At 45.9% G+C, this 72,089-nt stretch overlaps 1 long non-coding RNA gene across 1 annotated transcript; it reads right to left on the reverse strand.

Moving 5' to 3' along the window:
- Nucleotides 1-36,766: 36,766 nt before the first annotated feature.
- On the reverse strand, nt 36,767-40,511 carry LOC138657770 (uncharacterized). The gene is made up of 3 exons (XR_011317179.1): nt 40,155-40,511; nt 37,803-37,827; nt 36,767-36,849 (listed from the first exon to the last, which is right to left on the reverse strand). It is a non-coding gene; the product is annotated as an uncharacterized lncRNA (long non-coding RNA).
- Nucleotides 40,512-72,089: the final 31,578 nt, after the last annotated feature.

Here is a 72,089-nt window from a genome sequence, read left to right on the forward strand (position 1 = left end):
TTCTGTCCTGGATTTAGAATGTGTTGTATGTAGGTGCGTTACCTGGTAAAGAGAATCCTCCTTGCCTCCAAGCATGATATCACCCTCCCCGAAAGGAAGGCAACATCACTGTAACTACTGGTTACCTGGGGTGTTACATGAGGTTCCGCCTGCTCCCTCTTTTACTCTGGTCTTGGCCTCTTCCACATGCTCACAATCAACAGGGCCACCTGCCTCCCCACAAAGAGAGCATGAGACAGCACTACAACCACCAGTGTCACCGAGCATCTCCACACACCTTCCCATGGAAGTGTTCAGCTCTCCATCCCTTAAATCTTCGAGCAAAAGATGAGATATCCCCTCTAGTCACCCACGAGCCATGGTCCTATATACCAGCATTTCAAAATTACTGGCCTTCGAAATGCTGCCATTTCAGCTGGTGGAGACAGACAGTCTCCAAAAACTGGGGCAGTGGCTGTTCTACATTAAGTAGTTCCCAGCCGCTACAACTTTTCCAGGCAGCCCATCCCTGCCGTGCACACATATGTGATGGAGAACATCAGGTGTGCATGCTGCAACACCTTCAGTGGCAAGGTTCAAATAACAACTGATACGGGGACCAATAAGCAAGGCCAGGGATGTAACATCTCCCTAACTGCCCACTGCGTGAATGTAGTGTTGGCTGGGCCAGAAGTGGAAACGTTGGACCACATGTCCTACTACCACAAAGGATTGCAGTTTGTTCCTCTCTCCATGTTGCCTCTTCCTCCTCTGCTTCTTCCACCACCTTATTACTTATTATCCACTCAGAGTAAGACCTGCATCACCAAGTTGAACACAGCCAGGGGGAAATGACAGTAGGCGGTTATGAAACTGATGTTTGGGGGACAGATGCCACACCGCACAGGAGCTGTGGACTGGCATCAGAGATCAGATAGATGAGTATTTGTTGCCGCTGAAGCCCGGCCTGGTAGTGTGCCATAACAGGTGAAATCAGCTAGCAGCTCTGTGCCTAGCCGAATTGACACACATACATTGCCTGGCACATGTGCTTAATTTGGTTATGCAGGCCTTCCTCATAAATTACCCAGATATATCTGATCTGCTGGTGAAAGTGCAGGCAGTGTCTGTGCACTTTCGGAGTCCTCACCCTGGTGCGTTTCGCCTGTCTGCATTGCAGCACCACATCTGTCTTCCTGCTCACATACTTTTATGTTATGTAAAAACAAGGTGAAACTACACCATGCATATGCTGGAGAGGCTGTGTGAGCAGCAGGCAATAGTTGAATTCTAGGTTCAGCACACATGGGTGAGTCGCTCAGCTGAACAACTCTACTCCACCACCAGTGAGTGTGGTTCCATGCGGGACGTGTGTGGCATTTTGTGGTGCTTTGAATATTGCAGCAACATGGCGAGCGCTGATGATACCATCATCAGCGCTACTATACCACTTGTATGCCTGATGGAAACAACACAGGCAATGATGTGGAGCGCCCCCAGACACAGGGCCACAAGTCACTCGGTACCGGTCCTTCTCCTTCTGTTCTGCGGTTGTCACGGTGGCTGGACCCGGTCGTGACCCTGCTAAGGGGCGTCCAATGAAAATGGTAGTACAGTCTGTCAGTAGTTCGTGATGCCACCTGTGGTGTTCGGTCAGGGTGACCGACGCTGCTGTGGGGTCCACTGGGGTGATGGAATAGCAGCCGGATGGTATACCTTCCCACAGGTGAAGTAAAATCCCCAGGGCTTCCCAGTAGTGTGGATGGAGATGGTGTGAGGTGCAGGCAATAACGAGGACACAGGGTTGCAGTCTCTTTACCTTTTACTGAAGGCTTCAGTACAATCAGTCCAGAGCACGTTCAACCGGGCTATCAGAGACCGGCCGGTCCGATGGGCACATCCAGAGTTTCCCTCGCAGATGGAAATCGTTGCCTACCAATAGCGCCTGTGTGTTGTAGTCCTACCCTGCTGAGCATTCGGAATAGTCCTCACAACTGCTGTTCTCTTTCGTTCGTTCTCTACAGCTCTCTCTCTCTCGTTCTTTGGTTCCAGATGTTGCTAGTTTCTAACGTCCCCCAGATAAAGTATGGCTAGGACGCAACCCATTTGACGGGAAGGCTTGGTCTTCCGGGACCCTAGAGACGCCCCTCTCCCAATGTTGCCCCCTATGTCTTCGTAGGTGTAAAAGGTAGACAGCCAACCTATAATCAACTGTCCAGCGGAATTTGAAGTAAGGCCTGAAGTCAGTTACTCCTACGGTGATCCGGCCACCGACTACGCGCCTCAGTAAGATGTTGCCTTCCTCTCTCGGCACGACTCTTACTGGCTCTCCTTTGTGCTGATCTCGTTTACACTGTTCCACAATATTCTTCCCCTCTTGTCTCTTAGGATACCGCCGCAAGGTGTGCAGGCGCGGTTCCGTAACGTTCTGTTCTGTCGCTAGGCACCTGCCAGGTTCCCACGCCTGACAGGGACCCCCCTGTGTCTTCTCCCCGCAACACCCCCTGCCACGGGATGTTGCCTGGTTCCAACCCAGTCAGCTTCTGACTAACTTCCTCACCAGCCCCTAGTTTTACCAGTGTGAGGAGTGGCCCAATAAATAAAGCCTTTTGCTCCCCCTAGTGGCCGGAGTGTGAAGTGTAATGTGTTCTGGTGATACCTGGTCAGGAGAACTCTTTAGTGCCATCGGACGTACCGCTACTCGCTTTGGGGCCATACTGCAACGACCAGGTCTCTGGGGCGCTGCACTCCCCCCCCCCGGTTAAATCCAGTACTCCTGGACTGGGAAGAAGAACAACAATATAATGCAGTGAAAAACATACAAAATTTTTGGATGCTAAGAACAAATAAATAGAAAAGGTGCTTCCCTTTAAGGGAGGTAAGGACACTTGAACGTTACAAACAAAAATAACAGTTAAATATTTTTAAATAACATTATGACTATAAATAACTCTCTGTACCCAGCCGGGTATTCTACTAAGTGCAAAATTTTCGAACATTAAACTAACTCTTCCTTTAAGGGCATATAAGCTGAACCCACTAAAGGCCTACTATCAAGTACTACAACAACTCAACTTTCTTTTCCGTTCTCACTTCACCAATGCAGGACCGCCTAGCTCCTTGGCTGGGCCTACTGCCATTGTGCCGACCATCTTTCTACGTTTCTCAGGAGGACTCTCTCTCTAACCCCTACGGGCTCACTTCAAACTTTCCTGTCCTCAATCTTTATTAACATTATTAAACTATCTAAATTCTTTAGCATTATTAACGTTTTAGTAAAACAATCATCAAACATTCCATTTAAGAGGGACCCAAGTCTCTGGTGCAGACTCTCTTTCAGCAAGTTCACAGCAATCAAGTCCTTCTGCAGCGAGTCTTCGCAAAGTCTTCGCAAAGTCTTCCTCGACTTATAAAACCAGTAGGGGGCACCTTTAAGAAGGTGCAACTATTTACAAAACCAGTTTGTAAATCATTCACCGTCCATGATTCGGCAGTCTTTAAAACAATGATGAACAGTAGAAAAAACAAACAATAGAAAACAATAGGGATCCCGGGTCAACAAAGGGATCCCTAGGAGTTAACCCTGGATGGGTTGGAAGTAGCAGCAGGTAACAGTTAACTATTTACATATGTTCAGGTCTTCGAGGTTTAGTGTTGTGGAGGTTGTGGCCTTACCTCACAGACCACACCTTTCCGTTGGGCACGGGTGGCATCCGCAGTTGTTCGCGGGACCGGGCTCACTTGGTGATCAGGCACAGGGGCTCCTTCCTCTGGAGCTGCAGCTTCTACCTGTAGTGCTGCGCACAACTGGACACCTCTGGCCACCCAGCCGGCTTCTCTCCGCCATCGGGTATACGTCACCGCATCGCCTGGCCTCAGTTCACGAGTCTCTTCCCTCGTCCCATAGCGGGGCTCCACTTCTCTCCGATCCACATGGACCTGCAGGGGTTCTCCGATCTCTTGGATCACCCCCATCTCCTCTCTGGGGTTGTAGAAGACCACCACTCCCCAGTGCAACGGCGGGACCTTCTCCTCTGCAGTGAGGTCTATCACCTCCACAGGCCGCGGCTGTTTCCTCCACGCAGCCACTAGGTGTCGCTGGTGCTCCATCATCGGCAGGATCCTTAAATCCCGCTCCTGCGGGACACAACTTCCTGGTCGGGTGTAAAGTTCCGACGCAGCCGGTGCGGGTAGAGGAGGAGACACAGGGGACAGACGGATCTCCGTCGGGTGGCCCAACCGGGAACTCACTTGGGCACGGGCCTCCAGATAGCGTGCCAGCCGCCGAGCCTCGGCGGCGGCCACCCAGCCGTCAGGCATCCGGCCTCCGGGCTTCCCTTTGGGCAGCTGCACGGCAGTGAGGTCCTGCAGCGGCGGCGACTCCGGGGCCGCTGCGGGCGATACAGGCCTGCGCCTGGCCGAGTCGTCTCCATGCGGTCGCCTGGGAGTCGTCATCTTTGTCCCTTCCTCTGTGTCTTCTTCTCGGCCTCTCTTGTGGGGGCGGCTCCGTCCCCACTGTCCTCACCCTCCGTAGAGGATCAGAAGGCGGACCACAGCAGCTGACGGGCCCGCCCTCAGGACACAACAATACTTAGACTGGGCGGCCATTATCGTTCGTGCTCTTCAGTTCTTTCACACCCACTTCCATGCCCTTCTTCTTCTCCTGCGCTCCTCGTGGCGCAGCAATGGCGGCTGTTTTGGCGGGAAGCTTGCGGCAGATAGCAATACACAGTCCTTGCAATATATCACAATCCAACACGTTTCAATCACAGTTCCAAGGCACACATGACCCAATTCTTCAGGCTTAAGTACGATCCTGTTCGTGACGCCAAGTTGGAGCGCCCCCAGACACAGGGCCACAAGTCACTCGGTACCGGTCCCTTCTCCTTCTGTTCTGCGGTTGTCACGGTGGCTGGACCCGGTCGTGACCCTGCTAAGGGGCGTCCAATGAAGATGGTAGTACAGTCTGTCAGTAGTTCGTGACGCCACCTGTGGTGTTCGGTCAGGGTGACCGACGCTGCTGTGGGGTCCACTGGGGTGATGGAATAGCAGCCGGATGGTATACCTTGCCACAGGTGAAGTAAATCCCCAGGGCTTCCCAGTAATGTGGATGGAGATGATGTGAGGTGCAGGCAATAACAAGGACACAGGGATGCAGTCTCTTTACCTTTTACTGAAGGCTTCAGTACACTCAATCCAGAGCACGTTCAACAGGGCTATCAGAGACCGGCCGGTCCGATGGGCACATCCAGAGTTTCCCTCGCAGATGGAAATCGTTGCCTACCAATAGCGCCTGTGTGTTGTAGTCCTACCCTGCTGAGCATTCGGAATAGTCCTCACAACTGCTGTTCTCTTTTATTTGTTCTCTACAGCTCTCTCTCTCTCGTTCTTTGGTTCCAGATGTTGCTAGTTTCTAACGTCCCCCAGATAAAGTATGGCTAGGACGCCACCCGTTTGACGGGAAGGCTTGGAGGTCTTCCGGGACCCTAGAGACGCCCCTCTCCCAATGTTGCCCCCTATGTCTTCGTAGGTGTAAAAGGTAGACAGCCAACCTATAATCAACTGTCCAGCGGAAATTGAAGTAAGGCCTGAAGTCAGTTACTCCTACGGTGATCCGGCCACCGACTACGCGCCTCAGTAAGATGTCGCCTTCCTCTCTCGGCACGACTCTTACTGGCTCTCCTTTGTGCTGATCTCGTTTACACTGTTCCACAATATTCTTCCCCTCTTGTCTCTTCCTTAGGACACCGCTGCAAGGTGTGCAGGCGCGGTTCCGTAACGTTCTGTTCTGTCGCTAGGCACCTGCCAGGTTCCCACGCTAGACAGGGACCCCCCTGTGTCTTCTCCCCGCAACACCCCCTGCCACGGGATGTTGCCTGGTTCCAACCCAGTCAGCTTCTGACTAACTTCCTCCCCAGCCCCTAGTTTTACTAGTGTGAGGAGTGGCCCAATAAATAAAGCCTTTTGCTCCCCCTAGTGGCCGGAGTGTGAAGTGTAATGTGTTCTGGTGATACCTGGTCAGGAGAACTCTTTAGTGCCATCGGACGTACCGCTACTCGCCTTGGGGCCATACTGCAACGACCAGGTCTCTGGGGCGCTGCAGATGCATGAGGTAGTGGCACAGGAGGCAGAGAAGCAGAAGGGAAAGGGATCATTTTCAACGTCCTAAAGCCAGTTGTCCACACATGACTCGGAGGGTGGGTTGTTGTACCAACAGGAGCCATGTACACAAGCATCCAGCAAGGGGACAGTTTTGGAGGATGAGGAGGAGGAACCACAGCTGTGTTTAAAACGGTGGTTCTCAGATCAACTCACGGGCATCACTGGAGCAGAGCTGAGGACCCAGACAATATACCTGCCACTGAAGACAGCTTATTGTTGCCTCTGAGCAGCCTGGCACACATGAGCCAATATATGCTGCAGTACCACTGCAACAACAGCCGAGTTACCCATATTGTCACCAGTGCAGATTACTGGGTGGCCACCCTGCTGGATCCCCACTACAAGGACAATGTTCCATCATTGATTCCATCACTAAAGCATGATTGAAAAATCTGTCGATACAAGAACACACTGGTAGACAAACTACTAATGGCTTTCCCACCTGACAGCAGCGACTCAGTGGAACAGCAAGGCAGAGGCAGAAGAGGAAGTCTCCAACACAGCTGTGGCACTGCCACCACTTTGAAAGGCAGGGTTAGCATGGCTGCAATTTGTCAGAACTTTATGAGCATGCCACAACATCTGGCACCACTCTGTGATACTACCCGTATCAGCAGGAGGCAGCATGGAAGAGTACGTGTCCACACATATCCACATACCAACTGATGGATCTGCCCCGTTTAACTATTGGGTGTCCAAATTGGACATGTGGCCAGAGCTTGCCCTGTATGCCTTGGAGGTGCTGGATGGCCTACAGAAAGTGTCATGTCAGAGCATGTATTTAGCAACGTAGGTGGTGTCATCACAAACAGGCATGTTTGTCTGTCCACAGACAATGTTGGGTACCTAACATTCATAAAAATGAATCAGGTGTGGATCACACAGGACCTCTCCATTCCTTTGAATGACTAGACAATTATATCAGCCACCCCCAACCATGGTTGCAATCTATTTTTTCATTTTCTCGCTTCCCCAAATTTAAGCATTTTTTTAAAAATAAAACAGTGTTGGCCCCCTTGCCCTATTACACTACCACCTCCACCCTCTCCTCCACTCGGTCCTCCATTTGGACTTCTGCCTCATTGTTCAATTTTTTTTGTCTCAGTTGTTAAGTAATTTCCTTAAAAAAATAAACAAAAGAAAAAAAGTGTTGCCCCCTCTCCCCTTTCCACATCCTGCTCCACCCCCTCCTCCAGGCCCTCCTCCACTTAGACCTCTCACTCACGGTTTAATTTATTTTTTTCTGTTATTATAAGTCATTTTCCTTAAAAAAGAAAAGAAAAAAAAGCTGTCATCTCTACTTGCTCTAGTTATCAAAAATAGATGGGACCGTACCCCATTTTTAAATTTTATTTATTTATTGCACAGGCATCGGCTGGTGAATACTCTCAACATCATACACCTGATCTTTCTGCTATCAGCGAGACCAGGCATATAATGATGAAAGTAGCAGTCTCATCAGCCGAGACCGGTGGTAACTGTTTTACCGCCGGTCAGAGCTGCTAAGTCACACGCTGCCATCTGTATCACACCGTGGGAACTGCAGCACTCTGACCGGTGGTAACAAACTTACTGCCGAACAGAGCCAGTGTTCCCCATGCTGTTACACAGATGATAGCATGGGAAATGCCGGATGTTCTGGCCCCCCAATCATTTGAAGGGGTTCAGGTTCAAGTTTGCATACTGTTAGGAGATGGGTGAACCCGAACATTAAAGTTTGGAGTCCGCACCGAACACCTACTGTTCAGGCATGGACACCAAAGATGGACTTCACCAGTCCGTGTTACTGTTTGGGTTTGGCCCGCGAATACCGGGTGTTTCTTGCAGTGTCATGTGCATGACAGCACGGCAAACTCTGCGTCTGATCGGCAGTAAATTCATTACCGCTGGTCAGAGAACCGCGGTTCCCACGCTGTCAAATGACAACGTGCGCTCGCAGCTGTGATTGGAGGTAAAAAGTTTACCTCCGGTCACTGGCGTAGCCTGATGGAACTACTGCTCCCAAGAGCCTATGCCTGCTGCCACTAATAACAGCAAGAGCAGGTGGCAGCTGATGGGAGTATTCATCAACCGAAGCCTGCACTGTAAATAAATTATTTTTTTTTTGAATCCCCAGAGTGGATTCCCCTGTATTTTGATAACCAGCCAGGCAAAACTGACAGCTGGGGGCTGTAACCCTCAGCCATCAGCATTAGCAAGGTTGGTTATCAAGAATAGAGGGGTACCAACGCTGTTTATTTTAAATGATTTCAATAAATAATTAAGAAAAACAAAGTTGGGTCACCCCACCCTCATTTTTGACAGCCAGCCTTGCTAAATCAAACAACAGGGGACGTCACCGCTGCTCACTGACTGGCACCGTCCAGGTTGGAACCTGTTTATCCCCAGGCATGGATTACAGCATGGGACAGAATGACGAAAAGGTGAGGGATATGGTTGTTTTTTATTTTTGTTTCATTACAGGAGGCGAGGGCTTCAATGGAATGTTGTATTGTAAAGTGCTGCGGAATATGTTGGTGCTATATAAATAAAGCTTATTAATATCATTATTAATGGGTGAGGATGTGAGTATGGTTTAATTTAGAATCATTAAAAGAGTCTGTGTCATTCTTTCAATTAAAGGACTTTATTCTGGCAGTGTGTTTATTTACAATACAACTATAGGATAAGTAATATATAGGATAGGTGTTTTATAGACGCCTCTTCATTACTAACCCGTGGGCTTGATGTCACCAGGCAATTCAAAGGTGACATGAACCCCACAAATATGAACCCCATTTGCCACCGCTACAGGGCAAGTGCGAAGAAGCAGGCAAGCGCCCGAATTGGCACATCTAACAGATGCGCCTTTTCTGGGCAGCTGGGGGCTGCTGTTTTTAGGCTGGGAAGGGTGCCAATAACAATGGCCCCTTACCAGCCTGAGAATACCAGCCCCTAGCTGTCTGATTTAGCAAGGCAGGTTGTCAAAAATGAGGGAGCCCCACGTTGTTTTTTAAAATTATTTATTTAAATAATTAAAAAATACGGCATGGGGACCCCTCTATTCTTGATAACTAACCTTGCTGAAGCTGGCACCTGAGGGTTGCAGCTACCAGCTCTCAGTTTTGCCTGGTTGGTTATCAAAAATACAGGGGAACCCACACCATTTAAAAAAAAAAAAAATTATTTAGAGAGCAGGTGTTGGCTGAGCCGCTACCTGCTCTCACTGTTATTCGCGGCAGCAGGCGTAGGCTGATGGGAGCAGTAGTCTCATCATCAGCTGACGGCAGTGACCGGAAGTAAACTTTTTTTACCTCTGATCACAGCTGCGGGCTTACACTGTCATTCATTTGACAGTGTGGGAACCGCAGCTGTTTGACCGACGTTAATGGTACTGTCGATCAGAAGCAGTGTTTGTCGCTATGGCAGCGGGGCAATCACTGGATGTTTGGGCCCCCCATTCAAGTGAATGGGGTGTGGGTCCGGGTACTGTTCTGGTACCTGAACCCAAACTTTTTTTAACTGTTCGGCAGAACCCAAACATCCAGGGGTCCGCCCATGTCTAGTACCATTCTGTTACCAGAACCAAACTTTTTTTTAATTGTGCGGCCGAACCCAACAAACCCCAACATCCGCCCATCACTATTTCTCATTCAAATCATAGTTAAGCATGCTATGTGAGTATTTTGGTCCAATGTCTGTTGTGAATTCTGTGGCCAAGCTCCCTCCTGTGGTCGAGAGTGGTACTTTGGCTGGTTCTGTCTATGAGCTTCCTTTGGTGGATGAGAGTGGTACTGCAGCTTCTGAGTTTCCTTCCTCAGGTGATGAGGTTAAGTCGTTAGGTGCTGCTCTATTTAACTCCACCTGGTGCTTTGATCCTGGCCTCCAGTCAATGTTCTAGTATTGGTCTTGCTTCCTCCTGGATCGTTCCTGTGGCCTGTCTATCCTGCATAAGCTAAGTTTTGCTTGTGTTATTTCTTGTTTGCTATTTTTTCTGTCCAGCTTGCTTTATTGGTTTTTCTTGCTTGCTGGAAGCTCTGAGACGCAGAGGGAGCACCTCCGTACCGTTAGTCGGTGCGGAGGGTCTTTTTGCCCCTCTGCGTGGTTGTTTGTAGGTTTTTGTGTTGACCGCAAAGCTATCTTTCCTATCCTCGGTCTATTCAGTAAGTCGGGCCTCACTTTGCTAAATCTATTTAATCTCTGTGTTTGTATTTCATCTTACTCACAGTCATTATATGTGGGGGGCTGCCTTTTCCTTTGGGGAATTTCTCTGAGGCAAGGTAGGCTTATTTTTCTATCTTCAGGGCTAGTTAGTTTCTCAGGCTGTGCCGAGTTGCATAGGGAGCGTTAGGCGCAATCCACGGCTACCTCTACTGTGGTGTGATAGGATTAGGGATTGCGGTCAGCAGAGTTTCCACGTCTCAGAGCTCGTCCTATGTTTTTGGTAAATGTCAGGTCACTTTGTGTGCTCTGAACTTCAATGTCCATTGTGGTTCTGAATTACCTGTTCATAACAAATGTCTTAACAACACGTGGATGACACATGATTAAATGAGCTATAAAGGTGTTACTTGCCTTTGATAAATCTTGACTCGCTGCCATAGCTGTAAATTTGGGATTAAGATGAAGCATAACATAGTATCTTACACAATGATTTTTGCATCTAGATACTGCTATCCTAGTATAAAAGAAAAGAAATACATTTTATAAAGATATTTTTAAAATGAATCTGTTTATTAACATTTTTATTGGATGTCACAACTAACAGAACCTGATTATAGCATCTATGAAAAGTAGAAAAAGACTTTAATTTAGAAGCTTTCTCCATAGGATGCCATGTTATTTCAGCTTTCCATGTCATACAAGGTAACTCTAGCTGTTATTTAGCTAAGTTGAGCAAAAATTGTTCGGAAAAAGGGACATAGCTGTTGGGGGTGCAAGGTAAACGTCACCCCCAGTCCATTGTCATAAATAACTCATGGTAGGTAGGAGTCCTATTACAGATTTTACACTGGGACCCAGAAGATTCACATGATACCTTGAGAGTTTGACATGTCCTGTTTAGTCAGCATTGATTGCAATGATAAAGAAATATTTGTTGACATGAATAATGGATTCTGGAAATACACTGAAGCCACCAGTTTGACTATGCAGTATAAAGTGATTGTGTTTTGATGTGTTCCTTTGGGCAGCAGCTGTGACTACACGTATAATTGGGGATCTTTCTGCGTTAAGTCTGTAAATAGCCTCACCCTAATAGAGTAAAGACCTACTTATAAGAGGATGTTGTGAACTCGTAAGGCTACGTTCACATTAGCGTTGCGCCGCCGTGCGTCGGCGACGCAACGCGCGACTCACGCTAAAACGCGCGCAAACGCGCGCAAAAACGCGCGCGTTTTGCGACGCGTGCGTCGTTTTCCGACGAAAATCGGACGCACAGAAAATGCTACATGTAGCGTTTTCTTGCGTCCGACGCTAGCGTCGGAAACGACGCACGTGGCGAAAAACGCCACCAAAACGACGCACGCGTCCCCTATGTTAAACATAGGGGCGCGTCGCCGCTGCGTCGCCGCTGCGTCGCCGGCGCAACAGCGACGCACATTGGCGGAACGCCAATGTGAACGTAGCCTAACTGGGCTCGTAACTCCTGGTTTTGGCTACAAATACTGATGAAAAATCCTGACCAAATCCTGATGCAATCCTGAACGTGGACACATACCCTTAGTGGTAACATTTCTTCGATATTACTTGCGATTATTTATGAAAAAAAAACAGAAATATGGCGAAAATTTTTAAAATTTTGCAATTTTCAAATTTTGTATTTTTATGCCCTTTAATCAGAGAGATATGTCACAAACATAGTTAATAAATAACATTTCCCACATGTCTACTTTACATCAGCACAATTTTGGAAATAATTTTTTTTTTGTTAGGGAGTTATAAGGGTTAAAAGTTGACCAGCAATTTCTCATTTTTACCACACCTTTTTTTTTAGGGACCACATCACATTTGAAGTCATTTTGAGGGGTCTATATGATAGAAAATAACGAAGTGTGACACCATTCTAAAAACTACACCCCTCAAGGTTCTCAAAACCACATTCAAGAAGTTTATTAACCCTTTACGTGCTTCACAGGAACTGAAACAATGTGGAAGGAAAATATGAACATTTAACTTTTTTTTGCAAACATTTTAATTCAGAACCATTTTTTTTATTTTCACAAGTGTAAAAACAGAAATGTAACCATAAATTGTGTTATGCAATTTCTCCTGAATACGCCAATACCCCATATGTGGGGGTAAACCACTGTTTGGGCGCACCGCAGAACTTGGAAGTGAAGGAGCGCCGTTTGACTTTTTCAATGCAGAATTGGCTGGAATTGAGATCGGACGCCATGTCACGCTTAGATAGCCCCTGATGTGCCTAAACAGTGGAAACCCCCCACAAGTGACACCATTTTGTAAACTAGACCCCTTAAGGAACTTATCTAGATGTGTGGTGAGCACTTTGAACCCCCAAGAGCTTCACAGAAGTGTATAACGTAGAGCCGTGAAAATAAAAAATCGCATTTGTTTACACAAAAATGATCTTTTCGCCCACAAATTCTTATTTTCACAAGGGTAACAGGAGTAATTAGACCACAAAAGTTGTTGTGCGATTTCTCCTGAATACGTCGATACCCCATATGTGAGGGTAAACCACTGTTTGGGCGCACCGCAGAGCTTGGAAGTGAAGGAGCGCCGTTTTACTTTTTCAATGTAGAATTGGCAGGAATTGAGATTGGACGCCATGTTGCGTTTGGAGAGCCCCTGATGTGCCTAAACAGTGGAAACCCCCCACAAGTGACCCCATTTTGGAAACTAGACCCCCCATGGAACTTATCTAGATGTGTGGTGAGAACTTTGAATGCCCAAGTGCTTCACAGAAGTTTAGAATGCAGAGTCGTGAAAATAAAAAATATTTTTTTTTCCACAAAAAAGATTTTTTAGCCCCCAAGTTTTTATTTTCACAAGGGTAACAAGAGAAATCGGACCCCAAGATTTGTTGTCCAATTTGTCCTGAGTATGCTGGTACCCCATATGTGGGGGTAAACCACTGTTTGGGCGCACGGCAGAGCTCGGAAGGAAGGAGCGCCGTTTTGGAATGCAGACTTTGATAGAATGGTCTGCGGGCGTTATGTTGCGTTTGCAGAGCCCCTGATGTACCTAAACAGTAGAAACCCTCCACAAGTGACCCCATTTTGGAAACTAGACCCCCCAAGGAACTTATCTAGATGTGTGGTGAGAACTTTGAATGCCCAAGTGCTTCACAGAAGTTTAGAATGCAGAGTCGTGAAAATAAAAAATATTTTTTTTTCCACAAAAAAGATATTGTAGCCCCCAAGTTTTTATTTTCACAAGGGTAACAGGAGAAATTGGACCGCAATAGTTGTTGTCCAATTTATCCCGAGTACACTGATGTGTCATATGTGGGGGTAAACCACTGTTTGGGTGCACGGCAGAGCTTGGAAGGGAAAGAGCGCTGTTTTGGAATGAAGACTTTGATAGAATGGTCTGTGGGCGTTATGTTGCGATTGCAGAGCCCCTGATGTACCTAAACAGTAGTAACCCCCCACAAGTGACCCCATTTTGGAAACTAGACCCCCCAAGGAACTTATCTAGATGTGTGGTGAGAACTTTGAATGCCCAAGTGCTTCACAGAAGTTTAGAATGCAGAGTCGTGAAAATAAAAAAATATATTTTTTTCCACAAAAAAGATTTTGTAGCCCCTAAGTTTTTATTTTCACAAGGGTAACAGGAGAAATTGGACCCCAAAAGTTGTTGTCCAATTTATCCAGAGTACGCTGATGCCCCATATGTGGGGGTAACCCACTGTTTGGGCGCACGGCAGAGCTCAGAAGGGAGGGAGCACCATTTGACTTTTTGAGCGCAAAATTGGCTGTCGTGTTTGGAGACCCCCTGATGTAACTAAACAGTGGAAACCCCCCAATTCTAGCTCCAACCCTAACCCCAACACACCCCTAACCTTAATCCCAACCCGATCCATAATCCTAATCACTAACCCTAACGATAATCACAACCCTTACCCCAAAACAACCCTAATGTCAACCCTAGCCATAACCCTAATCAAAACCCTAAATCCAACACACCCCTAATTCTAATTTCAACCCTAACCTCAAACCTAACCCTAATCCCAATACACCCCTAATCACAACCCTAACCTTAACCCTAATCCCAAACCTAACCCTAATCCCAAGCGTAACCCTAATGCCAACCCTAACCCTAATACCAACTCTAATCCAAACCCTAACCCCAAATCTAACCCTAACTTTAGCCCCAACCCTAGCCCTAACTTTAGCCCCAACCCTAACCCTAGCCCTAAGGCTACTTTCACACTTGCGTCGTTTGGCATCCGTCGCAATCCGTCGTTTTGGACAAAAAACAGATCCTCCAAATATGCCCGCAGGATGCGTTTTTTTGCCCATAGACTTGTATTGCCGACAGATCGTGACGGATGGCCACACGTCGCGTCCGTCGTCCACTGGATCAGTTGTGTTTTGGCGGACCATCGGCACAAAAAACGTTCAATGTAACGTTTTTTTGTACGTCGCATCCGCCATTTCTGACCGCGCATGCGTGGCCGTAACTCCGCCCCCTCCTCCCCAGGACATAGATTGGGCAGCGGATGCATTGAAAAACTACATCCGCTGCCCACGTTGTGCACAATTTTCACAACGTGCGTCGGTATGTCGGGCCGACGCATTGCGACGGCCCCGTACCAACGTAAGTGTGAAAGAACCCTAACCCTGAATTTAGCCCCAACCCTAACCCTAAATTTAGCCCCAACCCTAACCCTAGCCCTAACCCTAGCCCTAACCCTAGCCTAACCCTAACCCTAATTTTAGCCCCAACTGCTCTTCTCCTGCCGGCCGGCAGATGGCGACAGATGGCGGGCGCACTGCGCATGCGCCCGCCATTTTCTTTTGCCAAGAAGACCAGGAGGAGCAGCAGTAGGATCCAGGGACACCGGTAAGTATAATAGGGTCCCTGAATCCCCCTATTTCTCTGTCCTCTGATGTGCGATCACATCAGAGGACAGAGAATTACACTTTGATTTTTGATTTTTTTTTGCGGTCGCCGGTAAACAGTAGACCCCAACGATTCTCCCGGTGCCGGCCGGCGGGCGCACTGCGCATGCGCCCGCCATTTTGAAGATGGCGGCGCCCACCGGGAGCCACGAGGAGCACCGGGGGAGATAGGTGAGTATCGGGGGGCTATCTGGGACCCCTTTTCTCTGTCCTCTGATGTGCGATCACATCGGAGGACAGAGAAATTAAAAAGAAATCGCTTTTTTTTTTTTGCGATCGCCGGTAAACAGTTAATTACTGGCGATCGCAAATGCTGGGTCGGTAAAACCCCCCCGAATCATGTTCTCTGGGGTCTCGGCTACCCCCGGCAGCCGAGACCCCAGAGAAAATCCGACTCTGGGGGGCGCTATTTACTTTTTCCACAGCGCCGTTAATTAAGTACCCTAAGCGGCCGCCGTTAAAAGGCGTATCTGCAGTCGCTAAGGGGTTAATATTATTTCTTAGCAGCAATGGATCACTGTAAAATAAACAATATGCAGTCAATTTCCACTCCGTCCTATCCCAGTTTTGTGCCTTTGGTAATGCGGACTCTCTTATGCCTTATTTGTTGAAGCGTTATCCAAAACAGCAAGCTATCTCCTATCCATGGGGTTGTGGATAACTTACTGACCACTCTTGATCCAGTGATTCAGAGAATGGGGATCTGGTCTATTTTTGGCTTCAATAAATTGGAGGTGAACATATGCGACCTGCACTCCATTCATTCTCCATGTACTGGTTATGGCAGTGCTCTCGGTTATTTCCAGGAGTTCCATAGACAATAGATGATGGAAAGGGAATAGATTAGTATTTTCAAAATAACCCCTTGACTCAAATATCAGTGCGGGGGAATAGCTATTCTTAATGCCAGGATGTAAGTTATGAAAAATATTGCTGCTAATCTTGCTATAATAGTGACTCTAGTCCAGCTTGAGGAAGGTATGTTTGCCATGTTTTTTTGCTTATGTGCTCCACAATAAAGCAGTAATTGATTATGTTAACGATGCCATGGACTTTGGTTCTTTTGACACTACAGATATGGATCACTTCAAAGCTGCTCTGATTATTCTGTGACATATAAAGCTCAATATGGACTGGTGGAATTAGAAAGGTTTTTGGGCCTTTGGTCTTTTACAGTGCCAGACAGAGCTGTAAACTTGTAAGAGTAGCCTCTCCGATTTACATAGAGAACACAGCCTAACACATTATGAATCCTGGTGCTTCTTTAAATGTTGATGCTCTCTTCCTTAAAGGGAACCTGTCACCTGAATTTGGCGGGACTGGTTTTGGGTCATATGGGCGGAGTTTTCGGGTGTTTGATTCACCCTTTCCTTACCCGCTGGCTGCATGCTGGCTGCAATATTGGATTGAAGTTCATTCTCTGTCCTCCGTAGTACATGCCTGCACAGGGCAAGATTGCTTTGCGCAGGTGTGTACTACGGAGGACATAGAATGAACTTCAATCCAATATTGCAGCCAGCATGCAGCCAGCAGGTAAGGAAAGGGTGAATCAAACACCCGAAAACTCCGCCCATATGACCCAAAACCAGTCCCGCCAAATTCAGGTGACAGAGTCCCTTTAAGGATGACAGCAGTGAAATCTGAGCAGTGACACCCCTATGTTCAAAATGTTGGTGACCTGAATATTCCTTAAAGTCAACATTATAAGTCAGTGATATCCAGTCTGACTGAACAAAATGTGGAATGCACTTAATAAATTGCGGTCAAGCAAGAATGCTGACCCTACTTTTGCCTATGAACTTAGCGAACATTCTTCCAAATGTATTTATTGAGATTAAACCCTGTGTGCTCAGAAGCCCATGCAATAAATGTATACTATTATATAGTAAAACATAATTACAAATTAATAAGGTAATGAATTATATTTTCTGGAAAACATACAAATATTTAAAAATTGCAATTGTTATAAAATGTTATAAAATACTTCATTTGGAACCTGAAATATTATGAGTTTATCAGATTTTGACTACGCAATATGACCTGCCAGCAGAAGGTACAATGCATTAACAGATGGTTCTGGTAGAAGGTATCTTTATTGCCTTCCACAAGGCCTTAGGTGAGGATTTCAAGAGCTAAGCCAGGGGTGTGTTAGAGGTAAAAGACTTGACAGGGACTAAAAGCGGAATTTAGACCTTCAGTTAACCGGACAGGCCAGGAAACCATCTGCTGACTCCTCTCTCTTAACAAGTTGTAAAACAAATAAATAAAACATTTCTGGGATGTGCTCCTTGTGTGGGGTTACTTAAAAATCCATAAGCAGATGGTTGAGTGTCTGCTCGCACTTAACCTTTTCAGTCCATAGAGGCACTACTTTTAGGATTTAGAATCCTGTTTCTGTTGTGTCTATGAGATAGATTAAAGCTTTGACAATCAATTTTAACAATATACCTTTTGAGCAGAAGTGATATTTTTTTTCAAACTAATCATTCATTTGATGTAATTTATAATTAACAAAATAATAGAATAATAAATGTAATAATGACTATTTTACACGCCTTACTTTAATTTAGCATTCACATTCATTTAATTTAGCGTTCACATTGGATAGCTGTCATCTGGAACTTATATCAATCACCGACTATTTTCCTTGATTTACCTAAAAATATGCATACTTGAATCAACCGTGGACATGTGTTTATTTCATATTTACCAGATTTCAGAGAACTATTTTCAGGAGATGTAAAGAACAGCAACTAGAGGTGAGCAGATCAATCCGCTAGGGATCAAGTTTGAGATTAATTTCCAGAAACTCATGGTTCTACTCATATTCATTTCCCCATAATGCCCATGCCGCAGTCAGATAACATGGTCTACCTCAGCTAATGGGTGCCATCACAGTCAGTATAAACGATAGGGAATGGTGAAAGAACACAATTTTAAACTTTTACCTTATAGGGATAGAGCTCATAGCACTCATCATAGGGAAAGAAAAAGGCTTAATGTGATTGCAGTGAACTACAAGTGCTTCTTGCTAAATTGGAATATCAAAAAGTTAATTTATTTCAGTTCTTCAATACAAAAAGTGAAACTCATCTATTATATAGAGTCATTACAAACAGAGTGATCTATTTCAAGTGTTTATTTCTGTTAATGTTAATGATTATGGCTTTCAGCCAATGAAAACACAAAAGTCGTTATCTCAGTAAATTAGAATAATTAACAAAAACCTCCAAAGGCTTCCTAAACCTTTAAAAAGGTCCTTTAGCCTGTTTCAGTAGGCTCCACAATCATGGGGAAGACTGCTGACTTGACTGATAGCCAGATGGCAGTCATTGACACAATCCACAAGGAGGGTAAGCCACAAAAGGTCATTGCTAAAGAAACTGGCTGTTCACAGAGTGCTGTAGTGAAAAGAAAAAGTGTGGTAGAAAAAGTGCACAAGCAACTGGGATAACCGCAGCCTTGAAAGGATTGTTAAGAAAAGGCCATTAAAAAAGTTGGGGGAGATACACAAGTAGTGGACTACTGCAGGAATCATTGCTTCAACAGCCACCACACACAGACGTTTCCAGGACATGGGCAACAAGTGTCTCATTCCTTGTGTCAAGCCACTCATAACCAATAGAAAATGTAAGAAGCATCTTACCTGGACCAAGAAGAAAAAGAACTGGACTGTTGCTCAGTGGTCCATGGTGTTGTTTTCAGATGAAAGTAAATTTTACATTCCATTTGGAAATCAAGGTCCCAGAGTCTGGAGGAAGAGTGGAGAGGCCACAATCCAAGCTGCTTGAGGTCTAGTGTGAAGTTTCCACAATCAGTGCATGGGGAGCCATGTCATCTGCTGGTGGAGGTCCACTGTGTTTTATCAAGACCAAAGTCAGCACAACTGTCTACCAGGAAATTTTAGAGCACTGCATGATTCCCTCTGTGGATAAGCTTTTTGGAGATGGTACTTTAATTCTCCAGCAGGACTTGGCACCTGTCCACACTGCCAAAAGTATCAATACCTGGTTTAAAAACAACAGTATCACTGTGCTTGATTGGCCAGCAAACTCGCCTATCCTTGACCCCATAGATTATCTATGGGGTATTGTCAAGAGGAAGATGAGAGACACCAGACCCAATAATGCAGATGAGCTGAAGGCTGATATCAAAGCAACCTTGGCTTCCATAACACCTCAGCAGTGCCACAGGCTGATCGTCTCCATGCCACGCCGCATTGCTGCAGTAACTGATGCAAAAGGAGCCCCGACCAAGTATTGAGAGCATTTACTGAACATACATTTCAGTAGGCCAACATTTCGGATTTTAAAATCATTTTTCAAGCTGGTGTTATAAAAAATTCTAATTTACTGAGATAATTACTTTCGGGTTTTCATTGGCTGTAAGCCATAATCATCAACATTAAGAGAAATAAATACTTGAAATAGATCACTCTGTTTGTAATGACTCAAAATAATATATGACTCAAGCCTGGACAGTTTCAGTAAGTGTTGCTAGTATTAGCAGCTGTTAGCACACAAAAATTTGTCTTCCTTTTCCTTTTCCATTTATGACCAACAGGAGCATCCAACATTCATCTCCTATAATGTGAGTGCAGTGATTTCTTATTTTGCCTTATTGACTATTTGTACAGCAGGATTTGCACAGAGCCTGCATTTTTCACTTACAGCCTCCCTCCTTGGTTAGTTTAGGAGCGCCAGTGTGTTAAACCTCTGATAATATGAGTTTCACTTTTTGTATTGAAGAACTGAAATAAATTAACTTTTTGATGGTATTTTATTTTAGTGAGAAGCACTTGTACTTCAGTCCTAATGTACGAGATTGAAAATGGTAGTGGTAGTTTCAGTCTCTGAATACAGCTCCAAAGATTCATGTGATATATAAGAACCTGGCTGTAGCTGTAGAATCACTAAGTGAGATTGTGAATTGAATGATCTGCAGTAATAAGAGGGGAGGAAACGAAGGGCGTAATGCAGTGTATAGTATATCCCAATATCCATCTCAGTCACAGCAGGATGATGTACCTTCTGACAACAAGCCCATCAGCTGAAGTCAGTATTCTCCTCAGTCCACCATCATAACAATTTATGTTGTACGTAGATGAATTTCCAATCCGTCAATGACACTTGTTTCTGCTCTGTATTATAGTCTCCTAACGCACAGCACCATGGTGCCTAAGGAACATAATACACCAGAACAACTTCTTCCAATTGATTTTTATTGGAAGAGATGAATAGTCAGCTTTTGTTCTCGGAAAATATGGTGCCGGAGGAGATGAAGAACACAATTCTAAAGGCCCCTTCACATTAAGCAACGCTGCAGCGATACCGACAACGTCACCGCTCTGCTTTCCGGCTGACCGACGCTCACAGCCAGTACAGGAGGAGTGCAGAGCACAGCGCCGGGGACAGACAGCGGTAGGTAAGCATGTAGTGTTTGTTTTTTTTTACTTTTACGCTGGTAACCAGGGTAAACATCGGGTTACTAAGCGCGGCCCTGCGCTTAGTAACCCGATGTTTACCCTGGTTACCAGTGAAGACATCGCTGGATCCGTGTCACACACGCCGATCCAGTGACGAAATAAAGTTCTGGACTTTGTTCAGCGACCAACGATCTCCCAGCAGGGGCCTGATCGTTGGTTGCTGTCACACATAACGATTTCCTTAACGATATCGTTGCTACGTCACAAAAAGCAACGATATCGTTAACGATATCGTTATGTGTGACGGTACCTTTACTCCTAGCTGTGTTCCAAGTTCTACAGGCTTTGCTAGCAAGGAGGCTGTCGGGTAAAAGCACTCTGAGCCAGGGCAAATATTGGGAATCAGAATCAGATGGGAAAGGTGTGGGTGGGGTTATGGAGGACTGGTTATTTCACACATGGAGGCACCTATTAACCAAATCAAAAATGATGATGAAGAAGATGGTGATTCTGCTGTGAACAAAATCTGGGAACCAAATAGTGATGGTGAGGAGGTTAGGCCATCAAAGGGGGACTGTGTTGCTGCTACTGGGCTGCCATTGCTCACCCTAAACTGCCACACATCTCCTTGCCTACCACATCTTACCTCTCTACTGTGATGCTCCTGTCACAGCCACTGCACAACCATGCCAGCCACACATCTCCGGCTGCCTACTGTGTTCCATGCTGCTAGACAGTACTACTGATGCTGGGAAATGTACTTTCTTTAAACAACTCCAAAAATAGATAATTTTTATAAAGACTTGGTTAACACAAGCCATAGCCATGATCCAGGTCAGGGTTTGCTTCTTGTATCTCTTTCCCCGGCCTGGTCATGGCCATACACCTGTTTTTACTTCATAAAAATGGGTTCATTTTAGGACGACTTGAAAAAAAAACGTAATTGCATGATAATTTGGTGATTAGCAAACTAGTTGTGAACTGCAAAAAAAGGAATACTTTTTTACTCTTAGTTGAAAAACAATAACTTCTTCATGTATAAATAAGTTATCATGTTTGGTTTCCAGAAAGAAGGGGATCATTTTTGGACGGTTAGCAATTACAAAGGGGTTACCTTTGTAATTGCCTAAACATTTTGTGATTAGCAAATCAGTTGCAGACCCCAACAAAAGGATAATTCTTCACTCCTAGTTTAGAAGCAATAATTCTTCAAAATAGTACACCTGCTTTGTCTCTCCAATTAACCCCTTAACAACCAGAGGTATTTTTGTTTTTGCATTTTCGCTTTTTGCTCCCCTTCTTCCGAGAGCCATAACTTTTTTATTTTTTGTAATTTTAATGCAATGTTGCAACAACCCAAAAAATCTAATTCTGGCGTTTTGACTTTTTTTCTTGTTACGCCGTTTAACGATCAGATTAATTCTTTTTTATATTGATAGATCAGGTGATACCAATATGTGTGTATTTGATTTTCTATTATTTTATTTTAAATGGGGCAAAAGGGGGGTGATTTGAACTTTTATATTTGTTTTATTTTTTAATATATTTAAAACAATTTTTTTACTTTTGGCATGCTTCAATAGTCTCCATGGGAGACTAGAAGCTGCCATAATCTGATCGGCTCTGCTACATACAGGCGATGATCAGATTGCCTGTGTGTAGCAGAATTGCTCACTTGCTATGAACGCTGACCACCGGCCGGCGCTCATAGCAATCCGGCAATGACAACCGTAGAGGTCTGCTGGAGACCTCTGGTTGTCATTCCAACCCATCGGTGACCCGCGATCATGTGACGGTGTCACTGATGGGCAGGATTTCTGGCGAGCTTCCCGGAAGCGCATGTTAAATGCCGCTGTCAGAGATTGACAGCGGCATTTAACTAGTTAACAGCTGTTAGAGGCACATGTCAGCTATTCAAAACAGTTGTGGGCTCTGAGACAGAGTCCGCATCAAAGGAAGGGAGTCCGACATCGGCGTACTATAACACCCGGAGTTGGAAAGGGGTTAAAATAAAGACATTCGATACTCAACTCTTGCGCAGCACCATTCCAGCAATATCGGCACTGCTGTTCGCCAAGAATGATGTGACTTGTGCCCATCTGCAGCCAATAAACAGTCACTCTTTAGCTGCAGCTCATCAGTATTCCATCAGAGTGGACATCCACTCTGATGAAATAGTAAAGGCTGCAGCTGACGAGCGGCCACTCATTGGCTACAACCGGCATGTGACACAACAAGTAACGTCACTCTCTGGGAATAGCGGCACTGACATTGCTGAAGTGACACCGTTGCAGGAGGTGAAAATACACTTTTATTTTTATTGAGATCCAAACTGATTAAGCTGGGGTTGTCCAGTAATAGACAAATCGTTTAAATTATGGCTTTTGTAATTTGGCTTGAAGACAGAATCAAATAATGCTCTGTCTGAAAGACCCAAAGGAGCCATGTCCTAAAGATGTAAATCATAATTTCACATGGTACAATGCCTATTCATCTTAGTGTGGATTAGGGAGTACTTAAGTATTGTTTTCACTAAATGCCAGAGCAAGTCTCACCAAGATATTTCTTTGTTCTTTCTTGCTCTGACCTCTGTTTCCTTACCTGGTCTTTGATTAGGTCCATGCTCTGTAATTCATATTGTTCTACAACTATCCATTTGATCTTTCATGGCTGGACACAGGCTTTTCCAAATGATATTATATCTATGTTTTATCTTTTAATAAGTGTATCAGTCTGGCAACTATTTCAGGACTATATCATATGGTCCATAATAACTTTATTTACCAGGGAGTGTTTTACACCTGACTATATACATACGATAGCTGTCAAGTGAACACGTATTCACGTGATTGCTAATGTCACGTACGCTGCGCATACTTACCCGGCTTCTTCCATCCCTCGGCGCGCTCGCGATCCTGTCCCTCGCCACTCTGCGTCCTCCTTCGCCGGCTCTCGGCGTCCGGTCTCTCTGCGCATGCGCGGTCGCGTCTCCTCCGTCGCTGAGCCTTCTGGGAGGTCGCGACCCGATGGCTCCGCCCCAACATGGCGGCGCCCATCGGCTATTTCTTCTCGGCGTCTTTCCAGGCAAGACGCCTTTGCCTTGTAGGTGCACTGTCTGCTGTCAGTGTCCCTATGCCCTAGGCTCCCCTGTATCTTTTCCCAGCTTAGTTCTCGCTTTGTCTCAGTGTTAGTTCCGTGTTCCTGCTGTGTCCTGCCAAGTTCCGTGTTCCTGCTGTGTCCTGCCAAGTTCCGTGTTCCTGCTGTGTCCTGCCAAGTTCCGTGTTCCTGCTGGGTCCTGCCAAGTTCCGTGTTCCTGCTGTGTCCTGCCAAGTTCCGTGTTCCTGCTGTGTCCTGCCAAGTTCCGTGTTCCTGCTGTGTCCTGCCAAGTTCCGTGTTCCTGCCGTCTCCTGCCTAGTCCTGTGTTCATGCTGTTTCCTGCACCGTCTCGTGTTCCTGTCTTAATCAGTTAAGTCCTATTTTCCTATTATTTTCCCCGCCATTCCAATAGCTCTGTGGTCTCCTTCTTTATCTTGGGTCGTCCCTTTGGCTCTAGCTGTTGTGTCTCCATTCCCCCGAGGTCCTGCCCCTAACACTCCCTGTATAGGGGGTGATTCCATCTGGTCCGCTCAACCCCGGGGGCTCTAGAGTCATGACCCAGAGGGTCCACTCTCGGATTTTTGTCCGAACCCCTACAGCTAATGCCTTCACCTTTCCCATAAAGATGTGTGGCACCCCAGGAGTTCAAGTACCACAGTGATATTGCCTTCCTCTCTTGAGGGTGATGCCATGCCTGGAAGCGAGGAGAATCCCTTTTGGCAGGTAAGCTGTACATTCAACAAATTCTGACTCCCGGCCAGAAGGGGGAGCTCTGAACCCGGTTTCAGGGGAGCTTCCCCAGATATATACACATTCTGGTCTGGAGGAGGAGTTAGTTAGTCTGCAGCAGACAAAAGACAGTGAAGGAGCACAGGAGAGATCACAAGCTGGAGGAGAGATGAGTGGGCTCCCTCTAAGCTACAGCGCAGAAACCGGGCAGCGGTAGCCCGAGGTCATGTGGAACTACAAGTCCTACGGCAGAACCGGAGGGCAGGAAACTGCAAGTGACTTGCCCACATTACACCTGAGGTACAGCAACATCCAGAGCCCGGAGTCACCATGAATAGAGACCCCAAGGAATGGCTCAAGTTGCCTACCGTGCAGTCACTGTCCCAGGACAGGAAAGAAGGAGTGCCTTGTAAGGAAGCCACAGGCAGCAAGGGACTATCAGTCAGCGCATAGTGAAGGCTCCCAATCTGCCCTCATCAAGGAGAGTTGAATCCATTTCCAGGCTGCCTGGACTCCACCATCACCTGTTGCCAGTACTCTGGACTGAAACTGACTGCCAACAGTAAACCAGGTAAAGACATTGCAGCCTTTTGTCCTTCGTTTATTCTGGCACCACACCACTCTGGCCAAATACATTGGGAGCCCTGGGGACCCAGCTTCACCTGTGGGAAGCGTCACCATCTTTGCTGCAGTACCATCACCCCAGAGGACCTCTTTAAGCAGCATCGGTCACCACTGATCGAGTACCATAGGTGGCGTCACAAACTTTTACCACTTCACTAATACCCTTTAAAGACTATCCCTTTTACTTGGGCGCCCAGGGCCATGGACCGGGTCACAGCCACTGTGACCACCCCTTTAATAATGACCGGACCCGGTATCGAGTACCCCCTAGACCCTGGCGGGGCGACCCAGATGCACCCTTGGAAATGGCCTAGCATTAGAGCTGGTGCAAATTTATCTTCACATCCCATTCCATCAGTCATCACTGTGGTCTATGGCTGCTGGATGGAAGAGCTAATACCACCTCTAACCTCACAACATTCACGGCTCTACTTTTGATTAGTTAGCCTGGTGTGACATCCCATGTGCGTCTTTCAGCAATGATGATATTGCATCAGGTCAGCAGATAGGAGAGTCACAGATACCGGAAGGTAAGAAGTGGGACTCCCGCACCCAATTAGTGTCCACAGACCACTGTTGTGCCCAATGGAATGGGGTGTTTGAACTGAACCGCCCTAACTCCACTTTCATGCATATTCAATTCAATGGGGAGAGAGAGAGACAAGCTGCTGTCAGACACTTTTGACAGTAGCATGTAAGGGGGTCACACTCCACTGGAATATAAGGGGGTCACACTCCACTGGAATTTCGCAAACACTTTTAAGGAAATTACTTTATTTTTGTACTCATTGCAATAACCTGGCACACTCATACTTGGATTTCACATTTGAACAGTTAAAGAACTTCAATGTTACTTTAGTAATTTCTTAGCAGGGTCTTACATACCAGGGTCAGGTTGCGCTTAAGATGGCTGTCAGCTCTTGTCTGAACTCTCTGTGCCATTGTAGGTTTCTGGGAGGATAATCCTGCCACAATCTATCTTGCCTGGGTTTTTCATAAAGGTACCGTCACACTAGACGATATCGCTAGCGATCCGTGACGTTGCAGCGTCCTAGCGATATCGTCCAGTGTGACAGGCAGCAGCGATCAGGCCCCTGCTGTGCTGTCGCTGGTCGGGGAAGAAAGTCCAGAACTTTATTTGGTCGCTGGACTCCCCGCAGACATCGCTGAATCGGCGTGTGTGACGTCACCGCTCTGCTTTCCGGCCGCTGTGCTCACAGCCAGTACAGGAGGAGTGCAGAGCACAGCGCTGGAGGACAGACGGCTGTAGGTAAGTATGTAGTGTTTGTTTTTTTTTACTTTTAGGATGGTAACCAGGGTAAACATCGGGTTACTAAGCGCGGCCCTGCGCTTAGTTACCCGATGTTTACCCTGGTTACCAGCATCGTTGGTCGCTGGAGAGCTGTCTGTGTGACAGCTCTCCAGCGACCAAACAGCGACGCTGCAGCGATCCGGATCGTTGTCGGTATCGCTGCAGCGTCGCTAAGTGTGACGGTACCTTAAGTTGTTGCATCAGCCATTTGTTTACATATGTCTAAGGCTATGTGCACACGTAGGAAAAGTGGTGCAGAATTTTCTGCACAAAATCCGCATCTCCTGGCAGAATCCACAGCCGCGGATTTGCAGCGTTTTTTATGCGGATTTTGTGCGTTTTTTATGTGGAATTGATGCGGATTTTCTGCGGTTTTTGCCACTGCGGATTTTTATCATGGAGGGGTGCAGAAACGCTGCAGATCCACACAAAAGAAGTGACATGCACTGATTTTTCCGCACAGCTTTTTTTCCCCCATTGAATAACATTGTACTGTACATCACAGTGCGGATCTGCAGCATTTCTGCGTGGAAAAATCCGCTGCGGATCCACAGCAAATCCACATCATGTGCACATAGCCTAACACCTCATTGAGTCCTTGCAAGTACTAGGCCACTATCCTTAAAAAAAATACCTCCTAGTAGTGCAGCGCCCCAGAGTCCTGGTCGTTGCAGTAACATCACTCTTCCACCAGGGGGGAGTGATGTTACGTCTGATGGCACCAAAGGAGTTCACCTGGCCAGGTATCACAGCCACACACACACTTCACACTCTAGTCCACCAGGGGGAGCTAAGGGTTCTATCTTCTAGGCCACTCCTCACACAGGGTAAAATGGTGGGTTGGTTAGGAAGTTAGTCGAGTGGAGGCAGAGTGAGAAGGAGTCGAAGGAGAGTTCCTGGCCGTGGACCGACGAAGAAAGGTCTCCAGGTCGAGCTGGCTGGGGTGATCCCTGGTCAGATCCAGACTGAAGTCTGAGGAAGAGAGGAGGAAGGAAAGAAGGACACGGAGCTGTGCCTGCAACCCATGCGGAAGCATCCTAAGAAAGGACAAGAAAGGAAAATGTGCTGTAGTGAGTGAGCAAAGAAGTCATAGCAACAGGAGTGAAACATCGGTGGGAGACCAGCTAGAAGCAGGCTGCCTCCTTCCGAAGCGCAGACCCGGTGGCCGGAACACCGAGGGAGTAATAGACTCTATGCTTTACTTCAGAGACCGGCAGGGCAGTCATTTCCAAGTTGACTGTCCGACCTAAACACCTAAGCAGACACGGTGGCAATTGTGGAGGAGGGGCGTCACTAGGGTCCCTATAAAATAGCCTCAGGCCACCACCGTCATACGGGTTTGTCCTATCCATCTGGGGGACAGAGAGAGAGAAGTAACAACAGTGAGGACCTTATGGTAGCTAATGCAAGTAGGGACCTACTACGTTACTGTGCGCAAGAGGAAGGCTACTGATTTCCACCTGGATAAGGGCACTCTGGAATTGCCATCAGACTGGCCGGACTCTGCCTACCCTGTCATCCGGCACTCTGGACTGTGGATGCTGAAGCCTTCAGTAAAGGTAAAGAGACTGCACCCATTGTGTCCTCGGTATTTTCTGCGTCTTACATATTCCACCATCATCATCTACACTTCTGGGAAGCCCTGGGGAAATACTTCACCTGTGGGAAGGTATACCATCTAGCTGCCATAACACCACCCAGCGGACCCCCTAAGCAGCATCGGTCACTCTGACCGAATACCACAGGTGGCATCACGAACACTACCGTTATCTATGAACTCTGCCTTTTAGTTGCGCGCCCCTCATAGGGCCACGGTCCGGGTCGGGCCACCGTGACATCCTCGCTGAGGGAACTGAAGGACCCGGGACTGGGTTCCCCATTGCCCTTACGTGGGGGCGATCCAGTAGCTAACGGTGTATGCCAGAATATGGTCACTGACCACCAGGTGGTCCAACAGAGGCATCATTCATAGAAACAGTCTCTTCAAGAACCATGCTTATAGAAACAAACTGAAAAAACAACAGTACTGACACTTTGCTTAACTTGAAGTCGACCAAGCAAGTTTATTCACAACCCAAATCTGTCATAAAGTGTGTAACGCTCACGCCCTGACTGACTGGAGCGAACGAGGATTGTGGCCCCACTGTGCCTCAAACCAGACTCCCTGGAGGGGCGTGACTAAGCAGCTACCTTGGTGTTCACTGGAACCTCTAGTGGTGAGGTTAGGCTTGTGCGGCAGGTACCACTCCAGGGCGTAGCAGCTGATCCCACTGGAGAACGGAAGTCTATTGACAGGTGCGGGAAAGTACAAATGGGTGCGGCTGGCACTCTGGCAGGCAGGCACGGCTGGAACTCTGGCAGGCAGGCGGGCACAGAACAGACTGGAGGGACAGGAACTGTAAGGAAGAAGTTCAGACTAGAAGGACACGCTGGGTGCAGTGCAGGAGCAGAGCAAAGCCGCATGATTCGGAGAGCAGGGAAAAGCCGCAGGAGGCGAGACGGGAGTAGAGCAGAGCCGCAGAATGTGGCGAGCAGAGCGGAGCTGCAGGTTGTGATGAGTAGAGCAGAGCCGCAGGTTGTGGCGAGCAGAGCGGAGCAGAACTGCAGGTTGCGTCGAGCAGAGCAGAGCCGCAGGTTGCGGCAAGCAGAAACGAGACACAAAGAATACAGATATGGGCCTGGGTAAGTAGCCCCCAGGGTGGCAGAGACAGGACAGGACCTGGCAACTCAGAAGCTGAACATAGACTGAGAGAGAATGTGTTGCTCAAGCATCTCCCAGTGGGTGGAGATGCCTTAAGTACCTGATGCCTCTTGGCAATTGGCTGGGGACACCTTAGGAGTGTGCACACAATCTCTATAAGACTGAAGAATTTTTTAAATTTTCTTAAAAAATATAATTTGTTTATAATTTAGTAAAATATGAAAAATAATTTCAAAAGGTTTGGCATTTCCACTTTTAAACACTAGGGGGAGCAGCTAATGAAATTTGACAAAAACCTAGTGTACAATTAGCTCACAATACTGCACTGCAGTAGTTTTGGGAGGAGTCTGCTGAAATGGCTGTGAACACAGTGAGAAGCCATTTTGTTGGTGACTGCAAAGTTATACTGACAAGTAGACAGTCACCAAGGATGGCAGGCAAGAAGGATTCTGGGAGATATATGGTGGAGGGAGCAGGGTGACAGCAGCACAGAGTATTTCAGGAGAGCAGTGTGCTGGTCTATGGGGGGGGGCACCCTGTTTGGTGCGCGGAGCAGCCAGAAATTGTACATAGAGCGCTGTCTTTTATACACATGGATGGACCGTCTGCTTGTCTGCTCCACAGAAATCCAGGAAATATTTCTGTGGATTGATGGCCTGTTCTGATCCAGACATTGCATGCAAAGACCCCATTCCCCTCCCCAGATCCTGTCTTCTCCATCCTGTCCTGGCGATATGTGAAAGCGAGGTGACAGGCACAGTCCGGGTGATGCTGGGAAGGAAATGTAGCCATATAGTAACAATAAAAATGAGACCCCTCTCTTCAGCTGCCTCCCCAGCCTTCCCCTGACTGCACCTAACTGGAGGTCATGCTGCCCCCTCTATTACCCCAGACCCGTGTGCAGGTGCTCAGCCAGAACCACCCTAGAATGGGTCTCCTTTCTGAAGATAATACTGCCATAGTGTTCTCACATAATACCGCCATACAGATCACACATAATACTGTCCTATAGTTCTCACATAATACCATCATATAGATCGCAAATAACGACGCCATAGTGTTCTCACATAATACCGCCATACAGATCACACATAATACTGTCCTATAGTTCTCACATAATACCATCATATAGATCGCAAATAACGATGTCATAGTGTTCTCACATAATACCGCCATACAGATCACACATAATACTGTCCTATAGTTCTCACATAATACCATCATATAGATCTCAAATAACGACGCCATAGTGTTCTCACATAAAACCGCCATATAGATCACACATAATACCGCCATATACTTCACACATAATACCGCCATATACTTCACACATAACGACGCCATATAGATCTCACATACCACCAGTGTTCTCACAATACCGCCATATAGATCACACATAATACCGCCATATACTTCACACATAATACTGCCATATATATCACACATAACAGGGGGGAGAGGAGTGCATAGGAGAGAATTAGATACACGGCCCATCAGTTAGTATCACACATAGGAGGATTAGATACACAGCTCAGCAGTCAGTTTCACACCGGATAGTATTAGATACACAGCACAGTCAGTATCACACAGGAGAGGATTAGATACATAGCTCAGCATACAGTAACACACAGAATAAGATTAGATACACGGCTCAGCACACAGTATCCCACAGGAGAGGATTAGATACACGTCTCAGCACAGTATCACACAGGGTAGGATTAGATACACGGCTCAGCAGACAGTATCACCCAGGGTAGGATTAGATACATGGCTCAGCAGACAGCATCACACAGGATAGGATTAGATACACAGTCAGCACAGTAACATACATTGGAGAAGATACACTGCTCAGAGTCAGCATCACAGAGGATAGGATTAGATTACCTCTCCCCCTCCACCACCGATATCACATCACTACTGCCATCGCTGCCCCTTTCTCCCTCCTGTGCCGTCCTTGGTCTCCTCCTCCTATAACAGCAGGGCTCTCAAGTGGAGCTCACAGATGCACTGTGAGCTCCAGAAAGATGGCGCCGATCTCTTGCCTCTGCTGTGGTGTGGACGGCCCAGGGGGCGTGGCCGATTCACAGCAGGGAGCAGCTCAATGCAAAGTATAGGGTCGGATGCCGGCCGCAGATGTCTATGCCCAGGGCTGCCGTATTTGCAGAGTGTAAGTGTCGTGTAGCTACACTTACACTCCTGCAAAGCAAAATGGCGGCGCCCAGTGGCTGAAAAAATAATTAATGATAAAAAAAAGATAAAGTAAAAAAATGTAAATTTGTATTAAAAATAATTGTTTAATTGTCAATAGGATCAACCCTCCAAGGTCATCAATATGGGCACACAGGTAATAGAAAGTTGAATAAAATGATACCTTGATTTCTGTGACCTGATGTCTTATTCTTAAGAAATCCACATTTTTATTATATGTAACTGAGCTGTTAAGATATATGGTCTGGACATAAATTTCCATGGGAATCTGCCTCCAGGGACAATTTTAAATGAAAGGGAGCATTACTAGTGTAAGATATATGATAACTGACATTCTGCTCTCCGGACCTACATTTCTCACACTGATAACACCCCCTTTCATTTAAAATAGTCTCTGGAGGCAGATTCTAAGGGAGATCCATGCTCAGCCCATAGATCTTAACAGCTTATTTATAAATTAAGAAAAACATGGATTTCTCTGGAATAAGAAATTGAACTGCAGATATCAAGGTATCATTTTATTCAGCTACCTATGACCTATATGCCCATACTGACCACTTTGGAGGGTTGATTCTACTGACAGAATCCCTTTAACCACCTTGTAATAAGAAAGGCCCGCTTATAGTATATATAATAAATAGAAATATATTATAGTTTGCAATAAACATCATGTTTATGGTATTAAGTTATAAGTTTTCACCGTGGCAGCACAGTGGCTCAGTGGTTAGCATTGCAGCTCTGGGGTCCTGGGTTAAAATCCCAGCAAGGACAACATCTACAAGGAGTTTGTATGTTCTCCCTATGTTGGCGCGAGTTTCCTCTGGGTACTTTGGTTTCCTCCCGCACTCCAAAGACATACTGATAGGGAATCTAGATTGTGAGCCCCAATGGAGACAGCAATGATAGTGTTTCATAAGCCCTGTGGAATATGATGGCGCTATATAAGTGAGTAAAATATATTTAAAAAAAAAAAAAACAGTTCGAAATTGTGACAACTAATGTCTGAATAAGCATAAAGCTTATAGCTGTCTTCACCTGGCCTCCCCATAAACATGTGCGCTGGGTTTGTTTTTAGGGGATTTTAGCAATGAGACAGTAAAAAAGTCCCCACACTAAAATTGTGATCCTATCAAATTCGGTGGAATCCAACAGTGATCTAATGTGTATAGAAAGATTAAAGAGGTTGTTCGACAGTTAAAAAATGTATCATTTTCAGGCATTAATGATTTTAAAATAAGAAATGGAGGCATACTCACCTACCAATGCCCCCACGGATCCAGCACAGGCCGCTCTGGAGGTATGCATGAAAGTGATGTCTGATCCATTCAGAAGTCACATGTAACTAGAACACATCATCATTGTTGGACAACGCCTTTAAGACATGCTTTAGGTTATTAAGTACAATTATGTAAATTATATAATGTTGCAATAATAAAAATCTAGCAATGTCCCAATACTAGTGTGATGGTTGAGGGATACGGGGTACAATAGTTCTTTGACCAGAAAGTACATGAGTAGATTACAGTTAATAGATTGCTTCTTTTCATCAATTACACATATTCTCCTGACAAATCAAGACTAAACAAGAGTCTTAATTTAAATCTTGGACTGAGAAGCAGCAATGAATCATTGGTGAAGAGACCAGGAAAGAGGACTTGAGATAAAAAAAGACTTGATTGAAAGAAAATATATATACATTTGGGGAAAACATCAGCCTGTCTCTAAACGTTTTCCTGTTATTGTCTTAAGAGGGTCAGAGGAGCCCTTCTGAAAAAACACTAATCAGTAATCCTGGGTTCCTTTGCTGTATGTAGGGTCAATTCATTAATCCAACAGGGGAAAGGGAGAGGAAAAACAGGAAGAGATGCGAGCACGCCCATTCTAAAAGTCTATAGCCTTGGATACCTGCCGATACTTAAGGAGCAATGACTTTAACTCTTCATTGTACAGTACATCTCTACATAATTTCATGAGGCTTACTTGCATGGTTTTGTATCTGCACCACATTGAGAATGTGTGCTCTTCCAGTGTTCCAATAATGTGAAAGAATATACATGCAAAAATTACACATTTTTATTTTCACCAAATATAGACAACCATACACATAAGATACAGTAAGTGCTGACCGACAGTTATCTCCTCTCAAATCCCCATAAACTTGCATACTATTATTTCAGGGGACAAATTGGGCTATATTTCCTCTTGGCAACCTAAGTCAGTTGCCTAGGGCTGCACTTACCTGAGGGCATTGGTATCAGTGCTTGTTTCGAGGTCGGCGGCCTCATTTGGCCACAGCCTGTTGGACACCCACTGGCTCGTTGTATCTGTCAATGTGAGGCTTCAGCCTACCCAGACTGCAGCAAAAACAAAATAGCCCTAGACTCCTTCTGGGATCAAGGGTCGGTGAATATTATAACTTGGCTACTATTTCTTGTTATAGCACTAACTACATTTATATTTGACTAGATGATGGCCCGATTCTAACGCATCGGGTATTCTAGAATATGTATAGTAGTATATAGCACAGCCCACGCAGTATATAACACAGCCCACGTAGTATATAACATAGCCCACGTAGTATATATCACAGGCCACATAGTATATAGCACAGCCCACGTAGTATATAGCACAGCCACATAGTATATAACACAGCCCACGTAGTATATAGCACAGCGCACGTAGTATATAGCACAGAGACGAAGTATATAACACAGGCCATGCAGTATATAACACAGCCCAAGTTGTATATAACACAGCCCACGTAGTATATAGCAATGTGGGAACCATATCCCTGTTAAAAAAAGAATTAAAATAAAAAATAGTTATATACTCACCTTCCAGCGGCCCCCGGGTCCAGCCCAGGCGTTTAGTGATGCTCCGGTCCCAAGAATGCATTGCGGCAATAACACGTGATGATGTAGCGGTCTCGCGAGACCGCTACGTCATCATCTCGCAAGACCGCTATGTCATCTCCGGTCATTGCCGCAATGCATTCTTGGGACCGGAGTGTCGCGAGGAGCGAGAAAGGCGCTGGAAGGTGAGAATATAATGATTTTTTTATTTTTTTAATTATTTTTAACATTAGATCTTTTTACTGTTGATGCTGCATAGGCAGCATCAATAGTAAAAAGTTGGTCACACCGGTTTAATAGCAGCGTTAACAGACGTTTAACGTACTGCTAAACCACTATGGGGGCACTGACTGGGGAGTAGGGAGCGGGCACTGACTGGAGGGGATTACGGAAGGGCGAATTTGCGGCTAAACTGTGCCCGTCGCTGATTGGTCGCAGCCGGCCGGCCGTGACCAATCAGCGACGCGGGATTTCCGTTACAGACAAACAGACGATAGTACCCCTTTGACAATTATATATATAGATTCTTAAGGATAAGCTTACAATTTTATATGGGGTAATTTGGGGGACATTTTTTTGTGGCTATTGTATTATAGAAGAGTACTATGTATGCACTTTTTGTTATTTGAGGCTTGTAAGAGGGGGCATTATGAGTATAACGCTACTTGTAAGGTATTTCGCGGCTCTCTAGCTGCATGGTACTATCTTCTGTGAGTCACAGGGTATATGGAATGTTTAGTCATGATAGGGTGGTTTTGTTCTTATTTAAATCTTCTGCTGGTTTATTAAAGTACAGCATAAGCCAATGCAAAGTTAACACGGCCTTTGTGGCATAACGGGAAAACAAAAGATAACATATAGCACAGTTTATGTGGTTACGGGTATCCGCCCGCTCAGGGAATACAACAGAGTTCAGCTCAGTTTAGCATAATAAAGCTCTGGAGCTCTCACCTCCAGGCATACTGAACCCTGAATGATTCTGAAGTCTGACATATTTATCTCCTAAACCCCACCCTGGGGTGGAGATATGGTGAACAGCCTCCCACCCACTTTTCAGCTGTTCACAAAAACCTAGCCCTTAAAATTGTTTATTAATCCCTCTCAGCATTTAGTGGACCATTTTCCCTAGGTTCATATCCTTGAAGCTAACACCTCAGTGACACATATCTGGCACCGTTAGTCACTAAACAGGGAAGTATGGACAGGGCATCTGCTTTACCATGTAGACCTGTGCTCCACATAAAAGCTAAAGTCCGGGAGCGCTAGAAACCAATTCGTTACCCGGGCATTCTTCCCCATCCTTTCCCTCATCCATCTCAGGGACACATGATATGACACTAGCCTGAACTTCCGGCCTAACAGGTAGTACCTCAGTGTGCCAATTGCCCATTTGATAGGCAAGCATTCTTTTTCTACAATGGCATAGTTCTTCTCACTGGAGGAGAGTTTCCTACTCAGGTAAAGGACTGGATGTTTGTCCCCATTTACTGTATTTCCTGGGACAACACGGCTCCCAAGCCAACCTTGGAAATGTTTGTCTGAACGACGAATTCCTTACTGAAGTCAGGTGCTACCAAAACCGCCTGTTTGCATAGGGCGAGCTTCAACTCCTAGAACGTCATTTCCACTTCAGAAGACCACTTGGCCATCGATAATAGAAGAAAATTACCGCACACTCAAAACTGGTCAAATGCAAAAAGGTATATGCCAATATTTATTCAACACAAAATTAGTAGTTGCCACATTTGGAAAAAAATAGACAATGAACCCGACGTTTCGACCCTCCCGGGTCTTATTCATGGGGTTACTGGAAGAACAGAGAAAACGTATAAATAACAGTGTATCATATATACAGAAGAAACGGCATAGTTACATATACATATATACATAAATCACATCACCAAAAGAAAAAAGGGGGGGGGGATAGGGAAGGAAAATGTACAAAGCAACACACAATTAGCACAGAAATCACGAAAGTCATATAATCAGGAACGGCGGAGCACAATAGTCACTAGAAAATCATGATTATGGACTATACGAAATTTACCTCTAGTCTTTTGATATCTATGCATATAGGTGGCAGTGGTGGAGGAAGAGCAAGCGATCCCTTAAGCTTAGGGTATAACCTGTCACAGTGACAAGATGGCAATGTTACTATATATACCGAGACAGAGTGTATATTAAACCCATAAGTGGTCTACCGTAAAAGAATGGGTACCAGACACGTGGATCCCTAGTGGTGTAATATGTGGGACTGAGGTGGTAAGTATATGGGAAGCAAAGGGGCCTAAGAATCCTGGTATAGAGGACCACACTGACGGTACAAATAAATGATAGCTGGCACAATGGTAGATAATAATAAATACACGTACGTATATGGGAAATAGGTCCCATGAAGGCACTAGGAGGGTATGGTACTGTGCAGAGTTTAGAAACTAAATGGCGTAGTGTTGGTATAAAAGCATGTATGTATATGGGATATGCCTTCCATAATGGTGCCAGGGTAACCTAGTGTTATGTGGAGATCTAGATAGGGTAGCCCACATGAATATAAGATGATCACTACAACAGGAAAACACACATCAGTATGTAGGTACACAGGGTATATATACCTGATAGTGGGGCCAGTGGGGGCTGCTGTCCCAAGTAGAAGGAAGCCTGATAGAGGGAGGGCCGCCTTGTAGCCAGTGGGCCTGCAGAAATAAAATATGGTAGCCTAGTAACTGTGATCTGGAGCGGACCGGCAGGGCAGGGGGGAGGTAGCGCCGTGAGAGTACCTGAGAGTCGTCCTGTGTGAGATCCTATCTGAAGTCAGCGGCGCATCCCGTGCCTTGCTGCATGGTATAGGATGGAGGCTTGAGGAGTGTGGGTAGGGGGAGAAAAGCGCGCCCTGAAGTAGCGCCGGACCGGAAGTACCGGACCGGAAGTGACGCGTAGGGGATCCGCGCATGCGCACACGGCTACTAGTGCAAGTGTGGGCAAAGAACTGCCCAGGAGTGGGAGTATAATAGCGCTAGTGGGAGCGCTGGGAGGAAAACAAGGTTAACCCTAACATACATAGCTGGCCGGAACTAGCCAGGTGAAATGTAAATAGACCCACTGGAATGAAGTGTGGTGGAAATAAAGTTGAATGCTCTATAGATATAAAGGTGAGTGGGATGTAAGGACTACATAATAAGGGGTATGTAAGTGGTATAGAGATGAAATGGAAAAGTTGGACCAATATAACCCAGGATGATGGGTGGACGCTATGAAAGCGAGAAGCGGACTAGAGTGAAATATGTATAAGACGGGCAAAAGAGTGAACCATGAGGGAAATGTGAAATGAGAAAAACCTAATAAGGACCATGATGGAAAAAAAACCAAGATGAGACAGAATAATAATGATAAACATATGGAGAATACAGCAGTAAAAAATAAGCAAAAATTGAAAAAATAAGTACAAAAAGTAAGAAGCAAAAATTGAAAAAAAATAAGAAAGAGATGAGGTAAATAAAAGAGATGAATAAAAAGATTAATAAAAATGATAATAGCGAAAAAAACACGAAAAAAATGAAAAAAAATAAAAAGAAAAATAAAAAAAGAAAAGAAAAAGAAAAATGAAAAAATGGAGAGTAAACTATGGATGGTAAAATGAAAAACTCACCTAGTGAGAGGATGACTCAACGTGTCTGGAAGGTACAAAAAAAACTAAGGTTAGTAAAGCATTACAGTAGCCAATCGATATCCCTGTTGAGACCCTTGGGGCTTAGGGTCTCCAATTTGTGGATCCAAAATGTCTCCCTCATTTTAAGTTGTCTGATGTGGTTCCCCCCTCTCCTGGGTCTGGGAACCTGTTCGATGACTTGATATTTAAGCTGCGCCACCGTGTGCCTGGGCTTGATAAAGTGCTCCGGGATGGGTAGCCACGTTTTACTACAACGAATAGTAGACTTGTGGCTCGCTATGCGATCTTTCACGTGCTGAGTTGTCTCGCCCACGTATAAAAGGCCACACGGGCATTTTATTACGTAGACCACGAAGTTGGAATTGCACGTGTGGTAGCCACGGATCGGATATGTTTTACCTGTCCTAGGATGTGTTACGCTGTCCGATTTGATCACATTTGAACAGGAAGCGCAATTGAGACACGGAAATGTCCCTGAGCGATGTGGGGCCAGTGTGGTTTGGCTTGTAGTGGTGCGTTGACTACCTATGTCTGCCCGAACCAATTTGTCCCTGATGTTAGGGGCTCTCCTATTGCACATGAGAGGCGGTGCAGAAAAGCTCGTAATGTTAGGGTAGGCTTTTCTTAGGAGGGGCCAATGTTTGTGGATCACTCTCTCAACTTTAGGCATAAAAGGGTGAAATGTATGGACAAATGGGACCCTGTTTTCATTGGTGTTGCTCAAGGTTATAGATGGAGGTTGAAGGACCCGTGTTTTCTCTCGGTCAAGTAGGCGTTGTGGGTATTGTCTCTCTCGGAATTTTTGGGACATGTCCTCTAGGCGTGTCGGAAGTATGTCTGGGTTAGAGACAATTCTGGCTACTCTGGTGAATAGCGAGCGGGGAAGGCTGTTGCGTGTGGCTTTTGGATGACTGCTAGAATAATGTAGGAGGCTGTTACAGTCTGTTGGTTTGCTAAAGAGATCAGTTGACAGATTGCCCTGGTCATCCTTCCGGACAAGAGTGTCTAGAAAGGAGATTTGGGTGGGGTCAGAGTGTATCGTGAACTGGAGCTCTGGGTACACGGAGTTGAGAGTCTGGTGGAATGCTTGTAATGTGTCGATGGAACCCGTCCAGATGAAAAAAATGTCATCAATATAACGTAAGTAGCAGTGGGCGTGTTCCACGTATCTAGCGTCAGTATAGACAAAACTCTCTTCGAATGAATTCATGTATGCATTAGCATACGCTGGTGCTACGTTAGAGCCCATCGCGGTCCCCTGGCACTGTACGTAATAAGTATCCTCATAGAGGAAATAGTTTTCGTAAAGGACTAATCTCAAAAGGTCTACGCAAAGCTGTATATATGTAATGGATTTACCCGAATTCTCCAGAAGTAGTTTCGAGGCTGCAATGCCTTTCTCGTGAGTGATTGAGGTGTAGAGGCTGTTCACGTCCATAGTAACAAGGAGACTGTCAGGGGGAGCATTGCCATACTGTCTTAGTATGCTGAGGAAGTGACCTGTGTCTAGCACGAAAGACTTGTTGTTCTTAGTCAAGGGTGTCAGAATTTTCTCTAAGAAAACTGATAAAGGTGACAAAATCGAGTCGGTGGATGCCACTATGGGACGACCGGGAGGATTTGTTAGGGACTTGTGTATTTTAGGTAGTATATAGAATACCGGGGTAGTCGGGTGAGGGTTAGTAAGAAATTTGGCTGTCTGTTGGTCAATTATACCATTGTCACTATATGTTTTGATGACATGTTCAATTTTTCTCCGGATATCGAACAAGGGGTCCCTTGGTACCACCCTATATGTGTTGGTGTCCGAGAGTTGGCGTAATACCTCCGTGGAGTATAGTGTGCGATCTAGTACCACTATTGCCCCGCCTTTGTCCGCCGGTTTAATGACAATGGTTTTGTTGTTACGTAAAGAGGTGAGTGCTTGTTTTTCTGATGGTGTCAGATTAGCACGAGTGGGGAAGAAACCCAAACGATATTGGTGAGACAGATCCTTAACATCCTTGTCGACAAAAGAGATGAATGTTTCAACAGCATGGAACATATGGGGAGGGTTAAAGGAACTAGGGTTTCTCAGTCCCAATGATGTCAGAGGGATCTCCGCAACAGAGACGTCCCCGTTGGGAGACACTCTGTTCTCGGAGTTTCCCGTCAATGTCCCGAAGTGAGTTTTCAATCTCACTAGACGATACAGTCTTTGTAGGTCTCGCTCCAGCTGGAAATTGTCCCAGATAGGAGTGGGACAGAATGACAGTCCTTTTTGCAGTACGTCGAGTTCCGCAGGGGAGAGCGTATAACCTGAAATATTAATAACTAGGTTAGGTGCCTTACCTGTGACCGAGTTGTCATTTTTCCTCGATCTTCTTGTTGGTCGGTATGCTGGTAACCTCCCCTGCGGCCTTTCCATAAAAAATGGGGTCTGCTGGAGCCTGTGGACGAGTCGCTTTCTGTGCTGAAGGAGCCTGTTTTGCGTTGGTATGGACGGCGCCAAGGAGTGTTGCCTGTAGAATCGTTCCATCTATAAACCCTATTGTGGGTGTAATCGTCGTTGTCTCGTTGAAACTTTTGACGTTTCTTTTCTTCCAAGAATTTTTGATGATCAGCAAGAATCTTGTCTGTCTTATCTTTGAGGCTGGACCAATCAGCAAATGCCAAAGTCGAGGATAGTTGAGTCTCTATTGCTCTAATGCTGTCCTTAGTCTCGGTGATAGCTTTTTGCAAAAATTCAATGGTTAGTATAATTATGTCCAAAGAACATTTATTCAAAATCTTCTTGTACTTGTCACAGAAATCCGGATTTTCTGAAAACAGGGTGGGGCGTAGGTTGCACCTGAGGCCCCTCGGGATTTTTCCTTGCTTGTGATATTCCGCCAAAGTAATGCAGTGTAGATCAAAAGAAATTAATTTCCGTCGTTCCTTCTCATAATCCCTCGTTCTGAGTTCATGAAGGGGAGTTTTCAGGAACTCACTTGAGTTCGAGACTTGGGATAGGATATTGGAGCTGGTTGCGGCGTCGTAAGCAAAGGTATCAGACGACATCTGGTGGACCGGTGCTACACCAAGAAAAAATCACATAAGTAGAAAAATGGTGTGCACTCAGGTCAGGGACAATGAGGTGCTGGTAAACTGACCGTATGGTCAAGTCAATCATAGAAGAAAATTACCGCACACTCAAAACTGGTCAAATGCAAAAAGGTATATGCCAATATTTATTCAACACAAAATTAGTAGTTGCCACATTTGGAAAAAAATAGACAATGAACCCGACGTTTCGACCCTCCCGGGTCTTATTCATGGGGTTACTGGAAGAACAGAGAAAACGTATAAATAACAGTGTATCATATATACAGAAGAAACGGCATAGTTACATATATATATATATATATACATAAATCACATCACCAAAAGAAAAAAAGGGGGGGGGGAAAGGAAAATGTACAAAGCAACACACAATTAGCACAGAAATCACGAAAGTCATATAATCAGGAACGGCGGACTATACGAAATTTACCTCTAGTCTTTTGATATCTATGCATAGAGATGGCAGTGGTGGAGGAAGAGCAAGCGATCCCTTAAGCTTAGGGAATAACCTGTCACAGTGACAAGATGGCAACGTTACTATATATACCGAGACAGAGTGTATATCCCATGAAGGCACTAGGAGGGTATGGTACTGTGCAGAGTTTAGAAACTAAATGGCGTAGTGTTGGTATAAAAGCATGTATGTATATGGGATATGCCTTCCATAATGGTGCCAGGGTAACCTAGTGTTATGTGGAGATCTAGATAGGGTAGCCCACATGAATATAAGATGATCACTACAACAGGAAAACACACATCAGTATGTAGGTACACAGGGTATACAGTGGGGCAAAAAAGTATTTAGTCAGTCAGCAATAGTGCAAGTTCCACCACTTAAAAAGATGAGAGGCGTCTGTAATTTACATCATAGGTAGACCTCAACTATGGGAGACAAACTGAGAAAAAAAAATCCAGAAAATCACATTGTCTGTTTTTTTATCATTTTATTTGCATATTATGGTGGAAAATAAGTATTTGGTCAGAAACAAAATTTCATCTCAATACTTTGTAATATATCATTTGTTGGCAATGACAGAGGTCAAACGTTTTCTGTAAGTCTTCACAAGGTTGCCACACACTGTTGTTGGTATGTTGGCCCATTCCTCCATGCAGATCTCCTCTAGAGCAGTGATGTTTTTGGCTTTTTGCTTGGCAACACGGACTTTCAACTCCCTCCAAAGGTTTTCTATAGGGTTGAGATCTGGCTAGGCCACTCTAGGACCTTGAAATGCTTCTTACGAAGCCACTCCTTCGTTGCCCTGGCGGTGTGCTTTGGATCATTGTCATGTTGAAAGACCCAGCCACGTTTCATCTTCAATGCTCTTGCTGATGGAAGGAGGTTTGCACTCAAAATCTCACGATACATGGCCTCATTCATTCTTTCATGTACCCGGATCAGTCGTCCTGGCCCCTTTGCAGAGAAACAGCTCCAAAGCATGATGTTTCCACCACCATGCTTTACAGTAGGTATGATGTTTGATGGATGCAACTCAGTATTCTTTTTCCTCCAAACACGACAAGTTGTGTTTCTACCAAACAGTTCCAGTTTAGTTTCATCAGACCATAGGACATTCTCCCAAAACTCCTCTGGATCATCCAAATGCTCTCTAGCAAACTTCAGACGGGCCCGGACATGTACTGGCTTAAGCAGTAGGACACGTCTGGCACTGCAGGATCTGAGTCCATGGTGGCGTAGTGTGTTACTCATGGTAGGCCTTGTTACATTGGTCCCAGCTCTCTGCAGTTCATTCACTAGGTCCCCCCGCGTGGTTCTGGGATTTTTGCTCACCGTTCTTGTGATCATTCTGACCCCACGGGGTGGGATTTTGCGTGGAGCCCCAGATCGAGGGAGATTATCAGTGGTCTTGTATGTCTTCCATTTTCTAATTATTGCTCCCACTGTTGATTTCTTCACTCCAAGCTGGTTGGCTATTGCAGATTCAGTCTTCCCAGCCTGGTGCAGGGCTACAATTTTGTTTCTGGCGTCCTTTGACAGCTCTTTGGTCTTCACCATAGTGGAGTTTGGAGTCAGACTGTTTGAGGGTGTGCATAGGTGTCTTTTTATACTGATAACAAGTTTAAACAGGTGCCATTACTACAGGTAATGAGTGGAGGAAAGAGGAGACTCTTAAAGAAGAAGTTACAGGTCTGTGAGAGCCAGAAATCTTGATTGTTTGTTTCTGACCAAATACTTATTTTCCACCATAATATGCAAAAAAAATGATAAAAAAACAGACAATGTGATTTTCTGGATTTTTTTTTCTCAGTTTGTCTCCCCTAGTTGAGGTCTACCTATGATGTAAATTACAGACGCCTCTCATCTTTTTAAGTGGTGGAACTTGCACTATTGCTGACTGACTAAATACTTTTTTGCCCCACTGTATATACCTGATAGTGGGGCCAGTGGGGGCTGCTGTCCCAAGTAGAAGGAAGCCTGATAGAGGGAGGGCCGCCTTGTAGCCAGGTGAGTTTTTCATTTTACCATCCATAGTTTACTCTCCATTTTTTCATTTTTCTTTTTCTTTTCTTTTTTTATTTTTATTTTTTTTCATTTTTTTCGTGTTTTTTTCGCTATTATCATTTTTATTAATCTTTTTATTCATCTCTTTTATTTACCTCATCTCTTTCTTATTTTTTTTCAATTTTTGCTTCTTACTTTTTGTACTTATTTTTTCAATTTTTGCTTATTTTTTACTGCTGTATTCTCCATATGTTTATCATTATTATTCTGTCTCATCTTGGTTTTTTTTCCATCATGGTCCTTATTAGGTTTTTCTCATTTCACATTTCCCTCATGGTTCACTCTTTTGCCCGTCTTATACATATTTCACTCTAGTCCGCTTCTCGCTTTCATAGCGTCCACCCATCATCCTGGGTTATATTGGTCCAACTTTTCCATTTCATCTCTATACCACTTACATACCCCTTATTATGTAGGCCTTACATCCCACTCACCTTTATATCTATACAGCATTCAACTTTATTTCCACCACACTTCATTCCAGTGGGTCTATTTACATTTCACCTGGCTAGTTCCGGCCAGCTATGTATGTTAGGGTTAACCTTGTTTTCCTCCCAGCGCTCCCACTAGCGCTATTATACTCCCACTCCTGGGCAGTTCTTTGCCCACACTTGCACTAGTAGCCGTGTGCGCATGCGCGGGTCCCCTACGCGTCACTTCCGGTCCGGTACTTCCGGTCCGGCGCTACTTCAGGGCGCGCTTTTCTCCCCCTACCCACACTCCTCAAGCCTCCATCCTATACCATGCAGCAAGGCGCGGGATGCGCCGCTGACTTCAGATAGGATCTCACACAGGACGACTCTCAGGTACTCTCACGGCGCTACCTCCCCCCTGCCCTGCCGGTCCGCTCCAGATCACAGTTACTAGGCTACCATATTTTATTTCTGCAGGCCCACTGGCTACAAGGCGGCCCTCCCTCTATCAGGCTTCCTTCTACTTGGGACAGCAGCCCCCACTGGCCCCACTATCAGGTATATATACCCTGTGTACCTACATACTGATGTGTGTTTTCCTGTTGTAGTGATCATCTTATATTCATGTGGGCTACCCTATCTAGATCTCCACATAACACTAGGTTACCCTGGCACCATTATGGAAGGCATATCCCATATACATACATGCTTTTATACCAACACTACGCCATTTAGTTTCTAAACTCTGCACAGCACCATACCCTCCTAGTGCCTTCATGGGACCTATTTCCCATATACGTACGTGTATTTATTATTATCTACCATTGTGCCAGCTATCATTTATTTGTACCGTCAGTGTGGTCCTCTATACCAGGATTCTTAGGCCCCTTTGCTTCCCATATACTTACCACCTCAGTCCCACATATTACACCACTAGGGATCCACGTGTCTGGTACCCATTCTTTTACGGTAGACCACTTATGGGTTTAATATACACTCTGTCTCGGTATATATAGTAACATTGCCATCTTGTCACTGTGACAGGTTATACCCTAAGCTTAAGGGATCGCTTGCTCTTCCTCCACCACTGCCACCTATATGCATAGATATCAAAAGACTAGAGGTAAATTTCGTATAGTCCATAATCATGATTTTCTAGTGACTATTGTGCTCCGCCGTTCCTGATTATATGACTTTCGTGATTTCTGTGCTAATTGTGTGTTGCTTTGTACATTTTCCTTCCCTATCCCCCCCCCCCTTTTTTCTTTTGGTGATGTGATTTATGTATATATATATATATGTAACTATGCCGTTTCTTCTGTATATATGATACACTGTTATTTATACGTTTTCTCTGTTCTTCCAGTAACCCCATGAATAAGACCCGGGAGGGTCGAAACGTCGGGTTCATTGTCTATTTTTTTCCAAATGTGGCAACTACTAATTTTGTGTTGAATAAATATTGGCATATACCTTTTTGCATTTGACCAGTTTTGAGTGTGCGGTAATTTTCTTCTATGATTGACTTGACCATACGGTCAGTTTACCAGCACCTCATTGTCCCTGACCTGAGTGCACACCATTTTTCTACTCACTTGGCCATCGACACATAGAAAAAGTCAACCACCAGCACTCGGATGCAGGATGCATGCTCAAGGGTCTCAGGATCCAATCGGGCCCGAAGTCACAAATGAAAGAAATAAAGCAGCATCCATACCAGGTGAATTGTGTCCAAAAAACAATCTTTATTCAGCCATAAAAAAGATGCAACGTTTTGCCACAATGGCCTTTGTCAAGCATACAAAACATTAATAGTGGCCATCTTAAATAGTGTGGAGTCTATACAGGGACCAATCACTACCAAGGGGCGGCCTTTATTAAATCACACTAAAATCACAAAATATATAATTACATTGTGTGCCACATATAAAACATCAGCCATCAATAACTGATAACAAACATATAATCCAAATACTAACACAATAAACTAAGAAAAACAGAGGATAGAAATATCTGGACTATGGCCCAATCACTGCTCAAGCTACTTGGTTGTCATGGTAGTGCGTCTTCCAATCGCTGATGCAGTTTATGTCCACACACCCATGTATCCAATCACCTTCTGCGGTACAAAAGGCCTGCCAGCTGATCCCCATAGTTAGTTCCTTACCCACATGTGTGTATCAGTCCACCTACGAACGCCAGCGCCTGCGCACAGCGCACACCACAGAAGCGGTCACATGACCGCCACCTGGTGCGACGCACGGCGCCCGCGACCGGCGTCACAGGTCGAACATCATCGCTAGTCTCCACAAGCAGCTGGATGCGATCACATGACCGGCAAGGAGGAGCCATGACGCAACAGCGCCCGTACCTCCAGCACGCCCATATGACGCAACACGCCTGCGCACAGGAGAAAAATGGAAACATAGCCAAATCCATAGCACCCGCACTCCACTTTACATCAGTAAACTAAGCGAATCATTATCCCCAAGTAATTGGCCATCGACATCTTCGTGCTTTTAAAAAGGTCATGTAGGGACTCAACATTCAACATCCTCACCTGGTAGGGTTTTCTTCTCCATGGCTGGTGGTCCTTGTAGTTGATGTCACTTAGCTTTTCAACCACATCGTTTGGCTCTTGCCACTTGGACAGAAGTTTACTTTCGACTGTGGGGACCAACACCAATACCCGGTCTCTAGAGCTAAACTGTATTAGCCTCGCTGACCAATTGTAGACCCTTGCCTGGGCCTCTTGTGCTTGGAGGAGGCTCTCCTTCACAATCGGCATCACCCTCGCAATCCTCTCCTGCATTTGAGCTCTGCTTCCCAGGTCTCCTTCATAATATCCAGAAGTCCCCGAGGATGCCGCCCGAATAGCAGCTGAGGATTCTTCATGGTCAAACCGACTCCTGTCTGAGTAACTTGGCACCCCCGCCTTTTGCCATAAGTCCCAGAACAAGCAAAGTCCCATCCTATTATTACTGGGTGTAGTAGGTTTTTGACTATTCTGATCTCATGGGACTCAGTGCCACAGTTTATTTTTATAGTGCCTCTGGCAACAGGATAGGCCTTGGCATCCCCGTGAATACAGCGGACACTCATGTGTTTTCTTTGAATAAACTGGTGGGGGAGTGAGGTCCTTACCAGGGTCACCAAACTTCCTGAGTCCCAGAGTGCTGACACCAGCACCCTATTTACTGTCATGGGACATGCCTGTGACCCCCTCACCGGCCTGATAATCCACACTGCAAGCTGGATAAGCATAATATGAACAGCATTTCCCTATACTACAGTCGGCTATGTGCCCAGGACCGTAACACTACCAATACATTAAGTCCTCACCAGCAGCCCTTGGGAACTTGGGCCCCTGCAGTTGTGGCTCTACGACCCCTTTTTTGAGACTCAGACTCCTTCTGGATACTCCAGCATGGTGATGTGAAAATGCCCGGTTTATTTAAGGACTTCTCGACCACCTGGTACCTTTCCACCAGGCTAACCAGGTCAACTATATTCCATGGGTCTCCCTGGACAACTCAGGTCTGCATTAACCCTGGAAGGAAGTGGATACACCTGTCCATAAGAACATGCTCAATCATCTGGGCTGGGGTGAAGGACTCCGGCTGAAACCACTTCTGTACAAGATGTAGCAGGTCAAATGTTTGGGAGTGAGGGGGTTTGTCACCACAATACGTCCAGTGGTGGAACCTTTGTGTCCTGACAGACATAGTCACTCCTGAGCATGCCAATATTTCCATTTTTAGCTTGGAATACTCTTGTGCATCCTGTAAGGCCAGTTCATAATAAGCCTTTGGGAGCTCCCCAATTAGATAATGGGCCAGCACCTCCACCCACTGCTCCGGCTGCAGTTTCTCCCACTGTGCTACCCTTTCAAACCCAGTCAAAAATACATCAACATCATCGCTTAGGGTCATCTTTTGCATTGGTCGTCTTACCGCCTTCCGGATGTATGAGTCATGACCTGGCTTTGGGGGAAGGGTTGCCAGCCTTCCATGAACTGCCGCTGTGAGAAGTTCCATCTGCCGCATAAGCACCTCCTTTGCCGTTGCTGCTGTTGTTGGAGCTGCTGCACAAACAGTTTATTTGTTTCCTACTGTGTTAGCTGCTGTTGGGCTTGGATCAGATGCTTAATCAGCTCCTCCATATTGTCTGACTTCGCTTCCTGGCTCACTGCTGCCTTCACCCAAGACATGCAGGTTATACATAGCCATCACACGTGCTCTCTGGGGAAGTTGCCCACATTCTCCAGCAACTGTGGTTGACTCGGTAGCTTGGCTGCTAACAGAGGTAGACACAGGAACATTTCTCGTTTGAAATTTCTGCAGCAGGCTTACTAAGGTACTGCATAAACCAAAATAAAATTCATCAAAATAAACACGTCTTTACTGGCATAACAGGAAAACAAAAGATAACATTTAGCACAGTCCATGTGGTTGCAGGTATCTGCCTGTTCAGGGAAAGCAACAGTTCAGCTTAGTTTAGCATAACAAAGCTCTGGAGCTCTCGCCCCCAGGCACACTGAACCCTGAATAATTTAGAAAGCTGACTATTTACCTTTCAAACCCCATTTTTGGGTGGAGATATGTTGAACAGCCTCCCACCCACTGTTCAGCTGTTCACAAAAAGCCTAGCCGATTAACCCTTCTCGGCACTTAATGTGCTCGAGCATTTTCCCTAGGTTCATATCAGTGAAGCTAACAACCTCAGTGATACATACAGTATCTCCCATCCAGTACTTTACCAGTGACTTTCCAGTTTTTTTCTATATCAGTTTTTCTGTTTGATCCTTATTTTATACCATCTCTTTTCAAATGCCCTTAATCTATTTACTAAAATTTGACATTCATTTAAAAATGGAGTCTCTTTTGAACATCATATTCTTGTAGTTAGTAATCTTTTCATATAGAGATCTTATTTTTCTCATTTTTGCTGGTAGGCTAAAATGCTATGTGCATGTTATTTGTATGTTGTTCTTTTTCATAGTTACAAAAAGAACAGTCAACAATTTTTTTTACGTACATGTGAGGGAAAAATTGTTGCAACTTATGTTGGCTAAACGCATACCGAAAAGACAATTTAGCTGATAATAGGTAGACGATGATAGAAGGATTGGGCATAATGGTTTTCATAATACCTGATCCTTTACTCTCATGAGAGATAAGTCACTGGATGAGATATTTGGCGACAGTTTGCTACTGTCTATTCATTGAAAACATTTGCATACATGGCCGTGTATAATAACTGACAGGCTCGTGATTGTTAGGTGTATGGCCACCCTTAGTCTTCACGTGCTTCTGTTCAAGTGTGACTACTGAGTGCAATAGGAGCAATAGAATGCTGTTTAACCCTGCTGTTCTGTTCGGTCTGGGGAGACCTATTTTGAACTTTGGTATTTTTTGGGGTGTTCAAGATGCGGTTCTGAAACTTGTGGTTGATTGACTTAAATGAGGATGGGTCGGTCGGCCACGGGTTTCAGAGCCGCATCTTGAATATTTTAAAGAATATTGAAGTTCAAAGTCGGTCATTTTTGACCAACAGAACAGCAGGTTAAGAAATGTTTGCAGCTTGGCCTTCCTCTGGAGTGCTGTGTTTTTTCATACTTTGGTTGAAGAATTCTATTGGACTGGTATGCACCCGTCTTTAATGGGAACCTGTCACGATAAAAACACTATTAACCTGCAGAAATGGGGTTAGTCTGCAGGTGAATAGAGTTGCTAACCTGCCTGGCTCCTGCACATGGCTGAACGCTATGAAAAGAAAATTAATCATATTCTCCCCGGCAGCATTCGGTGTCAGTCACAGGTGCTGTGCCAGCGCGGGTTCTGTCACTGCTCTGAGTACACAGAACGCAGTTGTAACCAGCACTGGCTCCGCCCCGGTGTCTGAAACTAAGTGCTGTGCAGCGTTCAGCCAAGTGCAGGCACTAGGATGGTTAGCAACTCTATTAACCTGCAGATTAACCCCATATCTGCAGGTAATAGTGTTTTTTCTGGTGACAGGTTCCTTTTAAAGGAGCACTCTCCACAAAACTTATATTCCCCAAACCTTTCTAATATGTGTGCATTAATAAACTTACTTATCGCCATCTCTCCCGGTTTCCAGCACCATACTGGTCCTTTTCTGACTCACGTTACTTCCAGTTCACACGTAAAGCCCAGTGTAATCCTGTAAGTCAGAATTGAAGTCACGTGAATTAATTTCCATCTACATAAGATGAACCCACGGCACTACTTTTTTTTAAAAAAAAGCAAAATACTCTGATATGGATCCTACATAATGCTGCAATTCAACTCTCCAAAATACCATTATACTTTGCAAAATATTACTGGAATTTCATTGACCGCTCTTAGAGTTCTTGTTCTCAGATGTCCTCTAGTAAAAGGATTGTTGGCCATGGCAAGTTGCCTGGTATGCCATGTAACGGGGTCTACCAAGCTGGGGTACCTCTTTCAGTCCCACCCCGTGTTTCAGGAGGTCCACTCTGCTTTTGCTGGATTCTGAATGAAGGACGCTGGCTGGAATTCCTTGGTTACGTGAGAGCATATAAAAGCTGACTGCTACCCCACGTATTTCTAGTCTAAAAGAACACACTTTATTTACAGCACACAGAATATATAACACAGATACACAGGGCAGGCCAATAGAAAAAGCAGGCCAGACATACATTACAATAGCCGCAGGGGGCCGGAGCCTGCTGATATGTACTGTGGGAATTACAAAGGTGGGGGAGGACAGAAGGGGGATATCTTGTCCTCTCTGCCCAGGGGCGCAGCCTGTGGACTGATGCATTTCACATGGAACCTATTATACATAATATATACTGCATAACATATTCTTGGTGCTGGGGGTTCTGTAACACGGCTCCCCTTTTCAGCGACGCGATCGGCATACACAGTCTGATCCTTAACGGATCGGTTTGGGGATGACCAAAGTTTATGGGGTTGGTACAAGTTCCGTTTGTCGACTTAGTCCATTGGCATTACCGTTTTGTTTGCCGGGTCTGTAGTGGATGGTGAAGTCCAGAGGTTGTAGCGCTAAACTCCACCGCAGTAATCTGGCGTTGTCTCCGGAGACCCGATTAAGCCAGACTAGGGGATTATGGTCCGTTAGGAGGGAAAACTGTCGTCCATACAAATATGGTTGTAACTTTTTGAGTGCCCATACTATTGCCAGGCACTCCTTCTCGATGGCCGCATAGCTCACTTCACGGGGCAGTAGTTTCCGACTCAGGTAAGCTACCGGGTGTTCTTGGCCGTCCGGCTCGACTTGGCTTAGTACTGCCCCCAATCCAAACATAGAAGCGTCTGTGTGAACAAGGAAACGTTTGGTTGGATCGGGTGCGGCCAATACAGGGGTATTGGTGAGGGCGTCCTTTAGCTGGCGAAAGGCTTCCTCACACTCTGGGGTCCAGGTTACCTGGCGGGGTTGGTTCCTACGGGTCAGATCAGTGAGGGGCTTGGCCACGCTGCTGTAATTGGGAACAAATTTCCTGTAATACCCCGCTGTCCCTAGAAACGCCATTACCTGGGTTTTAGTGCGTGGGGTGGGACATTTGGCTATGGCCTCAATCTTGGCTGGTTCTGGTCTCTGTTTCCCACTTCCCACCCAATGCCCTAAATACTGAACCTCTGCTTTGCCCACGTGACACTTGTTTGGGTTCAGGGTGATTCCGGCCTTGTGGATCCTGTCTAATACTGTCTCTAAGTGATTTAGATGCTCTTCCCATGTCGCGCTGTAGATGGCGATGTCATCCAGGTAGGCACACGCATAGTCCTGGAGACCATCCAGAAGCCGGAAGACCTCTGGAAGGTCGCCAGGGCAGTCTTCATCCCGAATGGCATAACTCGAAACTGGAATAAGCCAAATGGGGTGACAAATGCCGACTTGGGAATAGCATCAGGACTAAGGGGAATCTGCCAGTAGCCTTTGCATAGATCGATGGTGGTCAAATACTTTGCCCCTGCCAGCCGGTCTAACAAGTCATCCACACGCGGCATGGGATACGCATCCGTCACTGTTTTCTCATTGAGCTTACGATAGTCTATGCAAAACCGTGTAGTCCCATCCTTCTTGGGCACTAACACTACGGGGGATGCCCAGGGACTATCTGACTCTTCAATGACCCCTAAACGCAACATCTCTTGTATCTCTTGTCGCATCCCTTCTCGTACAGACTCAGGGACGCGGAAGGGGGGTTGTCGCAGGGGGGTCTGATCCTGGGTCTCAACCTTGTGTTGTGCCAGGTGAGTGTACCCGGGTTTCCCTGAAAACATCCTCTGTCGCTGCCTCAACAACTCCTCCGCCTGCTGTCTCTCCGGGGGACCTAAGTCTTCACCCCAGTGTACCTGGTCCCATGTTTTAGACTGAGTCCTCTCCCCTAAGACATCAGGCAAGGTAAGTCCGGCTAAATCCTCTGCTTCAGGTGCACAGATGGCCACTACCTCTTCAGGGCGCTCCCGATAGGGCTTCAGCATATTCACGTGGAACATGCGGATAACCCTGGGGTCATCACAATCGGTGACATTATAGGTGGTGTCGGCTATTTTCTCCACTACCTGGTAGGGCCCCTGCCATGCAGCTTGGAACTTGTTCTGCCTAGTGGGCTCTAACACCAGGACCTTCTGCCCTATTTCCAAGGTGCACTCTCTGGCCCTCCGATCGTACCATACGTGCTGGCGCCGCTGGGCCACCTGCATGTTCCCACGTACAGCCTGGGTCAGCTCCTGTAGGCGGTCCCGGAATTCCAGCACATAGGGTACGATAGGTACCCCTTCTATGATGCCCTCCCCTTCCCAGTGTTCTAGCACTAAGTCTAGGGGTCCCCTTACCCGTCTCCTGTATACCAGTTCGAATGGGGAGAACCCTGTGGATTCTTGGGGCACTTCTCGATAGGCAAACAGGAGGTGAGGCAAGAATTTCTCCCAGTCCCTGTAGGTCCTGGTAAAAGTTCCAATGAGTTGTTTTAACATCCCGTTAAAGCGTTCACACAACCCATTGGTTTGCGGGTGGTACGGGGCGCTTCTAATGGACTATACACCGCACAGCTTCCACAGTTGGTTGGTCACCTCTGCTGTAAACTGGGTACCCTGGTGTGAGATAATCTCCCGGGGAAATCCAACCCGTGAGAAAACCTGGAGCAGGGCAGCCGCCACTGTCTCTGCCAGTATGTTAGGTAACGCAACCGCCTCTGGATACCGTGTGGCATAATCTACCACTGTAAATATATACCTTTTCCCTGACGGACTGGGTTTGGCTAACGGCCCTATCAGATCGACCGCTACTCGGCTAAATGGTTCCTCCACAATGGGGAGGGGGCGTAATTTGGCCTTGCATCGATCTCCCCTCTTGCCAATGCACTGGCAACTGTCACAGGTCTGGCAGTATTGACGAACATCATAGGTTACCCCCAGCCAAAAGAAGTATTGTGTCAGACGATGCCTGGTGCGACTGATGCCGAAGTGCCCGGCCAAGGGTATGTCATGAGAGATTCGCAGTAACTCCTGCCTATACTTCTTGGGAACTACCAGCTGTCGTTTTATAGTGGGGCTCGTCCCTGTGTGGTGCTGCTCTGTGATCCGGTAGAGGAGTCCCTGCTTCCATATAAACTGTTCCCCTTCCAGTACCCCTCTCCCCTCCTGTGCCTTCCCACGATATCCCTCCAATGAAGGATCCTCAAGTAACTCCCTCTTAAATTCATCTGGGGTGGCCCAAGAAATGTGTCTGGCTATGGGAATACGTGTAGGGCTGGGATGTCTTACCTGGGCCTCCTCTGAGTGTGATTCTGCCTCCGCAGCTCGAGCTTGTCTCCGGGTGGTCACAGGATATGTCTCAGCCAGAGGGACAACCGAGAAGGCAGACAACATGGGCCCCAAGTCATTTCCCAGAAAAACATCTGCAGGCAAATCCTCCATCAAGCCAACCTCAACAAGGCCATCCCCAACTCCCCAGTTCAGGTGAATCCTGGCAGTGGGCAGTCGATGTATGGCTCCCCCTGCTACACGGACTGCCACTGTCCGGTCCGTCTTCTCTTGGTCCCGGACGAGATGAGGCTTCACAAGGGTCAAAGTTGCTCTGGAATCTCTTAGTCCCTGCATGCGTTTCCCATTAACCCACACGACCTGTCGATGCTGTTGTTGATTATCTGCCCGGGCTGCCTGCACGGGGTCTACTTCATGTAGCACTTCCTCCATGTCTTCCACCCCTTGGTTAGTTGCAGCCCCCAATGCCGGGTCAGCTTCGCCTTGGTAGCAGTGTACAGCGGCCCGGCAGAAGGTAGCTGTTCCCACCTTTGGCCACTGGGTATGCTGAGTCCGGTTGGGACATTGTCTTTGCAGGTGGCCCAGCTGACGGCAGGTGTGGCATCGCGCCCCAGGGGAACTGTGATAGGCCAGGTTTCTAGCTGGTCCCCCTACAATCTTTGGTGGTTTGGGGCCCTCCAGGTCCATGGGCGGACCCCTAGTGACCATCTTTGATCCGGACAACTGAGGCCTCCTGACGTCATGATGTTCATCGGCCAGACGAGCGGCTTCCTCAAGAGTCTTTGGCCACCTGTCCCGAAGCCATTCCTGTGTCTCGGGGTTTAGTCCATTAAAGAATCGTTCTAACAAGAAGAGCTGGAGGACGTCCTCCTTAGTGGTTGCTTGGCTCCCTTGTACCCACTGTAGCAGTGACCGCCGTAATTTACAGGCCCATTCAGTGTGGGTATCGGTTACTCGTTTTATAAGTCCGTGGAACTTTTGGCGGTATGCCTCTGGTGTCTGCGCATACCGGGCCAAGATCACTTCTTTGATCCGCTCATAGTCCATACAGTCCTCATCAGGTACCGTGCGATAGGCGTCCGCTGCCCGGCCTGTCAGCTTGCTGGCCAGAATCTGAACCCGTTCCTCCGGCTTCACTTGATGAAGGGCACACTGCCGCTCAAAATCCTGCAGAAAGCCATCAACATCTTCCTCTGCCTCCCCCAACTGTCGGAAGGCATTATACTGGATCTTTTTGTGGCTTACTGTTGAAGGTACCTGGGCGGAAGCCAGAGCTCCCCCTGCTCCACTTTGGTCCGCTCTGCCATCTCCTTCTTGGCTAGCTCTATCCTTGTCCCCTCGGCCATCTTTTCCTTCAGATCAGTACGCACATCAGCCATCACCTCTCGTATGATCTCTACTGCAGGGTTTGGGCCATAGAACGCCAGTCTGTTCTTTACCTCCCTCTGGAATTCAGTCTCCTCCACGTTCACATTGGGGGGCGCTGCACTGTCGTGTTCCATGATGGCTGCTATCAAATCCGCTTTTGTTTTGTTGCTGGCGATTAACCCTCGGGCTTCCACCAGATCTTTTAATGTAGTCCTCTTTAACTTCTGGTAGTTGTCTTCCATTCATTCCTTTCCTCCTGTAGAAGGGGTATCAGATCCCGCTGTCTGCCACCAGTGTAACGGGGTCTACCAAGCTGGGGTACCTCTTTCAGTCCCACCCCGTGTTTCAGGAGGTCCACTCTGCTTTTGCTGGATTCTGAATGAAGGACGCTGGCTGGAATTCCTTGGTTACGTGAGAGCATATAAAAGCTGACTGCTACCCCACGTATTTCCAGTCTAAAAGAACACACTTTATTTACAGCACACAGAATATATAACACAGATACACAGGGCAGGCCAATAGAAAAAGCAGGCCAGACATACATTACAATAGCCGCAGAGGGCCGGAGCCTGCTGATATGTACTGTGGGAATTACAAAGGTGGGGGAGGACAGAAGGGGGATATCTTGTCCTCTCTGCTCAGGGGCGCAGCCTGTGGACTGATGCATTTCACATGGAACCTATTATACATAATATATACTGCATAACATATTCTTGGTGCTGGGGGTTCTGTAACATGCCACATTCTAAAACTGCTTATAACCAAATTAGTTCTCATGCTTCGCCCTGACGAGGGCCAACAGCCCGAAACACCGTGTCTGCGAATTGAGATACTGATTTGGCTTTCATCCTAAGTCATATTGCATGACTCGTTAAAGGGTTGATTGTGACTTGCAGGATCGCTACTTCCAACAGGTGGCGCTATAGAGTTTAAGTCCTCTTTTTCTCTGAAGAGGCAATTTGCATATTATAAACCTTCATTCATTCTAGTTCCCTCGCCTTAAACAATGACAGCTTTTCTGAAAGATGAATCAATGTTAACAAGATAGGCAACAACATAGCTCTCCAAATTTAAATTTTAGGTTTTTTAGCATTTGAGCTCCACTTTACATTGCACATAACAGACATTACTCCAGATCACGTTTTAATAATTTGCGAGACAGATCTATATTGTGATTTTTGATGCTTACTAATACATAAGACATAAGGCCAGGGCCACTTGTAGATTGAAATGACCCCTAATGTTTACATAGGTTACTGGACAATAAGGAATAAACAGCTACAATAACTTATCATGGTAATTGACTTGTTAGTGCCAGAAACAACGTCATTCACATCCAGCCCACATGAAGAGGAAGAAAACACCCTGATAAGTGATTAAGATGCCTTCCAAGTTATTGTCAGTTTGCCATAAAAAAAAAAATATCCTCATAGAAGAATCTAAGCGCATTTCTGAACTGAGGATTTGGAAAAAATCACTTTTATTTGAGAGTTATTACAAAAATAATAATGTTGCTATCTTTCCTGTTCATTATGTTCTGTTGCCATTACTTATTACTTTGCGTATTAATCAAAATAAGAGATACATAAATAGTCCTGTGGTTGTGATACCAAAAAGTGACCTCTGCCCCCCACAGTATGATTCAGCAGGACTCCAATGCGGTCACATGACTCTGAAGCCTAACGGAGCAGCGCTGGAAACGGCAGAAGACAGCGTCCGGTAAGTATTGCGATGCACTATCTGCATACTTATTACTATTTCCTAATAGAGGGAAAAAAATTCACCGGAAGGCTCGGTTGAGAGAGAACACATTTTGTGACTCTACCACAGTGGGGTTTCATAAGAATGGCGCTTAGCCCCAATGCCAAATATTTCAATGTTTTTTTCAGGTCCAAAATGTTGTATTCATTAATTTCTTTAATCGGGATGTCAGAAAAAAGTCTGTTTATTTTAGAAAACGCACAACTTTGTCTCAGAAAAGAGGATTTCCAAATCTCAGAGATAAATTAAGAAATTAATTACCACTTAACTTTGGAGTTGTTTGGATTAGACAAGAAAACAGCTTTCAAAATTGAACGTTCATTATCTGCCTCATTCTAGAGGTATGTTTTATAACATTCACTAAATAATGAATTTTAATTCTTGCAACCCTATAATCTGCATCCAACAGAAGTGCCATGAAAATAAATATTCTTCTCTGTTTAGAGAAATACACCCATAAATATCTGCATTTAGCCTAAATCGCGCTCAATGATTTGTCTGTTTTGTGTTGCAGCGTTTCACTTAGGTCTCAAAGGGTCTAACTGTCTCCTTGTCCTTGTCAACTTTGCGCATTATCGTCCTTGGTCCACGGGCCATGACACTGTGACATTGTGTGTGCATATGTCCTGTTTCTCCATCTCTTTCATCACTATATCAGTGCCAGTTCATTAGCGATTGGGGCAGTGCCAGCTCTTGACTTATGTGCTGTCTGCTTCTGTCGTCCCTCTCAGTTCTACATTGGGGTGTCCAGCCACTCCAGGCCGATATTCAGGAAGGAAATGAATGTTATTCCGAGACAGCTGCAGGGATTCTCTGGCAGGAAAAGGAAAAGCTCAGCTGGAGGAATAGTGGGCTCTTATCAGAGACAGTGCAAAGAACAAGGCCCAGACACACAAGGCTGATGACTTCTTTGTCACTCCGGGTACAGTGGATCAATCTCTGTTTGTACAGTGCAGCTTCAGACACACGCAGCTTTTTGTTTTCCGCCAGCCTTGAGCTCCAGAAGCGGCGGCTAGTACAATGAAGTCGCACAAAATATCAACAATATTCAATGCCTTTAAGTGTGCGCAAAGAAAAATAACATAACACGGCGTGTGACACTCAAGACAGCCGCGCACATTCATTTACCTAGAATTAGAGCGCAGCCTGTGCAGGGCACTGATTGAGCCTCATTAGACTATGACTTCTGTAGCCATTAAGCCCAGTCTGATTGCTGTGAAAGCGTTCCATGTCACTATTGATGCCGCAGAACACAGCTTGTGATATCACTCCATGGCTATTATTTCAGGGACTCATTCATTCTTAATTACAGTGGATCCTTGGTAATTGACTAAATGGTATCTGTTTAGCTGGAGCATGAAATACTATCAATAAAATCGTCTGTAAGAGTTTCCCAATAAACAGTTTCTGTCATTAGTCCCAAAACTCCAGATGAAATGAAGCATGATGCTATATAATGACATACCGGCAGGTTTCATAGTTATTTATGGAATTGTACATCCAATACCTGGGAGGTTAATCATGAAGAACGAAATGGGTGCAGACCAAATTGTAGCCGTTTTCCTTTTATAGGTGTATTTTGCTTATATACAGTAGTGCCATCATATTCCGCAGCGCATTACAAACATAATACTGTATATATATGCTTTTTATATACTTTTTTGCTTATATAGCGCTATCTTATTCCCCAGGGCTTTACATACATTATATATATATATATATATATATATATATATATATATATATATATAGCAAATAGATCAATGGCTGCACTCAAAATTTACTGTGCTAGAGCAAGGAAATGTGCGATATATGAAATGGGAATAGCATAATGGCTTGTGAAATATATGAAAAAACACATGAGATTCTTAGCACAAGATTTGGCCAAAAGTTGTGAGCCCATTCACCAATCGTCAGGGTAATCTCAGAACGGATGGGTACCTGAGCTGACTGCCTAGTGTGAACACTTACCTATGGCTAATAACGTGGTAAAGCCTGCTTATATAGGAAGCTCAGAACCAACTGTGTTAGGATGTAATTAAAATCACAGCATGGTGAAGGGCGGAGCCAAATCTTGTGCTAAGAATCTCATGTGTTTTTTCATATATTTCACAAGCCATTATGCTATTCCCATTTCATGTATCGCACATTTCCTTGCTCTAGCACAGATTAATTTTGAGTGCAGCCCAGAGGCGAAGCTAGGGTTTTGGTCCGGGGGGGGGGGGGGCGAAGCTTCTGAGTGGGCCCCTAACCAGGTAACCTTGATTACAACTCGATTGACGCCCCCTAATAGTGGTGAACCTCAGCAGATGACCGCGCTGTTACTGAAGATAATCTCTATATAACGACCAACATGGATATTACCGCCATATGGTCAGTGGTAAATACCAGCCCTACAGAGCATATAAGAGATCACAGCACAGTTACAGATAAGGACTTACCATTGACGTTCTTTATGATGGAATCGTCACTTTTCCCGTCTTTTCCATCTAGCCCAGACCGACATGACAACTTCTTCCAGCTACAACTTGTCTGCAGAGAAAACAACAAAGACACGTTTCACTTCTCACATTCCAGCCATCACCATCTATTCTCAACCTGCACAAACCCCTAATCCTGCTGATACCCCAATACTGAGCCCCTGCTGCCATATATTTCCCTATTACTACACCTGATACCCCAATACTGAGCCGCTGCTGCCCTATGTGTCCCTATTACTGCACCTGATACCCCAATACTGAGCCGCTGCTGCCGTATGTGTCCCTATTACTGCACCTGATACCCCAATACTGACCCGCTGCTGCCGTATGTGTCCCTATTACTACACCTGATACCCCAATACTGAGCCCCTGCTGCCATATGTGTCCCTATTACTACACCTGATACCCCAATACTGAGCCGCTGCTGCCATATGTGTCCCTATTACTGCACCTGATACCCCAATACTGAGCCGCTGCTGCCGTTTGTGTCCCTATTACTGCACCTGATACCCCAATACTGAGCCACTGCTGCCGTATGTGTCCCTATTACTGCACCTGATACCCCAATACTGAGCCGCTGCTGCCGTATGTAACCCTATTACTGCACCTGATACCCCAATACTGAGCCGCTGCTGCCGTATGTGTCCCTATTACTGCCCCTGATACCCCAATACTGTGCCGCTGCTGCTTTATGTGACCCTATTACTGCACCTGATACCCCAATACTGAGCCGCTGCTGCCATATGTGTCCCTATTACTGCACCTGATACCCCAATACTGAGCCTCTGCTGCCGTATGTGTCCCTATTACTGCACCTGATACCACAATACTGAGCCGCTGCTGCCGTATGTGTCCCTATTACTGCACCTGATACCCCAATACTGAGCCACTGCTGCCTTATGTGTCCCTATTACTGCACCTGATACCACAATACTGAGCCGCTGCTGCCGTATGTGTCCCTATTACTGCACCTGATACCCCAATACTGAGCCACTGCTGCCGTATGTGTCCCTATTACTGCACCTGATACCCCAATACTGAGCCGCTGCTGCCGTATGTAACCCTATTACTGCACCTACTATGTGGTTCTCTGTACCCTCTAAATTCTAAAGCACCCCTCTATAATATAGTAATGCCGGGTGCAAGTGCCCTAGAAAACAGAGCCCACATTTTGCCCCCTAGACAGTATTAATGCCCTTTGTGTGCCCCTTTGATAGTCACAGTAACCCTAGAGTTCCCCTATTTCAATAAGTGCCCACTTTACATTTAATAATGTCCCGAGTCTCCCCCCGTACAACTCCCCTATACACAGTATAATGCCCCTAACTGTATAGTACCACCCACACAGTATACTGACGCCTTAGTAGCCTTCAAACTGTTTGATGGCTCCAACACTGTAATCCCCATACTGTATGATGGCCCCATAGATAAACGCCATATAGTATAATGTGCCAGATAGTCCTCAATATACTACAAGGCAGCACCCCTATAGGCAGACCCTGTAGTTTAAAGCACTCCCCATAGGCAGACCCTGTAGTATAAGGCAGCACCCCCCCATAGGCAGATCCTTTAGAATAAGGCAGCACTCCCCCCATAGGCAGATCCTGCAGAATAAGGCAGCACTCCCCCATAGGCAGATCCTGTATAATAAGGCAGCACTCCCCCTATAGGCAGATCCTGTATATAAGGCAGCACCCCCCGAATAGGCCGATCCTGTATAAAAGGCAGCACCCCCCAATAGGCAGATCCTGTATATAAGGCAGCACCCCCCCCCCCAATAGACAGACCATGTAAATAAGGCAGCACACACCCCCCAATAGGCAGATCATGTAAATAAGGCAGCACTCCCCCCCAATAGACAGATCCTGTAAATAAGGCAGCAACCCACAATAGGCAGATCCTGTAAATAAGGCAGCACCCCCCCCAATAGACAGATCCTGTAAATAAGGCAGCACACCCCCCCAATAGACAGATCCTGTAAATAAGGCAGCACACCCCCCCAATAGACAGATCCTATAAATAAGGCAGCACCCCCCCCCCAATAGGCAGATCCTATAAATAAGGCAGCACCCCCCCCCCCAATAGACAGATCCTATAAATAAGGCAGCACACACCCCCAATAGACAGATCCTATAAATAAGGCAGCACCCCCCCCCAATAGACAGATCCTATAAATAAGGCAGCACACCCCCCCCCCCCAATAGACAGATCCTGTAAATAAGGCAGCACTCCCCCCAAATAGGCAGATTCTGTAAATAAGGCAGCACCCCCCCAATAGACAGATCCTATAAATAAGGCAGCACCCCCCCCCCCAATACAGATCCTATAAATAAGGCAGCACCCCCCCAATAGACAGATCCTATAAATAAGGCAGCACCCCCCCCAATAGACAGATCCTATAAATAAGGCAGCACCCCCCCAATAGACAGATCCTGTAAATAAGGCAGCACCCCCCCAATAGACAGATCCTATAAATAAGGCAGCACCCCCCCAATAGACAGATCCTATAAATAAGGCAGCACCCCCCCCCCCAATAGACAGATCCTATAAATAAGGCAGTACACCCCCCCAATAGACAGATCCTGTAAATAAGGCAGCACCCCCCCCCAAATAGGCAGATCCTATAAATAAGGCAGCACCCCCCCCAATAGACAGATCCTATAAATAAGGCAGCACCCCCCCAATAGACAGATCCTATAAATAAGGCAGTACACCCCCCCAATAGACAGATCCTGTAAATAAGGCAGCACCCCCCCCCAAATAGGCAGATCCTATAAATAAGGCAGCACCCCCCCCAATAGACAGATCCTATAAATAAGGCAGCACCCCCCCAATAGACAGATCCTATAAATAAGGCAGCACCCCCCCAATAGACAGATCCTGTAAATAAGGCAGCACCCCCCGAATAGACAGATCCTATAAATAAGGCAGCACACCCCCCCCAATAGACAAATCCTGTAAATAAGGCAGCACACCCCCCCAATAGACAGATCCTATAAATAAGGCAGCACACTCCCCCCATAGGCAGATCCTATAAATAAACAAATACTCACCTCTCTTCCTCCTTGTTCTTCCAGCGGCGCTCCCTGCTCCCGCTCATCCACTGACAGCGGGCGCCGGACAGTGACGTCATCGCGCCCGCTGTCAGTGTGGGGGATGATGGGAGAAGGAGCGCAGCGCAGCGCTCCTTCCCTCATCACTGTGGTGAGCTGTATCGGCTAGATGCCGATACAGCTCACATTGCGATAGTGGGCGGGGGGCCCACTGCTGGCATCGGGCCCCCCCCCACCCCGCCTGCCCAGGGGCCCTATAGCGGCAGAGCAGGGAGATCGATTCTCCCTGCCCTGTCGCAGAATGTAACTGCATCGGCGGGCTGCGCGCGCCGATGCAGTTACAGTAGCGTAGCTCCGGGTGGGCCCCCTCAGAGCGCGGGGCCCGGGGCTATGGCCCCCTCTGCCCCCCGGTAGCTACGCTACTGGTGCAGCCATTGATCTATTTGCTATATGACTTTTTTGGTTATGCACCAGTTCAGATTAGATTGCTGTTCAGTCAGTTTTTCTATATCTACTATGTACTTTTTTTCTGACTTGAACGCTCCGCCCTTCACCATGCTGTGATTTTAATTACATCCTAACACAGTTGGTTCTGAGCTTCCTATATAAGCAGGCTTTACCACGTTATTAGCCATAGGTAAGTGTTCACACTAGGCAGTCAGCTCAGGTACCCATCCGTTCTGAGATTACCTTGACGATTGGTGAATGGGCTCACAATTTTTGGCCAAATCTTGTGCTAAGAATCTCATGTGTTTTTTCATATATTTCACAAGCCATTATGCTATTCCCATTTCATGTATCACACATTTCCTTGCTCTAGCACAGTAAATTTTGAGTGCAGCCATTGATCTATTTGCTATATATATATATATATATATATATATATATATATATGCTTTTTTCTTTTATAGCGCTATCTTATTCCGCAGTGCTTTACATACATTATCATCGTTGTCCCCAGTAAGGCTCACAGCCTAAATCCCCTATCAGTATGTCTTTGGAACGTGGAAGGAAACTGGAGAACCCGGAGGAAACCCAGGCAAACACGGGGAGAATTATCATCGCTTTCCACATTGGGTTCACAATCTAAATTCACTTTCAGTATGTCTTTGGTTTGGAAAGCCAGACCAGCCTAATCTTACATAATCGTCATTTACAACAAATATCCTAAGACCCCCATACACACCAGATAAAAGTAATCCAAACCCATCAGTATTGGCGGGATCAGCAGATCGCTCAATGTATATAGGGGCCTCCCAACTGTTCTCCAACAAATCATGTGTGGTTACATAAGGATCAGATGGTTGGAATTCTATTATTCGATCTATTTGTTCCCGTGGGAAGAAAAACCACTGATAAAATATTCCAAGTAAAAAGTGGAGGCCTTGGCTTGGGTGCCCCCACATTTCTCACTGATGATATACGCTAGAGTACGTAATGAACGTGTCACCACTATGTTCATGTCAAAATCTGTCAGCAGTGGTAATACTGATGCTACCGCACGTGAGGGAGAGAATAGTTTTGAAAATATGTAATAGGAAGGGCATTTTAGATGAATAAGAAGGCTAGATGGAAATAGCCCAGATGTCTACTTTATATAACCCATTTACAACTACCTTCGTAAACCAGAATCTCACATGCCAACAGTGTGCTAAAATAAGACAACTTAGGCTACGTTCACATTAGCGTTACGCTAATGTGCGTTGCTGTTGCGTCGGCGACGCAGCGGCGACGCAGCGGCGACGCGCCCCTATGTTTAACATAGGGGACGCGTGCGTTTTTTTGTTAGCGTTTTTCGACATGTGCGTCGTTTTCGACGCTAGCGTCGGACGCACGAAAATGCAACAAGTTGCATTTTTCGTGCGTCCGATTTTCGTCAAAAAACGACGCACGCGTCGCAAAACGCAGCGTTTTTGCGCGCGTTTTTGGTGTCGCGCGTTGCGTCGCCGACGCACCGGCGCGCAACGCTAATGTGAACGTAGCCTAACAAGTGGTGTACTCTTAGGCCAGCGTCACACTAGAGAGTTTTACGGACGTATGAGAGGCGCAAAAACTGCGCATTGCACACGGACCAATGATTCTCTATGGGAAGCTCCTGTCTGCCGTATATTTCTCAGCTGTATTTTACAGGCGTAGAAAATCGCAGCATGCTGCGTTTGTCAGCATATTGCACAAAAAATACGCCAATGAAAGCCTATGGGGCGAGAAAAATACGGATTACACACGGACCATCAGTGTGACTTGCGAGAAATACGCACCGGTGTTCTAGAGAAAAGCCGGCAATTCAGTGTGGTGTACAGTAAAATCACACTGACAGGTTAGAATAGAATAGATCAAATAAATGTCTACACATAGTATAGGGAGATATATATATATATATATATATATATGTCAGTGAGACACATATATATATATATATATATATATATTTATATTTCATACAGCGCTAGATAGCAGAAAAGCCGGTAATTCAATTGTCGGCTTTTGCTATCTCCTTCCCAAACCCGACATGATATGAGACATGGTTTACATACAGTAAACCATTTCATATATCTCTTTTTTTTTTTTTGCATATTCCTCACTAATAATGTTAGTAGTGTGTGTGTGCAAAATTTGGGGGCTCTAGCTGTTAAAATAAAGGGTTAAATCGCGGAAAAAACTGACATGGGTTCCCGCGCAATTTTCTCCGCCAGAGTGGGAAAGCCAGTGACTGAGGGCAGATATTAATAGCCTAGGGAGGTACCATGGTTATAGGACCCCCCCTGGCCAAAAACATCTGCCCCCAGCCACCCCAGAAAAGGCACATCTGTAAGATGCGCCTATTCTAGCACTTAACCTCTCTCTTCCCACTCCCCTGTAGCTGTGGGATATGGGGTAATAAAGGGTTAATGCCACCTTGCTATTGTAAGGTGACATTAAGCCAGGTTAATAATGGAGAGGTGTCAATAAGACACCTATCCATTATTAATCCAATAGTAGTAAATGGTTAATAAAACACACACACATTAGGAAAAAAGTATTTTATTGAAATAAAGACACATGGTGTTTTAATAGTTTATTATAGTCTTAATCCAAATGACGACCCTCGTTCTGTAAAAAAGGAAAAATAAAAAAAAAACAATATCCCATACCTTTCCGGCGCTCAGTCACGTCCCACAATGTAAATCCATCTGAAGGGGTTAAATACTTTTACAGCCAGGAGCCTGCTAATGCAGCCGCCCCTGCCTGTAAAAACTGGGGAATGACTGGGAAGAAGGGGAAGGTAGCTACCTAGACTTGCGGTGCTGCGCCTCCTGCTGGCATAACCTCATATGAACTCGAGTGTGAGAAAATATTCAGAAAAATTTCCCCACTCGACTTCATATGAGGTTATGCCAGTAGGGGGCGCAGCACCGCAAGTCTAGGTAGCTACGTTCCCCTTCTTCCCATTCATTCTCCAGTTTTTACAGGCAGGGGCGACTGCATTAGCAGGCTCCTGGCTGTAAAATTATTTAACTCCTTCAGATGGATTTACATCATGGGACGTGGCTGAGTGCCGGAAAGGTATGGCTATTGTTGTTTTTTTATTTTTCCTTTTTTACAGAACGAAGGTCGTCATTTGGATTAAGAGTATAATAAACTATTAAAACACCATGTGTCTTTATTTCAATAAAATACTTTTTTCATAATTGTGTGTTTTATTAACCTTTTACTACTATTGGATTAATAATGGATAGGTGTCTTACTGACACCTCTCCATTATTAACCTGGCTTAATGTCACCTTACAATAGCAAGGTGGCATTAACCCTTTATTACCCCATATCCCACAGCTACAGGGGAGTGGGAAGAGAGAGGCTGAGTGCCAGAATAGGCGCATCTTCCAGATGTGCCTTTTCTGGGGTGGCTGGGGGCAGATGTTTTTAGCCAGGGTGGGTCCTATAACCATGGTACCTCTCTAGGCTATTAATATCTGCCCTCAGTCACTGGCTTCCCACTCTGGCGGAGAAAATTGTGCGGGAGCCCAAGCCAGTTGTTTTCACTATTTAACCCTTTATTTTAACAGCTAGAGCCCCCAAATTTTGCACACAGACAATTGGAACATTATTAGTGAGGAATATGTTAAAAAATAAGGGATATGAAAAGGTTTACTGTATGTAAACCATGTCTCATGTCCTGTCGGGTTTGGGAAGGAGATAGCAAAAGCCAACAATTGAATTACCGGCTTTTAAGCTATCTAGCGCTGTATTAAATATAAATATATATCTAAATATATATATGTGTCTCACGGATATATATATATATATATATATATATATATATATATATATATATATATATATATATATATATATACTAGCTATTCAACCCGTTCTACGCCCGGGTGGCGAGCATTTATATTGATATATGGCCTCCATCCTGTCATGTGCTGCTCCATCCTGCACCCCCATCCTGCGCCCCCATTCTGACATGTGCTACTCCCATCCTGCGCCTCCATTCTGACATGTGCTGCACCCATCCTGCGCCTCCATTCTGACATGTGCTGCACCCATCCTGCGCCCCCATCCTGTCATGTGCTGCTCCCATCCTGCGCCCCCGTTCTGTCATGTGCTGCTGCCATCCTGCACCCCCGTTCTGTCATGTGCTGCCCTATTCTGTCATGTGCTGGTCCCATCCTGCGCCCCCTGTTCTGTCATGTGCTGCTCCCATCCTGCGCCCCCGTTCTGTAATTTGCTGCTCCCATCCATATGCCCCATACACTGCTCCATAAAGGTTTATGGCCCCCATAAGCTGCTTCATAATATATGCCCCGTACACTGCTCCATAAAGGTTTATGGCCCCCATAAGATGCTCCATTGTATATGCCCTGTACACTGCTCCATAAAGGTTTATGGCCCCCATAAGATGCTCCATAGTATATGCGCCGTACACTGCTCCATAAAGGTTTATGGCCCCCATAAGATGCTCCATAGTATATGCGCCGTAAACTGCTCCATAAAGATTTATGGCCCCCATAACATGCTCCATGGTATTATATGCCCCGTACACTGCTCCATTATGGTTGATGGCCCCATAAGATGCTCCATGGTATTATATGCCCCCGTACACTGCTCCATAAAGATTTATGGCCCCCATAACATGCTCCATGGTATTATATGCCCCGTACACTGCTCCATTATGGTTAATGGCCCCCATAACATGCTCCATGGTATGATATGCCACGTACACTGCTCCATTATGGTTGATGGCCCCATAAGATGCTCCATGGTATTATATGCCCCCGTATACTGCTCCATTATAGTTGATGGCCCCATAAGATGCTCCATGGTATTATATGCCCCCGTACACTGCTCCATTATGGTTGATGGCCCCATAAGATGCTCCATGGTATTATATGCCCCCGTACACTGCTCCATTATGGTTGATGGCCCCACAAGATGCTCCATGGTATTATATGCCCCCGTACACTGCTCCATCATGGTTGATGGCCCCATAAGATGCTCCATGGTATTATATGCCCCCGTACACTGCTCCATTATGGTTGATGGCCCCATAAGATGCTCCATGGTATTATATGCCCCCGTACACTGCTCCATTATGGTTGATGGCCCCATAAGATGCTCCATGGTATTATATGCCCCTGTACACTGCTCCATTATGGTTGATGGCCCCATAAGATGCTCCATGGTATTATATGCCCCCGTACACTGCTCCATTATGGTTGATGGCCCCATAAGATGCTCCATGGTATTATATGCCCCCGTACACTGCTCCATTATGGTTGATGGCCCCATAAGATGCTCCATGGTATTATATGCCCCCGTACACTGCTCCATTATGGTTGATGGCCCCCATAAGATGCTCCATGGTATTATATGCCCCCGTACACTGCTCCATTATGGTTGATGGCCCCATAAGATGCTCCAATGTATTATATGCCCCGTATGCTGCTGCGATATATATAAAAAAAAATACCATACTCACCTATCGTTGCTGGGCGCCGAGTGCTGGGGGGCCTGAGCAGGCGGGGACACCGGCGCGCTGTGGGGGTCAGGTGCCGGAGTCGCCGCTCGCTCAGGCCCCCGATACTTGCTATATTCACCTGGCCCTGATCCAGCACTGCGTGCCGCTCTGTGTTCCGGCTCCTCTGGCTGTGACTGTTCAGTCAGAGGGCGGCGCGCATTAAGCGCATCATCGCGCCCTCTGAACTGTGAACATCACAGGCAGAGGACCCGGGAGACGGAGCGGCACGCAGCGCTGGAACGGGGGACAGGTGAATATACTTACCCTCCTGGCGCGTCCCTGCCTCTCCGTTGGAGATCGCGGTGTGCGTTCAGTGTTTACGCATACCGCGATCTCCTGGGAGCGTAGCTCTGTGAGGTCCAGACTGCGTCGGCGCTTGCGCAGTCTATAAAGGCTTCGGACAGAGTGACGCTCCCAGCGTTATATTATAGACAGATATATATATATATATATATTGTAGCGTTTCACCCACTACGTGTCTTGGGGGACACTCGCTTGGCATAGGATTCAAGCACTCAGGCACGGTACCTCACACAAATCAGCCCATATGGTTTATTTAAACTCCGCATAAACCAGATAGGGTACAGTCCGTTTCATTACAGCCAAGAAACATTATAGGACATCAGTCAGTTCATGTAACAGATAGGCATCTCTGCCGTATATTATAGTCTCCTTGTCTGGGGTTACCTTTCAGGAATTCCACTCCTCACGCTGACTTAACGTCAGTCCCAGGTCCTCAACACAGACCTTCCAGGTCTACGGTCTCTAGGTGCTTCCAGGACCTACAGCACACAGGCCACTCAGTGCCAAAGCCCAACCATGTGCTATTCAGGAATTCCCAGGATTTCAACACAGGCTCCCAGGGCCTTGCACTTGGACCATTCAGATCCAAAAACAGGAACCCTGTGACCCACACCCTGGTCACATTACATACCTGTAACCACTCCCCTGGGTGGGAGTGTGGGTGTGTGTGGCTAGTTTGTCCCGCCAATCTCACATAACTAGCCCTGCCAATCTCTTATTAGAACTTACACATTTACATGTGGGACTACAGGTCCCGGACCACAACATAAGTTTAGACTGACAGCGCAGAGTGTCCTCCTCTGCGACACACATACCGGCCATCTACAATTCTGCCGGACTTTGTCTCATCACAACTATGCCACCAAGTGCATCTTGAAGTGCACACGCAGCGCCCCCTGGCTGTAACATTGGTCACTGCACCACAATATATATATATATATATGTATGTATATAGATAGATAGATAGATAGATAGATAGATAGATAGATAGATAGATAGATAGATTGTATATATGTTTTCATGAATATTTGAGCCCATGAATCCATTGTATGTCCGTTTTGCAAGCTGGCGAGAAAATCTCCCTGTACGGATGCCATACGGATTACATATGGAGGATGACATGCGTAAAATACGCTGCCACACCCTGCCTACGGATGACATATGGATCACTATTTTGGAAACATTTCTGCGTATTACGCATGTAAAATACAGACCGTATTTCCCTACGCTGAGTGTGACACCGGCCTAAGATTATACCATCTAATGAAACACCCAAGCACCATGAGCACTAGGATAAATCTGGAACAAATTAACACTGTCAAGTTTCACTTTGTAGTTTTATTAACTGGACAGTTTTAGTAAAATTGTCCATACTGTTAATATTCTGCAAATCGTATAAATCTTACACTAACCAAGAAAAACAATAATCTATTGTGTTTAGGAATCCCAATGGTTCTTCTACAGAATATGTCAACAGAAAGAAAGATCAGGCATATTGGATTTCACCATGCTGATCCTTGGTTCCTGTGGCAGATAAACTAGCTGCATAGGAGCCTGGCTGTGGCTTATTCTCCACTCCACAATAAAAACACATGTATATCTGTAGTTGGTGGGAAGAACTGTCAGTCAATTTAGTGTTTAGCCGTCAACTATCTAAAGTGGATGGCCAACTCTCGGCAGCGGTAATGCCTGATAATCTGCCTATCAAGTCTAAAATAGATGACAAACTTTCAACTGTTACAGTCCCGCTCATCATTATTGGCACCCATGAAGTAAGTATAAGTACATAATGTGGAATATCTCGTGAAAAAAAATGAATCAAGTGAAAAAGTTTTACTTTATGAAGCACTCATGTTAAATACAAAAGAGAAAATGATAAACTATAATTTAAAACAAAAAACAATGGGAGAGAAAAATAGAAAAACATAAAACTTGCTGTGACACTTAGAATAGAAACACATTTTGACTCGCATATGGTAAATCACAAGTGATAATCATCAGTGATTAATTGTCGGTGCCCATGTGACATGAATTAGCCAATGAATGATGACTTCAGTGTTTCAAAAAGCCCCATGGTAGGCCCTGTTCCTTTGTCAGCAGGGCCGTATTTAGAGTTTATGCTGCCATAGACACTTTTAGGCACTTACCATAGGTACCACATTATTGACCACTCTTATATGAGGTACCACATTACTGACCTTCCACACCAAGAGGTACCACATTTCTGACTTACTGATCTCCCTCACCTGAGGTACCACACTACTGACTTACTGATCTCCCTCACCTGAGGTACTACACTACTGACTTACTGATCTCCCTCACCTGAGGTACTACACAACTGACCCTCCTCACCTAAGGACCACACTATTGACCTCTCTCACCAGAGGTAGCACACTACTGACCTCCCTCCTCACCTGAGGTACCACACTACTGACTTACTGACCTTCCTCACCTGAGGTACCATACTACTGACTTACTGACCTCCCTCACCTGAGGTACCACACTACTGTTCTCCCTCATTTCATGTCGTATACACGCAATTATGTTCCCACATTTTATGTCCCGTAGAGGCCATAGTGCTCCCTCACTTCATGTCTTTATATTCTCCATGTACTGCATCCCAACCATCATATAATCAATGTATTGCATCACTAGCCTCCCAAACCCTATGTACCACATCCCTGCTCCCATGTATTCCATGTACAATACTGCCCATGTGCCACATCACTGGCCTCATGTACTCCATGTACATCACTGCCCCATGGGCTCCATGTACCACATCCCTGCCCCATGTACTCCATGTAACACATCCCTGCCCCATGTACCCCATGTACCACAGCAGTGCCCCATGTACTGCATTGTCCAACATCACTGGCCCATATATGCCATCTACCACATCCCTGCCCCATGTACTCCATGTATTACATTACTGCCCCATGTACTCCATTTACCCGATCCCAGTCCTTATATACCCCATGTACCACATCACTGCCCCAGGTACCACATCCCTACCTTCATTTATTCCATGTACAACACTGCCCCATGTGCCACATCACTGGCCTCATGTACTCCATGTACATCACTGCCTTTGTACTCCATGTACCACATCCCTGCCCTCGTGTACTCCATCCCTGCCCTTGTGTACTCCATCGATGCCCTCGTGTACTCCACCCCTGCCCTCGTGTACTGCATGTACCACATCCCTGCCCTTGTGTACTCCATCCCTGCCCTTGTGTACTCCATCCCTGCCATTGTGTACTCCATCCCTGCTCTCATGTACTCCATCCCTGCCCTCATGTATTCCATTTACAACACTGCATCATGTGCCACATCACTGGCCTCATGTACATCATGTATTCCAAAGACATACTGATAGGGAATTTAGATTGTGAGCCCCATCGGGAACAGCAACGATAATGTGTGCAAACTGTAAAGCGCTGAGGAATATGTTAGCTCTATATAAAAATAAAGATTACTATTATTAAAGATTATTATTCCATGTACCACAT

Source organism: Ranitomeya imitator, chromosome 1 (genome assembly GCF_032444005.1).
Source record: "Ranitomeya imitator isolate aRanImi1 chromosome 1, aRanImi1.pri, whole genome shotgun sequence".
NCBI lineage: Eukaryota > Metazoa > Chordata > Amphibia > Anura > Dendrobatidae > Ranitomeya > Ranitomeya imitator.